The sequence below is a fragment of the Salmo salar genome, chromosome 17 (genome assembly GCF_965601325.2).
Source record: "Salmo salar chromosome 17, fSalSal1, whole genome shotgun sequence".
In the NCBI taxonomy this organism is placed as follows: Eukaryota; Metazoa; Chordata; class Actinopteri; order Salmoniformes; family Salmonidae; genus Salmo; species Salmo salar.
Window position 1 is genome coordinate 58,127,428 of NC_138307.1, and position 72,089 is coordinate 58,199,516.

At 42.9% G+C, this 72,089-nt stretch overlaps 2 protein-coding genes across 6 annotated transcripts; one reads left to right on the plus strand and one right to left on the minus strand.

Moving 5' to 3' along the window:
• Positions 1 to 3,389: 3,389 nt before the first annotated feature.
• Positions 3,390 to 20,862, plus strand: podxl (podocalyxin-like). Of its 2 annotated transcripts, none has more exons than XM_014153268.3 (8): positions 3,390 to 3,839; positions 16,009 to 16,671; positions 16,881 to 17,071; positions 17,188 to 17,214; positions 18,248 to 18,380; positions 18,592 to 18,635; positions 18,772 to 18,894; positions 19,043 to 20,862. In XM_014153268.3, the coding sequence occupies exons 1-8, from the start codon at positions 3,797 to 3,799 to the stop codon at positions 19,235 to 19,237; spliced, it is 1,419 nt and encodes a 472-aa protein (XP_014008743.3). In that variant the 5' UTR covers positions 3,390 to 3,796; the 3' UTR covers positions 19,238 to 20,862. The 2 variants fall into 2 exon arrangements, with proteins under 2 accessions (XP_014008743.3, XP_014008742.3); XM_014153267.3 differs by having other exon boundaries at positions 3,391 to 3,839; positions 16,878 to 17,071.
• Positions 20,863 to 20,975: 113 nt separating this feature from the next.
• LOC106576225 (muskelin) lies at positions 20,976 to 56,085 on the minus strand. Of its 4 annotated transcripts, XR_006760140.2 has the most exons (19): positions 55,976 to 56,085; positions 49,071 to 49,140; positions 44,995 to 45,137; positions 44,808 to 44,896; positions 44,528 to 44,637; positions 43,963 to 44,155; positions 43,436 to 43,570; positions 43,173 to 43,238; positions 37,438 to 37,550; positions 36,830 to 37,042; positions 36,231 to 36,452; positions 35,723 to 35,852; positions 27,368 to 27,515; positions 26,453 to 26,567; positions 25,974 to 26,113; positions 25,569 to 25,671; positions 24,094 to 24,148; positions 23,885 to 23,989; positions 20,976 to 23,700 (listed from the first exon to the last, which is right to left on the minus strand). XR_006760140.2 is itself a non-coding variant. In XM_014153266.3 (18 exons), exons 1-18 carry the CDS (start codon positions 56,053 to 56,055, stop codon positions 23,579 to 23,581), a joined length of 2,190 nt encoding a protein of 729 aa, XP_014008741.1. In that variant the 5' UTR covers positions 56,056 to 56,085; the 3' UTR covers positions 20,976 to 23,578. The 4 variants fall into 4 exon arrangements, 3 of the variants coding, with proteins under 3 accessions (XP_014008741.1, XP_045555828.1, XP_045555827.1); XM_014153266.3 differs by lacking the exon at positions 23,885 to 23,989 and having other exon boundaries at positions 43,493 to 43,570; XM_045699872.2 differs by lacking the exon at positions 23,885 to 23,989 and having other exon boundaries at positions 43,454 to 43,570.
• Between the last annotated feature and the right edge of the window lie 16,004 nt (positions 56,086 to 72,089).

The window sequence follows — 72,089 nt, forward strand, 5'->3', positions numbered from 1 at the left end:
CAAACAGCCTGGCTTGGATCCCCAAATCCAAAAGACAAACATCGCACCTGCTGGTTATATGCCACTTTCCCAAGCTAATTAATCTATTATTTGTTGGCTAATATGGTGAATGAATGGAGTACTATAGATATGAATGATTTGGGAAACATGTCTTACCATGTCGTGTGTCTGAATGAAGCAGCATGCTAAGAGTCGCTCATGGTATTTTAATGGACTGAATTGGATGACTTAATCAATGCAAAAAAACTCCAGCACATGTCCTTGTAATTTCCCCTCAAACCGATGTCAGTTACAGTGCCTTGCAAAAGTATTCATACCTCTTCGCGTTTTTCCTATTTTGTTGCATTACAACCAGTAATTTAAGTTGATTTTTATTTGGATTTCATGTACTAAATAGTCCAAATTGTTGAAATGAAATTTTAAAAATAACTTGTTTCAAAAAATAAAATAAATATAAAAACGGAAAAGTGGTGCGTGCATATGTATTCACCCCCTTCGCTATGAAGCCCCTAAATAAGTGGCACCACCAAGCAAACGGCACCATGAAGACCAAGGAGCTCCCCAAACAGGTCAGGGACAAAGTTGTGGAGAAGTACAGATCAGGGTTGGGTTATAAAAAAATCTGAAACTTTGAACATCCCACGGAGCACCATTAAATCCATTATTAAAAAATGGAAAGAATATGGCACCCCAACAAACCTGCCAAGAGAGGGCCGCCCACCAAAACTCACAGACCAGGCAAGGAGGGCATTAATCAGAGATGCAACAAAGAGACCAAAGACAACCCTGAAGGAGCTGCAACGCTCCACAGCAGAGATTGGAGTATCTGTCCATAGAACCACTTTAATTGAGGACAGACGTTCCGCTAGCGGAACCCCGTTCCGCCAGCAGGACCCCTCGCCAACAGCCAATGGAATAGCAGGGTGCGAAATACAAAACAACAAAGATCTCATAATTCAAATTTCTCAAACAATCAACTATTTTACACCATTTTAAAGATAAACTTCTCGTTAATCCAACCACATTGTCCGATTTCAAAACGGCGTTACGGCGAAAACATAAAATTAGATTATGTTAGGACATCACCTTGACAAGAAAAACCACACAGCCATTTTCCAAGCAAGGAGAGGCATCACAGAAACCAGAAATACAGCTAAAATTAATCACTAACCTTTGACGATCTTCATCAGATGACACTCCCAGGACTCAATGTTACACAATACATGTATGTTTTGTTCGATAAAGTTCATATTTATATCCAAAAAAACCATTTTACATTGGCGCGTGATGTTCAGAAAATGTATTGCCTCCAAAACATCCGGTGAATGAGCACATCAATTTACAAAAATACTCATCATAAACGTTGATAAAATGTACAACAGTTATTGAAAGAATTATAGATACACTTCTCCTTAATGCAACTGCTGTGTCAGATTTCAAAACAGCTTTACGGCGAAAGCACATTGTTCAATATTCTGAGTACAGAGCTCAGCCATCAAAGCAAGCTATACAGTTACCTGCCAAGTTCTGGAGTCAACAAAACTCAGAAATAGTATTATAAATCTTCACTTACCTTTGCTGATCTTCGTCGGAATGCACTCCCGGGACTCCCACTTCCACTCCATATTTATGTCCAAATACCTCCTTTTGTTCGCGCGTTCAGCTCACTATCCAAAGGCAAAATGCGCGAGCACAAAACCCGAGACGAAAAGTCAAAAAGTTCCATTACCGTTCGTAGAAACATGTCAAATGATGTTTTCAATCAATCCTTAGGGTCTTTTTATCATAAATATTTGATAATATTCCAACCAGATAATAGCGTATTCATTACAGAGGAAAAAGAAGGAACGGTGCGCCTGCGTGACCCCGCAGTAAACAACTCATTGGTCTCAGGCAGTCCACTTGTTGAGTCAGCTCTTATTCTCTCCCCATAACAATAGAAGCATGAAACAAGGTTCTAAAGACTATGGAAGTGGAAGCCTTAGGAAGTGCAAAATGACCCCACAGACACTGTAGTTTGGATAGGCAATCACTTGAAAAACTATAAACCTCAGATTTTCCACTTCCTGGTTGGATTTTTCTCAGGTTTCTGCCTGCCATATGAGTTCTGTTATACTCACAGACATCATTCAAACAGTTTTAGAAACTTCAGAGTGTTTTCTATCCAAATCTACTAATAATATGCAAATATTTGACTCTGGGCCCGGGTAGCAGGCAGTTTACTCTGGGCATGCTTTTCATCCGAACGTGAAAATACTGCCGCCTATTCCAAACAGGTTTTAAGCTGTACACTCCACAGAGCTGGGCTTTACAGAAGAGTTGCCAGAAAAAAAGGCATTGCTTAATGAAAGAAATAAGCAAACACGTTTGGTGTTTGCCAAAAGCATGTGGGAGTCTCCCCAAACATATAGAAGAATGGGTACACTGGTCAGATGAGACAAAAATTTAGCTTTTTGGCCACCAAGGAAAGCGCTATGTCTGGCGAAAACCCAACACTTCTCATCACCCCGAGAACACCATCACAGGGAAGCATGGTGGTGGTAGCATCATGCTGTGGGGATGTTTTTCATCAGCAGGGACTGGGAAACTGGTCAGAATTGAAAGAATGATGGATAGCGCTAAATACAGGGTAATTTTTGAGGAAACCCGTTTCAGTCTTCCAGAGATTTGAGACTGGGACGGAGGTTCACCTTCCAGCAGGACAATGACCCTAAGCATACTGCTAAAGCAACACTCGAGTGGTTTAATGGGAAACAATTAAATGCCTTGGAATGGCCTTGTCAAAGCCCAGACCTCAATCCAATTGAGAATCTGTGGTATGACTTAAAGATTGATGTACCCATACAACTTGAAGGAGCTGGAGCAGTTTTGCCTTGAAGAATGGGCAAAAATCCCAGTAGCTAGATGTGCCCGGTTCATAGAGACATACCCCAAGAGGCTTGCAGCTGTAATTCCTGTGAAAGGTGGCTCTACAAAGTATTGATTTTGGGGGGTTAATAGTTATGCATGCTGAAGTTTTCAGTTTTTTTGGTCTTATTTCTTGTTTGTTTCACAGTAAAAAAAAATATTTTGCATCTTCAAAGTCATAGGCATGTTGTGTAAATCAAATTATACAAACCCCCCAAAAATCTATTTTAATTCCAAGTTGTAAGGCAACAAATTAAGAAAAATGTCAAGGGGGGTGAATACTTTCACAAGGCACTGTATTTATTGTATCATTGACCATTATTGGAATAAGGCAAACTGAAGGAACATAGTCTTTGGGAGTAATTTCCTTTGTACTTTAGTGTTGGTCAGCTTGAGAGTCCACCCAAAAACGCATTCTATTGGATCTCCCCTTGCCTCGCATGACAAGCTGAAATGGGCAGTGCCATGGGCCTGTGAGTAACAGCTGAACACTTGTAAAGAAGACTGGGGTCTGGACTGGCCACGGGGCTTGCACTTTGAAAGCACAATACGTTTTCAAGCCGCTCAGGGAGAGGGAGCCAGCAACAACGCCACACAATCAGCGCAGCCAAGGAGACCGGAGAAACACTTTCCCCCAAATTCCCGACTCAGAGAGGGGGAGAAAAGAAGGGGAGAAGCGCCAAACAAAGGCATTCTTAGCTTTCAGCAAAACAATAACTTTGGGAAAATCATTTACTTCAAATACAAATTCAAGGAGATAGGCGTAACGGAACGGCGTCTCCAGCAAGAATCCGCTACTTGTATTCAACATTCTGATTCGGAATACCTAAAGCCACGGATTGAGTGCTGCAGCAACACTGAATGAAACAAAGTTGCGTAAAAAAACAGAATGGAAACGAAAATGCGAATCACATGGGCACTTCTTCCACTTGGTAAGTGTCTATTCTTTGTATTTTATTTATCTTATTTCATTTGATCAAAGTTGGTTTTATTTTTGGGGACCAACAAGACCCCTTCACCATCTTTCCTTTATTTGAGCAATTGAAGACATTCGACAAGAGAAGTTAACATAGGAGGAGATCACATTTGGTATCATAATTTATCAATTCATAATAAAAGAAAAACAACTAAATAAAACAATGTTGATGATGAGAGGTTCTGTGTTTCTCCTCACAACAGGTGCGCACATCAATAGTTTACAGTTGATGATGCACTGAAGTTTGTAGCCTAATCTGTAAATCTGTAAAACAAAATGGAATGGAATTCCCATCAAAAATTAAATCGTTTTCGTTATATTCCGTCTATATGATTGACATATTGTCATTTTTTTCAGTCATCGGTGCTAAAAGAACATGTTGCTTGGCAGTAATCCAAAGATACAGAAATATAATTCCTATTAAACCGTTATCTTATTAGCCCTCTATCCCACCAATACTAGTGAAAGTCTATACCAGCTGCGCGATTTCACAACATGCTGCTCTAATTTCGGTATCGAGGAGTGAGTGAGGGGGAGTTGCACTGTAAATGCGAGGCAGAGACTGGCACCTGAGGGAGTGGCACCGGGGATTCAGGGCCAGAGCCGTGCAGCTGAAACATCTGACCCCTCTTCACGCCCGGGTCCTCTCCTCTCACACTGTGCTCAAGAGCTGGGAGGCCGGGAGGGAGACAACGGGACCGCATAATGAAGTGCCCCCGTGACCCGCTCGAGACGTCCCTCATGCCTAATGGTGAGGCGGAGTGTTATTCTTAATTACGCGCAGGTCGCACCAGCCTCTTGCCACTATAAATTCATGAAAAGTAGAGGAGGCTTTTGTTTTTTTCTCGCTGAGCAAAAACAGACTGAATGTTCACGGTCAGCCCTTTTCCCAAAACTGTTTTAGACCACATAATGAGTTAGGCCTAAAACTAACTTGACAAGCATTATTGCCAAGCATATAGGCACTAATAAAAATAATGTCCTCCTTGGATACAAATCACCCTCCAATACCATTTGATAGAACACAAACCATTCATTTATGATTTATAATAAAACTTATTCAATCTATAAATGAACCATAGTGCTTTTAAAAAGAAAAGGTCAAATATCCCAGACCAGACCATATCCTTCCAGAGCCTACCCCACACACACCACTTCCCAGTCCCTTTCACATGAAGGTCATGTCATGTCTTTTCCTAAAAGGTAAACCCAGCCAGGATCTCTGTTATGATCGGGATGCGGCTTGGCAGCCACGGCTATCCTCCCTAGACCTAGCCTATGGGAGAGCGCTAGCGGAGAACAATAGATAGGAAAACTCATTTAACAACATCCCTGTTCCTAAGGAAGGTGTGGCACCATAGTCCCATCCTGAGAGGAGACGGCCATGAGCTCCCTCCGTCTCCTCACGAACACACACAGCCTGGTTCACTCAAAAGCAAGGACATGGAGACGGAGTCCTCACTCCTTCACTCCCCTGGAAATTCACCTAATAAAAGTGAGGGGAAACAGGACATTAAACAGGCTGTGCGTCTGCAATGACACTCCATTGCCTCTATAGGGCATACTTTTTGACCTGAGCCATATGGGCCCTGCAAAAGTAGTGTATTGTAATGTGGCCAGGGCCCATTACAGTGCTGGTCAATAGTGCACTATAAAGGGAATAGGGTGCCATTTCAGAGGCAGCCAGGGGAATTAGATCCACACTCGACAATCAGGGCATTGGGGTTTTAAACAGCAGCGTTGGGGAACAGTACAGGAGAGGGAGTCTTCCAGTTCCTCTAGGGAGTAAGTGTAGTAAAGCCTTGTGTTTCATCACTGTTTGATGTGGATGATAAAGCACCACCACACCCTCCACCTCTATCTTCACCCCAGAGCAGCCTACACTCCTACATGTCCAGGCCAGGTGGACATTAATCAGGCCAGTGGCTGGCACCATGCATCACAGACCTTCACTCAGCTCCCCTCCTCTCTTCTACCGCCTCCCTGCTTCATCTCTCTCTCTCATATCACACATACAGGAACACACACATGTACAAGGTCTCCCCCTCCCACCTTCACTCTCTCCTCACACTCCTTTCTCTGCCATGGCTGGGAACTCCCTTCTACTTTACCTCGAAGAAAACAGAGAGCAGATGTTTCCTAATAAGAGCCAAGCAAACAAAACGTGTGTGTGTGTCAAAGAGTTGGTCTTAAGTGAAGTGTCGGTGACCACTATCACTCCAACCTCCTCCATGATGTCAACTGCTCCACACTGTTGTCTACCAACATTCTTTGCCTAATGTATTCACTGGCAATAGATTAATAGCATACTGCATTCCTTGCTGCATTGCTTAGTTTAGCTCAATGCCAGCCAACACACAGGACTAAAGACAATAGATGGGTCGTTCCACAAAATTAGTTCCTTTGATATTTTAAGTAGTAAAAGCCTGTTATATTAAAATAGAACTTCCGGAAAATATACATACTTTTTACCCAGTAGTTCTGAAAGTAGCGCACAAGAGCCAAAATGTGTCCCAGAAAATTGCATACTACATCATGTGCATATATGTACCTCATTGGATAACGCTGGGCAGGCCTGGGCCAGCCTTATTTCACTGTGCAACTCGTGTGCTGGCCAATCTGGCAGCACTCAAAATGGTGCCACACAGCTTCCAGAAGCTTTCAAACTACGGATTTCATGGCTAATAGAGGTATAACAGTAATTCTGCTTATAGATTATGTATGTGTGAATTACACATTGGCACATCCAGCTCAATTAGAAAAATACTTAGGTAGTCGACAAAGTTCCAAATGTCTCTTCAAATGTAGTGCCGATTAATATAGACCACATGGAACATTCAATGAATTCGATTTTTATTATGAATAAAGACTTGCTAAAGTACCAAAATTCTGCATTTTGACATGTCCCTCAGTACAGCCTCTGTAACTTCTAGGAAGATTTTAACCCCAACATTTCTCCAAGCTTTGTAACACTTTATTTGGATAGTCCACCTGTAACATTTCAACTATCCTAACCCTAACCCTTATTCTAAAGCTAACTCTAACCGTAACCTTAACAAGCAGTTGCTTATCAACAGATGGTTTGTTGATAGTATGACCATCTGTAGAGAATCTACAGATGGGACCACACTCTATTTGGATGGTCCAAGTTTTCACCATTATTGTGAAGCCCCAGTTATTTTGTTGCTTTAATAAAGTCCTTCCTGAAGATGATTATTTCTTCATGTGATTAGTGATTCATTTTAGGGGGAAAAAAACCTGTCCCTCATTTTAAGGTCGGCCCTGTTACGTGAAGTTAACTCTCGTTTTAATATGGTGAAACTATTCCTTTGTAAATATTTTCTAAATAAACATGAGTAAAATCATAGTGTATAAGCAAGTGAGCTGGTTCTACTCTTTTTGGCCATTTTCTGGTGAGAAAACTTAGCATGTCGAGCATAACATGTCTACCCTGTTACCCGTATATAGACAGGCTAGAATTTAACAACCTTGTCACAAGGTTGTTATGGCTGATTTATGACAGAATCGTCAACCCTGTTAATTTATTTGGCTGTTATTACAGATATTTTTTATTTAACCTCTTGAGATGGGAAAACATGTTTCTTTGTTAAGTTGCTGTTCATGACAGAATGTTAGATTAGGTGAAATCAAACTTTTTTTCATTCACTAAATTACACTAACCTAAAGGGACTCATTTCATGGAACGACCCAGACCTCTATAGACTAAAGTGCTGTAGAAGCGCTGGACTTGACCATAAGTGCACACCACAGCTCAACATAGACACAAACACACCCATAATAACCTGGCATCACAGCACTAGGAACGTGGTTGTGTTTGGGTGTGTGGACCCACAACGTGTGGCAGCTGATAATCTTCATCACGTCAGCTATGCTGTGTAGTCACAGACAGTTAAATAAAATAAAAAATACAATTTACACCATCAGACAGAGACCAAAGCCCTTTTTCCACCCTCACTCTCCTCTACCCACCTCCCCCAATCCCACTTTCTCCCTACTCTTTCTCTGCTCTCCTTTTTTTCATACAGTGTTTTTACATTCACAGCCCCTCTCCTTAATGGAGGAGCCTATTGGATAAGTACTGTGTAAAGATGGCCTCCCTCCTCCTCCACTCTTCCCTTCATTCCCCAGTTCCAATTCTGAATTACCCCTCTCAATGGGTCAACACCCCAGGAAGGCGGGGACTACTGGGCTCTTAAAAAGCTTGGGCCGCAGCAGGGGGCCGGGGGTGAGGGAGTAACCCCCCCTGGCAGAGCCACACGTGGGGGAAGCCAGGCTTTTGTGTGGGCCGTTACCCACCTAACAGGGTGGCATTGTGTGTCCGGGGCTGGAGACGGATAGCTACATTTATTTACTTACTCTCCTGCCTCTGGCAGCGCATGGTGGATGTTCACGCTCAGATGCACATAAATCTGGCCTTATTATGGGATGGCCTGGCTGGCACACATACAGGGACAGAGATGAATACACACACAGCTAGGCAGGATCACATACCCATGCCAGAACACAAGTGGACCGGCAGACACACACCCTTAGGACTCAGCATTAAGAAAGGCTCTTTTTATTTTTAAGATGTCCACTGCTGGTGCCCAGGCTGGTCGCCATAAGCCCCTGCTCCCCTCCCTCTATCAGTAGGCGGTGTGGGGCCTGGGGCCCGGAGGTTATGCTTACAATGTGGCTGGCAGGATGACAGGACAATTCAACAAGTCTCCACCCTCCAGGCCAGTTGTCATTCTGCTTTAACTGTGTACGGATGGAGGCTCTCACACTAAACATGATTGTGCTTGACGTCCGCCAGGACCCAACAACAGGACCCCCTGTGGGGACGGCAGGGGAGAGGGAGACACCCCTCTGACCCCATTACTGACTCGTTAGTCACACTGGGACAGGCCAAGCCATAACACTGTCACAGGCATGAGTTAGGAACACAAACACGGGTGAAGTTGGAGAACTCAGCCCTATGGTAAATGGCATTTAGAGGCCTTATCATCATCTTGTTGCATTTCCATATTGAAGATGTGGAAGTAACTGACTGTATTTGACTGGGTTTCTGTTAGTCTTGAGTCAGAGCAGGGTGTGTGTAGGGTGTTTCATGCTTTCTGTGTTTAACTCAGGCACACACGTGAAGGATGCCACGCTGCTTGCTTAGCGAGAACCACTTCTTCTTGATTTGGCTCAAACCGAGGCTCGAACCCACGACCTCTGCCTTGCTAGCACACGTGACCACCCTCCTGTCTTACCAGTCGGCGTTGCGTGAAAAGCTAGCTATTTGTGGCGCAAGTGGGGAAACTTCAGGCTGAGGAGGGTGTTTCACACATTTATATTTTAGTCATTAGGCAGACGCTCTTAAGCAGAGCGAGTGCTTACTTTTATTTGTACTGGTCCCCCATGGGATTCAAACCCTCAACCCTGGCGTTGCAAGCGCCATGCTCTACCAACTGAGCCACACATCCCCATGTGCTACACACACACGCAGTGAGAGAGCAAAGAAGCCCATATCTTATTGCATAACAGAGTCAACAGGAAGGACCCTGGGGTCAGTTCTCCCACCCTCCCACCCGTCTGGCCCTGAGGGGGTCCGAGACACCGGGTCGCACCCTGTGGGAGAGAGACAGGCAACTGTAGCAGCAGACTGAACCGGACATAACCGGACCCAATGACCTAGCGATCCATCTTAATAATAGCCTGGTGGAGGAAGAGGCTAATAAGTCCTGGCTGCAGGTCAGTCTGTGTTGGCCCAGTTATGCTGTGTAGTCACAGACAGACATCCAATACTCATGGGGATAGTAATGTAATCCTACTGTGGTATACAGGAACCTGCTCTGATGTGCTCTATGAGTTACAACAAGGAGGCTTCATTCCCTACTCACTACTAAGCATCATGGCTACTAGCTAGGGAGCCTATGGCAGAGGAAAGAGAAGCTATGGAGATGGAACCTTCCATTCCATCTCCTGCCCCCCCCCTCCTTTCTCTGGGAGGGGGGGGGGGCATATCTTAAGGAATGAGTGTCTTTGGAGAGACTACAGGCACTATCCGTGTGTGTGTGTGAGTGAGTGTGTGTTTGTGTGTGGGGGGGGTTGGAATGTCTCTGAGGTAAAAACAGCCCCAGCTAATAATGTCAGGATCAGGGGTGCTGCTGTCACCTGTTAAGAAACAGACACCCGGGTGACAGGCGGGGTCAAAGAGGGTCATCCCAAAATATGACATCACAGCTAGAGGAGGTAGAGGAGGGGGGATAGTGGAGCAGACAGAGAGAGACACACGTCTCACAACAACACAGAGTCTCAGAGGCAGAACACTGTGTGGAAATCACAGGAGCAGTACACCAGTCCCAGGTCAAATACATACTATACACCGAATATCTGCATGAGTAGTACAGTCTACTCTCAAGACATTGCATAGTGTATGTCAGAAATTAACTGTATCATTCCTGACTTACACATTTTCAAAAGCTGTCTAAAAATGTAACAAAGAAATACTGTCTGTAAAACAATTTTTTCCCTTGTCATTCAGTCCTGCTGGGAAACTTCCACCTGTTAGAATATAATGTTGAAGTAGCCTCCTATCTCGAGTTACCCAGCCTGGTCTCATAGACCAGACGTAACATAGTAAATATAAATTCGGGACACTGAAATTAGTATGATATGGTAAGTTTGGTATGGTTACATAAGACAGAAGGTTACTTAAGGCAAAAATGAGCGGAGGGTGGTTGGTCGTTTTAGCATTTTAGCTAATTAGCAAATGTTCAACTACTTACTACTTTTTAGCTACTTTGCAACTACTTAGCATGTTTGTTAACCCTTCCCCTAACCCTTTTGGCTAACTTTTACCTTAACCTTAACCCTTTATCCTAAATGCGTAACATATTGTACATTTCGCAAATTCTTAACATTTACGGATCGTAATTCGTAACATATCATACTAAATGGAGTGTCTTGTATTTACATAAAGAATAACATGAAATGCTCTGAGACCAGGTTGAGCCACCAGGGGCATTACCAATGCTGAAGCAACCTCCTTTCACTAGCTACCAGGGGACATTACCAATGCTGTAGCAACCTCCTTTCACTAGCTACCAGGTGACATTACCAATGCTGTAGCGACCTCCTTTAACTAGCTACCAGGTGACATTACCAATGCTGTAGCGACCTCCTTTCACTAGCTACCAGGTGACATGATCAACGCTGTAGCAACCTCCTTTCACTAGCTACCAGGTGACATGATCAACGCTGTAGCAACATCCTTTTACTAGCTACCAGGTGACATGATCAATGCTGTAGCAACATCCTTTCACTAGCTACCAGGTGACATGATCAATGCTGTAGCAACATCCTTTCACTAGCTACCAGGTGACATTACCAATGCTGTAGCAACATCCTTTTACTAGCTACCAGGTGACATGATCAATGCTGTAGCAACATCCTTTCACTAGCTACCAGGTGACATGATCAATGCTGTAGCAACATCCTTTTACTAGCTACCAGGTGACATTACAAATGCTGAAGCAGCCCCCTTTACTAGCTGCCAGGGGACATCACCAGGAGTGTAAACAAACAGGCTGGGTCCAGGGGGAAGATTCAGAGTTTCCCCCTCCTTAGTTAGGAGCTGTCTGTGTCTCTGGGTTCTCTCCTCATAGTGACTACTAAGCTGCTTAATGAAGCCTGATAACAATTGGCGTGTCTGCAGTTTGGGATGGCAGCCACAGTGTAGGGCTGCCTGTCAAAGAGAAGAGATGGAGACAACATTGTTTTACCTCTCCCCTCTTCCACCACCCCTCTAAAACAGACACTGATAAGAGGCTGTTTTAGACAATGTCCTCATTGCCCCCGACAACCACTATTAATCACCATGACAACCCACCACGTCTGGATTTATATCTTTACATCCTGGGTGAGCATCTTTTTAACGGGCTGGTCAACAGGAGGGGCTCTACTCAAAAACACACATACAATACAATGATTATTAGAGTGTGAAAATATGTATTGATATGGAGATTGACAATCTGGTTGGAATGTTGGAACATTGTAACAATGATTCAAGTAGTATAGAAACCTTATGAGGTTGGACTGAATAGAGTTCATTAGAGTCCCCACATCTCTTTATTCTACAGTGCACATGTGGAGTGGGAGGTGAGTGTTCGTGTATGGTTTATGTGTGGGTGTGTGTGTACAGTATGTCCACTACCTATATTGTAGGCCTGTGTTTGTGGATGTAACCTTGGGATGAATATCCAATTATTGAGCACTGTTTGAAAAACAATGTCGCCCTATGTGTATAGATTTAGGGCTGCACAATATCTGCAAAAAAACATTGAATTGTGATTTTTTTTTAACCAAATATTGCGATTTGACTTGCAATATACAGGTAACTGCCAAAACAAAGGAAACAACAAAATAAAGTGTCTTAATAGGGTGTTGGGCCACCACCAACCAGAACAGCTTCAATGTGCCTTGGTATATATTCTACAAGTGTCTGGAACTTCATTGGAGGGATGCCATTCTTCCACAAGAAATTTCATAATTTTATATTTTATTGGTGGTGGAAAACACTCTCAGGCACCACTCCAGAATCTCCCATAACTGTTTAATTGGGTTGAGATCTGGTGATTGACACACACACACACACACACACACACACACACACACACACACACACACACACACACACACTGTAAACCTACTATGCTCCTTTGAGACCCCTCTTTCAAAGTCACAGATCTTTTCTTTTAACCATGGTAGCCAAAATAATGGGCAACTGGCCATTTTTATACATCAGCCCAAAGACTGTCTATTATATTGACAAGATATTCGAGTGACCCCTCTAACAATGGAAATATATGTTCCCAAAGATAAAAGGCAGGCAGGAGGAGATGAGATCAGGTGGGACCATTCCAGCTAATGAGCGGGCAGATACGCGTGTGAACAACAGGCCATAGAGATATATAGAGGACTAATCTTTGTATCTGTGCAATTATAGCGTCTGTGACAGCCTCAATGGCGCTGCCCATGCTATCTCCATTTTAAAGTAGCCAACGTCTTCATTGGCTGATTCCTCCCAACTCATAGGAATCCCCATCAAGTTGACTACTTTAAAAGGGTGGAAGACTTCAATGGCAATGCCCATGCTAAAACAGGTTATAGCCATGATGAGTCCTCCGTTTACAGTGCATTTGGAAAATGTTCAGATCCCATGACTTTTTCCACATTTATTTACATTACAGCCTTATTCTAAAATTGATTAAATAGTTTTTTCCCCTCATCAATATACACACAATATCCCATAACGACAAAGCAAAGACAGGCTTTTAGAATTTTTTGAAAAAAAAAATAATGGGAATAATGCATTTACATAAGTATTCAGACCCTTTACTCAGTACTTTGTTGAAGCATCTTTGGCAGTGATTACAGCCTCGAGTCTTCTTGGGTATGACGCTACAAGCTTGGCACACCTGTATTTAGGGAGTTTCTCCCATTACTCTCTGCAGATCCTCTCAAGCTCTGTCAGGTTGGATGGGGAGCGTCACTGCACAGCTATTTTCAGGTCTTTCCTGAGATGTTCGATTGGGTTCAAGTCCGGGTTCTGGCTGGGCCACTCAAGGACATTCAGGGACTTGTCCCGAAGCCACTCCTGCGTTGTCTTGGCTGCGTGCTTAGGGTTGTTGTCCTGTTGGAAGGTGAACCTTCGCCCCAGTCTGAAGTCCTGAGTGCTCTGGAGCAGGTTTTCATCAAAGATCTCTCTGTACTTTGCTCTGTTCATCTTTCCTTCGATCCTGACTAGTCTCCCAGTCCCTGCCGCCGATAAACATCCCCACAGCATGACGCTGCCACCACTGTGCTTCACCATTGGGATGGTGCCAGGTTTCCTCCAGAAGTGACGTTTGGCATTCAGGCCAAAGAGTTCAATCATGGTTTCATCAGACCAGAGAATCTCGTTTCTCATGGTCTGAGAGTCTTTATGTGCCTTTTGGCAAACTCCAAGAGGGCTGTCATGTGCATTTTACTGAAAAGTGGCTTCCGTCTGGCCACTCTACCATAAAGGCCTGCTTGGTGGAGTGCTGCGGAGATGGTTGTCCTTCTGGAAGGTTCTCCCATCTCCACAGAGGAATTCTGGAGTTCTATCAGTGACCATCGGGTGCTTGGTCACCTCCCTTAGCAAGGCCTTTCTCCCCCGATTGCTCAGTTTGGCCGGGCGGCCAGCTCTAGTAGGAGTCTTGATGGTTCCAAACTTCTTCCATTTAAGAATGACGGAGGCCACTGTGTTCTTGGAGACCTTCAATGTTGCAGAAATGTTTTGGAACCCTTCCCTAGACCTCGACACAATCCTGTCTCAGAACTCTACAGACAATTCCTTCGACCTCGTGGCTTGGTATTTGCTCTGACATGCACTATCAAATGTGGGACCTTATATAGACAGGTGTGTGCCTTTCCAAATCATGTCCAATCAATTGAATTTACCACAGGTGGACTCCAATCAAGTTGTCGAAACATCTTAAGGATGATCAATGGAAAAAGGATGCACCTGAGTTCAATTTCGATTCTTATAGCAAAGGATCTGAAAACTTATGTTTTTTATTTGCAAAAAATGTCTAAAAAACAGTTCTCTCTTTGTCATTATGGGGTATTGTGTGTAGATTGATGAGGGGAAAAAAAATATTTTATCCATTTTAGAACAAGGCTCTAACATAACAAAAGCCTGAATGCTTTCCGAATGCACTGTATTTCTATGACAACAGGCACAACTCAGATAAAAACATTTTTTTGGGTAAGTTGCCGAAATGCCACATTTATCAGTAAATTCGTAACTATCTAACCATTACGAAACTTCTATTCGATCAAATAACCCTCACGTATCACATTACAATTACATTTTTTGTTGATCAAATTCAACACAGTCTCATTGACCTCCATACAAAAATTACTCACTTCGTGGGCTTATTTTCGTGGACAGATTTTGGGTGGAGTAAAATCTCTCGCTTCGCCTCTTCCTCTCTGATGACCCTAAGCATGATGGGATGTTAATTGCTTAATTAACTCAGGAACCACACCTGTGTGGAAGCACCTGCTTTACATACACTTTGTATCGGTCATTTACTCAAGTGTTTCCTTTATTGTGGCAGTTACATGTAGATCAAAACACTTGGGTGAACTGTTGGAATCCTAGAAACAGAATGATTTATATTAAAAAGCAAAAAAGTGTCATCGTTGTCTGGAACAATCTGTTGACTGCATTTGACCTAACAGAACAGCATGCAAACTTCTAGTGAATCTAAAGAGGAGGAGCTGCGCTGCTTGATGGGGCGGGGCTTGAGCGTGTGTGAAGCAGCCACAAGTAAACTATAAAAACGGACGCAACAATGACTGAGTGGCATTTCAAAATATCGCATGCGATATGAATCTTCTTGCGTCATGAATATTGCGCGACAATATTGCGATTTTAATGTGAATTAGATGAATTATGCAGCCCTATATGAATTGACAGCATATGTAGCCTTTGAAGTGTATGCTATTTATAGTGCAGTGTGTTAGTAATGTAGGTATACGGCCTGATATATGAACATGTGAGATAAGAGAGGTATGAGTGTTTTTAGTGTGTGACTGTGCACCCACGTATGTGCGGGACTGAGTATGAGGAAGCAAGTAGTTGTCCTAATGCTATGGCGGTACGTGCGTGTGGGTCGAGGGAAGGGATCCTAGGGAAGCCATTGTTCTAAATCCCTAGGGTCCCGGCCTAAGAACGTGGTCCAGGATTGTTCACGGTGCGCTGGGGCAAGCCCATAGGTTGGGTGTGGAGCATCCTGTCCTGTTTACTATGAATAGAGAAACAGAGAGAATTGACTACTGTACAGCTGTCTGGAGAGAAGGAAATAAAATACAGCAGGTTTACACAGAGTTCACCACAGAGCCTCCTCAATATCTCATCACTGATATCCTCTTAGAAATACAAGATATTTATAAAACTGTATGCAACTCACAGGGATGATGGACCAAGTTCTAGAGATGGCATTATTTCCATTTAAGTTGAGCCAAGTAGATTACATTAAGTTAGGCCTATGTAATATTTGCTTCAGATTAAACAGTTAACGCTGTTTTGTGTTTGTTCACTCCAGGTCTTCTACTTCACTGTACTGATGCTAATTCAACGCAACCACCCTCATCTTCTTCACATATAGCCTCTATCACCACCACAATTACAGCTGGCGTTACAGCCACCCCGTCACCGACATCAACTCAGAAGATGACTAGTGTAACCTCTAACACCGCCATAATCTCAACAACCGGCACCACAGCAGCCACCAACTCCCCAACTCAGAAGATGACTAGTGTAACCTCTAACACCGCCATAATCCCAACAACCGGCACCACAGCAGCCACCAACTCCCCAACTCAGAAGATGACTAGTGTAACCTCTAACACCGCCATAATCCCAACAACCGGCAACACAGCAGCCACCAACTCCCCAACTCAGAAGATGACTAGTGTAACCTCTAACACCGCCATAATCCCAACAACCGGCACCACAGCAGCCACTAACTCCCCAACTCAGAAGATGACTAGTGTAACCTCTAACACCGCCATAATCCCAACAACCGGCACCACAGCAGCCACCAACTCCCCAACTCAGAAGATGACTAGTGTAACCTCTAACACCGCCACAATCACGACAACCGGCGTCACACCCAGGGCCAGCATTGTTACTGCCGCGGGTACTGCTGGAACGGAGGCCTCTGGGTCCTCAGTAACCCTCACTCAGACCACCCCGGACACTACAGGTGAGGGTCTATCTCCCCAACACCATTTCACCTCAAAACACCTATCACTCACCCAGCATAGAGTTTGGCTGTAGTCTCAAAGGATTTTGACTCAAAACCCTAAAAGCTGAACAGTTCTTATCACATGCGGTCATGTGTGATTACATGATGGAAGTGAGAGAACATTCAGACAAAATTGTCCATTCTCTTATTTATGCTTCTTGAAGAAGTCACACAGGTTTCAACTACAACATCTGTGGGCCCAACCCCATGGTCAGCATCGTCCTCTCCCTCCCATCCCCCCTCCACATCCAGCCCTGTAAGTTCAGGCAGCAGTCTTGCTACCACCACGACCAGCACACAGGGAAGGATGGTGTCTACAACCACGGCTGAGACGACAACTCCTCCCAAGAGCTTTACGGTATGACAGAAAGAGTTTAACATAAAACACTTGTCAGTCTGATTCAAGAAAAATCTTATGAATCATAACACACACAAATATGACCTTAAATTTGTCTTTTTTTCGGCTTTTTACAGTTTGTCAAGTCCAAAAGAAATGAAGAGGTAAGGGTTTCTCCTTTCTACTGTCATCCTAGATTTGCTTACGAGTTTAGGTCTGCGTTGACATTCGGTTTCAAATGACAAATGTAATGACAAATCCTCAGTTGCAGTTTGAACCATCTTACAGAGTGGTCCTCAAAGACCAGGATGGTGAAAGCCTGCTCTGACCTCTACCCTTTCCCTGGTCCTATAGATGGGTTAGCTGACAACATCATGAAAACAATGTGCACGCTGAGGCAGAATTTTGTGTGTTGTTGTGATTCTGGATGGCCAGTTGGCGAGCAACAATGACAAACTGCCGCCATGTGGGGAATCGTAGGTGGCGCGTTTCAGCTCGTTGTGTCTTGTTATTGATACCATGTCTTGAGGTATTTTGACTGATCATTTCTATGCTAATATGGCAAAGATCCACTAGCTAGCTAACCAACAACTGTAACAATGTATTTGAAAGACAACAAGTGCTCATTGTGCAAATGTATTCATGTTTTCAATAATCATTTGGAGACAGAGTTAACATGTTGTCAACAATCTAAGTAAACCTTCTGTTTTGTTGCTCAACAAACAACCCGTCTATTCTCAACAGAGAGCGACACTCTTGTTTCCAAAGCCAGGACAGGAAGTAGTGGAAGTAGAGCATCATATTATTAAAAAAGGATCCTGCAGGCATTGGGTGGAAAAAGTGTCTTAGTGGGAAACCTTCCTGCCTTTTGCTGGTTTCCGTTTTTCCCACACCTCCCTCGCTCTCATTCTCCCTCGCTTTCTATGAACAGCTGCTCTGCTTCAGAAAGGCCAAGAATAACTGACACCTCACTGCACGGGAAACGCTGACGTCCCACCTTTGACCTTTCCCTCGACTCACCAAAACCAGCATTGTAGTGATGGTTGTAATGACATCATGGTGAAATGACATCAGCTCAGCAATTGCCACTCTTTAGATAGAGATTCACTAAACAAGGCATGTTGAGTCTTTTTTGTCCCTTTCAAAACTATGAAAACATTTGGTGCAACTTAGAAACTTGTTTTTTTCTCTCGTCAGAATTACGAGAGGAAGGACCTGGAGGAGCTGTGTCGACAGCTGATGTCTCAGATGCATGACGCTAACTGTACTCTGACTGTGAGGGAGATCAACGGACACACTACCTTCGACAGTGTGGTAATTACCGGCAAAGGTATGTAAACTACCCAGTCCCCACGATTCAGATGCTTCCAAAGCAATTAAATAGAGCACACCTAACGCACCCCGTTTCCTAATGCTAGTCTTGGTTGTATGAATTGTGTTTTTAAATACATACTATTTGAGAGGGTTTGAGCCAATTGCTGTCAAGGTCAAGTACCAGAAGTGAACTGTTGTAAATGAAAGTTTCCTTTGATTTTCTTTAGTGGACAACTCTGTCGTCCAGCAATACTATGAGGAAATCACCAGAGTAAGTCTAATTAACATTGTGAACTACATATCTCCCTGAATGTCATCATAAACGGGCTACTGGAGAACATGTAAAGGTTGTATTTGGAGGGAGGAGTGTCAGAGTGGGTCTTTATTTACTTCATCTTTTCTGTCAGAAACCAAGTGACAACATGACCCTCATTGCCATCTTGGTGTCCTGCGGCGCTCTACTGGCCATGATTGTAGGCTTCGCCATCTACGCCTCATACCACCGCAAGTCCTATCGGAAGAACCTCCAAGTACACAATTAGAAAATCAAACTACTCTACAATCAATAATGTCTGTCTGTGATATGTCCACATTCTTCCTAAAATACTTACTAATAATAGTTGAGCTATGCTTTCAGAGGGTCCTCACCCGAAATCTCCCCTTATCTTCTCTCAACAGCAACACCTGACGGAGGAGCTGCAGACGGTGGAGGACGGTTACCATGACAACCCCACATTGGAGGTGATGGAGGTGCAGCCGGAGATGCAGGAGAAGAAGGTGGCCCTGAACGGAGAGTTCAACAACAGCTGGATTGTCCCCATCGACAGCCTGCTGAAAGAGGACATGCCAGACGAGGAGGACACTCACCTGTAGAGGGGGACTGGAACAGACAGGGGTGCTACAATATACCCTCGACCAATTGACTCTCCCTTCCCTGCACCATTACAAAGGGCCCTCTTTAGTAGAGGGTTCTAGATCCAAACGTTGCAGGTAGAAATGTATTCTATATAGAATGTATACAACTTTAATGGGATTTGAGAATTGCACAATTGTGACAGTTCTATGCAATGCATTTCTATCTGCAACACTTTTAAAATGTTCCTCCCCACTGAACCAAACCCAAGGCAACGACACAGACGCCACCTGACAAATCTGGAAAAAATAACACCCAAATGACAGGTTCTGGAAACCCACCCCGCCTAAACGAGTGTCAGAGTCCCATCGCTGTGGCCATGGAAAAGTAACAGGCCATTTAGTGGATACTACACCAAGCAACATTGTGTCTAGTTTTAGGAGATATGAAATATTTGGCAAATGTAAATCTCAAAACATACACAATCCCATTTTAAGAGCCATTGAGTGTTTAAGGTACTTGATGTACCGCTAGATAGTTATTGATTTAATTGGGAAAACCAAACACTCAAACCACCAATATTTCAGGGTGGAGTTTATGAAGTGGTCTAACTAAAATCTGCATGTTCTTTATGCTGTAATCAATGTAATCCCCAGAAGTGCATTGAATTGTACACTTGAGCACCTGTACATAGTATTTTCTTATATTTTCAGAGAAAATGGAAGCTGAAACTTTGTAAACTGTAATATTGCCTTCATGGTTAAATCTCAATAGTATTGATTTAGAGAAAATGACGTCAGGATAAAGTGAAATAATCATCCTGGTGAATGAATTAAACTACTAGTGAATCTCAGCTCTGACGACCTGGCATTGGCTGCTGTATAGAAGCCATATACTGGTTCAACTGAGCAACGTGAACCACACTAATGAAACAAACGGGCTCTATGGAGACACTGCTGGGACGGGAGCGTCTACAGATATGAAGGGGGGGAAACTGTAAATAGTCGTTTGAAAATTCTAAAGAATTTGACCTAGGACCAGTTTCCTGGACATAGATAAAGCCTAGCCTTGGACTTAAAGAGCCCTTTCAACTATGCTTTTTAGTCTAGGACTGGGGTTGCTCTGTATCAGGGAAGCTGGCCCCTAAAGATACATTTTCTTGTTTGCTGATGTTGAAGGTTATGTGTTAAGTTGTTATTTAAACACCAGGGATGACTTGTTACATCGGCCTCTGCAGATTTTCCTTTTTGTTCGTTACCCTTTTTCGTCAAATCAACTGAATAGAAATGTATATAAATATCCATGTGATTATCTGGCAAAACGTATTCCAATTCATGTATAATTCACATGGACACAATAATTCCCAATTATATTTAAGCTGTAAAATCAACCAACACAATCCACCACTTATTCCACACATTCCTGTGTAGTTTGTCACTAGTTGTGTACAGTCGTTCACTCGTATTTGATTTCTTTTACACCAGAAGTATTTAGCAGTTATTGCATGTATTTATGGTTTGTTTGCTGATGAAGCCAAACAACAGGGGGTCTGACACACTGGAAGCTGCACCTCATCTATCATGGCCAGGGCAGCCATGTTTTCTTATACCAATAAAGATTTGCCAATAAAACACTTCTTTCAAAACAGGTGTCGTATTTTTTGTAACTTTTTACCAATGGTAAATTGATGAAACAATCAAAATACAAAATCTATAGTTGCATCCCAACTGGTTACAAACAAATCAAAAACCAGAGTCATTTATTTATGAAAACCTGAACAAAATACAATCTTTATTCGTTATGTACATTACATACAATGCAATTCTACAATAGGCTCTCTACACATTCACGTTATCCACAGAGTAGTGCTCATTCACGCACTCTAGAGTACCCCACATACTCCTGAGTCCCAGTTGGGGAGAAGAGGCAGATGAAGAAAATAACATTCCATTTTTCTGAAAATTATAATTTCCTTCCCCTCCCAAAAATAAAAAGTATTTGGCATTGTGATATATATTTTTTTGCAAAGGTGCTTCTTTAATGTTTTCTTAAGCTTATCTTTTATTTCCGACACAAAAAAAGAAAATAATGCAATCATTGCAAAAGTCTTCTATTCTGTGATAATGACCATAAATAATGAGTCCTTCCTAAATAACGGGTTTTATTAAAACGCTATGATGGTAAGTATGACACTACTTTCTCTCTGGATCTCAGTTCAGAGAGCTAATATTTACTAAGCTTAATATGGTGGCAGCAGAAGACATCCATTAGCAAACAGAAACGTTTCAAGCTCACATACTGTAAGCATACAGGGGTGTGCACCCTGCACACAAGCAGCAAACACACACAGCAATGAAGGTGATTCAAATTAAGCTAATACTGATTACTGAGGACATGAGTGCAAACAGAGAAATCTGATCTGATCACTCATCTTCTAACAATAAGATCAGATGTCTTCATGTGTATGCCTGTATGAAGGAACCAGATGTAATGAATCTATTGGGACATAGTGTACAATCTGCCAATTTGATTAGGATTTTGATCAAGGATTTATAAGGATCTAACAAGAAAAAGCATGTCTATAGTTTGGCTCTACCACCCTTGACAGGACTCAAACACTAAGTGTTCGTCTCCTTGAATGTGAATAGTCCCTCCCTCCATCTCTGGTTATCTGATAGTGGAGTTGATTGATATCAAAACAAAGGGGATGGATATTTCACAGACTCCATAGGCCTTTGCCTACAGTGTACTCTGCATACTGTACAGCTGTCTCAGAAAAATGCTAAATATATAGACATTACATACACAATGTAATGGAAGACTAGGCTGCTACTATTCTTGAGAAGGAAGGGAAAGGGGATCACGTCAATCATCTCTCCTACTGAGATTAATGGAAGAACAATGAGGCATATGTTTGTATTATGTTACACAGGTGGACTAGGCAAAATACTCTGGCGATCCGAGACAAACACACACAAGCTATATCAAAGGGCATCCTCAGTTCCAGCATAATGATAATGAACCAATCAAAAACATTTCCTGTACATCAAAACTTTGGCTGGAGCCACAAGACAGATACCATTTGATAACTTGGTGTTAGAGATCACTTGTCAATGCTCCCATTGCCTTATTCTGAGTAAGAATGAAATGTAGTGTTCTGTATTTCTTTAGGTCAGAAATGAAGAATGTCCTGTCATCACTGTTTGCATGAGAAACAGAGAGAACCCAGTAATCAGGCCATCGCTGAAGGGGGAGACTGGGCTCTCCCTCAATGAAAGCAATCATTCCTTCTTCCTTTACCCATAAAATAACTCCCATCGTCAAAGGAAGATACATCCCAGCCAATGAGATCATATGTGTACAGATGTGTGTTTGTACATTAAAAAAACTCCCTGATACAGGAGAACCATCATGTTGCAGTTCTCTTACAAGATGGGGTGAGTTGAAAAAAATAACATTCATACTTGGACTACATTTCCCACCATGCCTCAGTGACAGATCCATGGTTGCGTCACACTAAAGCTACAGTAGCCATTACCAGAATCCCAGGCTTTTGACAACTTGACGTTTTCCCCCCAAACCCATAATGACTGAATTTTACATTGATAGAGGTTTTAATTGACTTAACTTAATTTGACATATAAATTGTCTCTTAGGATCATTATTCTATTGTTTCTATATAACACAATTAACATTTTGACAGTATGAAACAGCATGGCAGACATAATTATAAATATGGGGTACATAATATGGCCACCAATAATACAGGCAGAGCAAGCAAACAAAAGCATGAACTTGGTTGAAGGTATATTCAACATACAACACACTGACAGGGTGTCATTAAGTAACAACTACTTTCACAAGCAGGTTTGTGTGAGTGAGTGTGTCAGAGAGAGAGACGGATGCAAGACCGAGTGGAAAATAAGAGAGACTCCTTGATCTAACAGGCTACTAATGCCAAGCAAAGTCAAGCGCAGCATGTAAAAGTCTAATGTAAACCTCACAAATCAAATCAGTTAACACAGATGATATGTTTGGCAGAGTTCTGGGTTATTTTTGCCCTGTTAAATTAGTTTATTCAACAAAGACACTCAGGTCTGGGGGAGGGGTGTTGTTTTTATTTCTCACACAGTGATATTCAGTATCAACCCCTTTAAATCACAAGTGGCCTGACCCTCATTTTCCGTTTTAGTTGTTGAAGAACCAACGTCCTAAAGAGGGGGTCAACAAGTGCAGTCCGCGAGCAGAGCACCACTGAATTTGGAAGGGTCAAGTGTAGAAAAATATTACGTTTGGCTTTGGGCCGGCCAATCAGAGTCTTATTGGCGTATGGTGGTGGTGCATAGGGTTGTGGGGCGGGGCTAGAGTGTGATGAGGTCAACGAGGTTACCCTTGGGTGGGGTCATGCTGTCCGGGAAGAAGTTGACGAGCATGTCGAAGAGCTGCGTGCGCTGGGCATACGTCTGGTCCACGTCTGAGAAACCTGAGAGAAGGAGGGAGAGGGCGAGAGAGGAGAGGGGTCAGAAGAGGGGGAGAGATGAGTGAGGGAGGAAGAGAAGGAAGAACGGAGAGGGAGAGGGGAAGAGAGATGGAAAGGAATAAAGAGAGGGAAAGAGGGACAAGAGAGAAGGTGAAGGGCGAGAGAGTGGTGGGAAGAAAAGACTCACTTCAATTGCTCAATCTCCACAGGAAGTCATGAGCTCATAAAGGTCACATACACGCTCAGAAGGTCATGTGGGTGGATCAAAATGAAAGTACATCAGAAAGAAGGGCTGAAGGGGGGAAAAAAAAAGCAGGCGAGAATAATCTTTCCATTCATTGGTTTTCATCTACTGTGTGTCCAGTGAAGTATGCAGATAACGCAGCAGGCTCTTACCCAGAGGGATGAAGTCAGAGCTGGACTTGAAGAGAGCCGAGGGCAGGAGCTGGAACTGAATAGTCACATCGGAACACAACATCTCAGTCACTGAACACTAACGCAGCACTGCCAACAAATACACTTCCATTATTCCTGGTAATAATATAAAAAACAATGAACATCAAAACACAGGCTTGGAATGTTACATTATCAAACCACTTCATATGTTTATTTTAGAGGTCGACCGATTAATTAGGGCCGATTTCAAGTTCATAACAAATCAGCCGATTACAACCATTTATATTGCAATCCACGAGGAGACTGCGTGGCAGGCTGACCACCTGTTACGCGAGTGCAGGCAGCAAGGAGCCAAGGTAAGTTGCTAGCTAGCACTAAACGGATCTTAGAAAAAACAATCAATCTCAGCATAATCACTAGTTAACTACACATGCTTGATGATATTACTAGTTTAACTAGCTTGCCCAGCATTGCATATAATCAATGCGGTGCCTGAAATTGTGTCACTTCTCTTGGGTTCAGTGTAAGTCAGGGCATATGCAGCAATTTGGGTCGCCTGGCTCGTTGCGAACTGTGTGAAGACCATTTCTTCCTAACAAATACCGTAATTAAGTTGCCATAACATTGAAAGTTGTGCAATGTAACAGCAATATTTAGACTTAGGGTTGCCACCCATTCGATAAAATACGGAACGGTTCTGTATTTCACTGAAAGAATAAACGTTTTGTTTTCGAAATGATAGTTTCCGGATTTGACCATATTAATGACCCAAGGCTCGTATGTGTGTGTTTATTATATAATAATTAAGTCTATGATTTGATATAGCAGTCTGACTGAGCAGTGGTAGGCAGCAGCAGGCTCGTAAGCATTCATTCAAACCGCACTTTCCTCCGTTTGCCAGCAGCTTTTCGCAATGCTTATGAATTCAAGCCTATAAACTCCCGAGATTAGGCACTATAGTATTGCCAGCCTATAAGAATTTCCACTAGTCAAAGGTCTATGAAATACAAATGGTATAGAGAGAAATAGTCCTATAACAACTACAACCTAAAACTTCTTAACTGGGAATATTGAAGACTCATGTTCTCAGCAAGGAACTTAAAGTTAGCTTTTTTTCATGGCACATATTGCACTTTCACTTTCTTCTCCAACACCGTTTTTGAATTATTTAAACCAAATTGAACATATTTCATTATTTATTTGAGACTAAATTTATTTATGTATTATATTAAGTTAAAATAAAAGTGTTCATTCATTATTGTTGTAATTGTCATCATACATACATACAAATATATAATCGGAATCGGCTTTTATTGGTCCTCCAATAATCAGTATCAGCGTTGAAAAATCATAATTGGTCGACCTCTAGTTTACTTGATCTAAAAGCACAGTTGAATAAATAACACTGCACAATGTGCAAGTACCCTACTCCCCATCAGTCAACCCTCCCTCCCTCCCTCCCTCCCGTCCCTCACCTCTTTGGTCTCGTCAGGGTTGGTGTGGTCCACGGTCAGAGAGAGGTCGTTCTGCAGGTACTTCAGAGCATTCAGAGGCTCTGACTGGGCCTTCTCCTCAAACCTAAAAACACGCACACGACAGATCTTCAGATAGAGCTTGAGGAAATCCTTTAGCCTAACCTACAGAATCTCTGTACCACACAAGGTGAAAAGATCACTGCAAAGACTGCAAAATGAGCGAGGAGAGAACCCTTCCCTACAATGGCAAGACATGGCCACTAGGTGGAATCAGTGTCAAAGCAGAACCCGAAACTCAAATTGTGAAGTCATAGCTCCTATACATTTGTATCCACCATTTTGCTATATGGTACAGAGAGGTTACGGTTCAGTTCCAGGTGTATTGTCCATTCTCTGGTTCTGTACCTGTACTTCCTGATTAGGTATCTGCAGTGTCGGAGCAGGTACTCTTTGGAGGGGCGACACAGCTTGAGGGACCAGAAGTCATCCAGACGCATCTTAGGAGAGCACGACTTCCCTGGGTTCCCTCCAAACAGATAGTGCACCTGGACACAAAGAGGAAAAATAACACTGCATATATTAGATATTATCCATCAATACCCTCAAAACTGCAGCTGGTCTCAGACCATAATGATATCCTGAAACAGTATTTAATAGACTTTTGTGCCCTTATGCTTATAGCATTTTGTAGAAGTGTGTGTGTGTGTCCATGTTCTTCACTGACATGCTGCTTGTTATATTGATGTATCTTAGTCTGGTTGATGTCATGTGTCTGTCTGAAACGGATGTGTTGAAACTGCTGTCTTGGTTTAGGTCTCTCTTGAAAAATAAATGTTCTCAACCAGACTAACCTGGTCAAATAAAAATGTTTAAGTGTGTGTGACCTTGTGCATTTCGTCGTAGACCAGCTGGTGTGCGAAGCGTGGACAAGGCTCCTCCTCCTGTAGAGCCTTACTGGGGTTGTCCTTCACCGCCTGGTCATTCTTATACACACACGACCTGCAGCACGCGCAAACACATACACAGTATAACAGTTAGTACATACATAGCCTTAACCCTGAAGAGGAACACCCATTGTGTTTCTATACCTTAAAAAGGAAACACGCCCACACACCCCGAAGCAAATAATGGAACACTTCTAGACAGCCTCCTACACACACACACACACACACACACACACACACACACACACACACACACACACACACACACACACACACACACACACACACACACACACACCTTGAGGTGTAACATTGACTTCATTTACTGGACACTCAGTAAAAAGAACATCTGGAGAAAGCAGTGTACCGGAACCAGCGGCAGGCAGCACTGACAGCCTGTTCTCTCACAAGCACCGTTTCAACTGACCAAATTAGCTAGGCCAGAACAAAGACTTTCTCCATGAAGGTGCAGAGGTACAACACACACACGCTCTGAAACACACTCGATGAAAAAACATTTACTTGTCTTTTGAAGAGCAGAGAGATTATGAAACTCCCTTTCAGGTCAGGAAAGCCTTTGATACAATCATCAACCAGTAACATATTTCAAAGGCTTATTGTGTGCGTTCGCCAGTGCGTGGGCGTGTGCAACTATACTTGTGGGGACCAGAAGTCTCCACAAGAATAGTAAACAAACATTTTGTTAGTCCCCACAAGTTCAAATGCTATTTCTAGGGGGGGTTAGGGTTAAGGTTAGAATTTGTTTTAGGAGCTAGGGAAAATATGTTGAATGGGACTGAATTGTGTGTGTCCCACATGGTCAGTTATACAAGACTTCGTGTGTGTATTTCGTACCAGTTGTTGCGTGCAATGTCGTAGATCCAGAAGGAGTTACGGACGTTCTCCTCTCGTTTGTCCTTGTCCTTGCTGAGACCAGACAGGACGTGGATCTCATTCAGCTCTGGGTCTATGGTGGCCCTCTGGGTGAAGCCCGTCATCGGCACTGAGGGACAAACACACATCAGAGAGAGAGGTTTAAAACCTAGACTGGTGCTACTGAGATAACACAGAGAGAATAGCAGGCTACATTGAGATAAGAGAGAATAGCAGGCTACATTGAGATAAGAGAGAATAGCAGGCTACATTGAGATAAGAGAGAATAGCAGGCTACATTGAGATAAGAGAGAATAGCAGGCTACATTGAGATAAGAGAGAATAGCAGGCTACATTGAGATAAGAGAGAATAGCAGGCTACATTGAGATAAGAGAGAATAGCAGGCTACATTGAGATAAGAGAGAATAGCAGGCTACATTGAGATAAGAGAGAATAGCAGGCTACATTGAGATAAGAGAGAATAGCAGGCTACATTGAGATAAGAGAGAATAGCAGGGATTCAGCATTTTTCCTGGTCACAGAATTCTGGGCTCTATGGTTATTTAATGCTATCGCACATTGTTTCCATCGAGGCCAAGATTAAAAGACTTGAGAAATGGGATAGACTACGAAAGCAAAAGGCTGCTCACATAGCAACGTACATAGCAACTAGACTCGCTGGAAACAAACAGGACACAATGCAAATGTATGTTTGTTTTTCTACAGATTTGCATTAGACAGAACAGGATGTGTTTGCGGCCAGTGTAAACAGTAACTATCCAAATGCATGTTGTTTTACCCAGATTTGCGTACAATGCTCGTCTAAAGCAATCCCCTGATTGCACAAGATGTGTTTGTAGTCATGACACGTCAGTGTATACAGTAAGCTACTATTCATACCTATAGCGGAATATGGAACACATATAGGCCAAGTACCTCCGCTTTCTGGTCGTCGGCTGCTTATTAGTCACAACATGTATTTCAGTAGCTGTACGTAAGAAGCAGGTATAAGCTTTCGCAATGACTTCATAGTGTATCAAATCTATGATGGTAAGTTGTGGAACAGTGTCAAAACAAAGATGCTGTGTGGTGCTGGGAGGAAGTTTTTAAATCACTTACTACTACCAACTAATACATTTTTATGGAACCCACCATATGCTTTCAAGGAAAATTAGGGCCATTTCTCAAACAAGCTTCATAGACAGTTTGCCAAACACACAACATGAATTATGCGTCAATGTCCAGTTCCAAGACATTAACTTCTGCATAAAGAAAACAGGCCCCTAGGTCAACCAGCCTGTGTAACTTGAGTAGAGAGTACAGATGGTTTTAGAGAATCAACAAAACAAATAAGTTTATTTGAAGAACAAGAAGAAAACACCAGAAGGACAGAGCCACCAGAGACTCAGCCTACGTCCCAAATAGCACCTTAACACATGTGTAGTGCACTACTTTTAACCAGACGCTACGGGCCCTGGTCAAAAGTAGTACACAATATAGGGAATAGGGTGCCATTTGGGATAGATATAGAGCTCATTAAAGCACAGTTCTGAAATGGAAATGAACAGGGAGATGTTTCTGTGGTACCGGAGCAGAACACAGAGCAGCTGCGGCGGCGATAAACATTAGAGAATGATTACAAGAGCACTGTTTGGGCTTGCTACTTCCTTTCTGCCAAAATACATTCTGTTCTTTCGCTCTCGCTTGCTCATTCTGCATCTTTCGGTTTCTCCCTCGTCTCTTTCTTACTCGCTCTCCCTCCATCTCCCTACTCTTGCCTCCCTCCCCATCTCTCGTTCTTGCAGGATGACACAGATGCGAGAGGCACACAGAGAGGTCCTATTAATACTCTGCCATCATCACGCCAGTCCAGCTCTGCTCTGTCCAGCCAGAGATCTTAGACAATCTGTTTATCAGGACAAGCACCTCTTTCTCTGCTGCCCTGTGCCTTTTAATGAGCTGCACTGAAAAGTCTGTCACATGTCACTTTAATAGAGGAGCCATGAGATGGTATCTCCTACAGCCATCTATAGCATCTGAAACCACAGATTCTATTCGATTCTTTAGTGTAAAGGGTAGATGAAGATACGTGTGATGGGGAGAGTTCTGTAAATGTAGTATCACTGAGTCACAAGCTTGACGGGAAAAAGACAGACCAAAAGCATCAGTTGATAGCGACTAAACGGAGTGCAATGTTGCGATTTGCTCAGGTTAGCATTCAGACTGTGTGTGTGTGTGTGTGTGTGTGTGTGTGTGTGTGTGTGTGTGTGTGTGTGTGTGTGTGTGTGTGTGTGTAGGGTTGCAAAGGGAGGGCAAATTACTGGAAACGTTCTAAGTTTAACAGCAAACTTTTTGGTATCTTTCAAGGATGTAATTGATCACAAGACATCTACTGGCCATTTTTAGTACTTCAGATTATCACAGGTGTCTGTAATCATCTGGCCCTCTGTGTGAAAAACATATGAAATAATGAATAAGATGATTTAAACAAAAACTATTGAATGACAAAGCTGTAAAACAATCCTAAATATAAACCATCAACTTAGTGAATACCATTGGTGTTTAATTTGTACAGTGAGGGAAAAAAAGTATTTGATCCCCTGCTGATTTTGTACGTTTGCCCACTGACAAAGAAATGGTCAGTCTATAATTTTAATGGTGGATTTATTTGAACAGTGAGACAGAATAACAACAAATAAATCCAGAAAAACGCATGTCAAAAATGTTATAAAATGATTTGCATTTTAATGAGGGAAATAAGTATTTGACCCCTCTGCAAAACATGACTTAGTACTTGGTGGCAAAACCCTTGTTGGCAATCACAGAGGGCAGACGTTTATGTGCAGAAAATAACTGGTCAAAATAACAAAAAAAATATGCAGTGTTGTCAGACCTCGAATAACGCAAAACAAATAAGTTCATTTTCATTTTTAAACAACACAATACTAATGTTTTAACTTTAACTCAGAAATCAATATTTGGTGGACCCTCCACCAAATTTCACAGTGGGTACGAGACACTGTGGCTTGTAGGTCTCTCCAGGTCTCGCAACCACTGTGAAATTTGGTGGAGGATCAGTGATGATCTGGGGGTGCTTCAGCAAGGCTGGAATTGGGCAGATGTGTCTTTGTGAAGGACGCATGAATCAAGCCACGTACAAGGTTGTCCTGGAAGAAAAACTTGCTTCCTTCTGCTCTGACAATGTTCCCCAACTCTGAGGATTGGTTTTTCCAGCAGGACAATGCTCCATGCCACACAGCAAGGTCAATCAAGGAGTGGATGGAAGACCACCAGATAAAGACACTGTCATGGCCAGCCCAATCTCCAGACCTGAACCCCATTGAAAACCTCTGGAATGTGATCAAGAGGAAGATGGATGGTCACAAGCAAAACAGAGCTGCTTGAATTTTTGCACGAGAGCACGCCAAGACGCATGAAAGCTGCGATTGAAAAATCAGGGTTATTACACCAAATATTGATTTATGAACTCTTCCTAAGTTAAAAGATTAGTACTGTGTTTAAAAATGAATATGAACTTATTTTCTAACCAGAATAGAAAGAGTGGGAGGCCCCGGTCCACAACTGAGCTAGAGGACAAGTACATTAGAGTGTCTAGTTTGAGAAACAGACGCCTCATATGGCAGCTTCATTAAATAGTACCCGCAAAACACCAGTCAACTTCAACAGTGAAGGGGCGACTCCGGGATTCTGGCTTTCTAGGCATAGTTGCAAATAAAAAGCCATCTCTCAGATTGGCCAATAAAAAGTATTAAGATGGGCAAATAAACAGACACTGGACAGAGGAAGATTGGAAAAAAGTGTTATGGACAAATGAATCTAAGTTTGAGGTGTTCGGATCACAAAAGAAGAACATTCGTGAGGCGCAGAAAAAATTAAAAGAAGCTGGAGGAGTGCTTGAGCCATCTGTCAAGCATGGTGGAGGCAATGTGATGGTCTGGGGGTGCTTTAGTGGTTTGTACATGGTAAAAGGGATCTTGAAGGAAGGCTATCACTCCATTTTGCAACGCCATGACATACCCTGGGGACGGCGCTTAATTGGAGCCAATTTCCTCCTACAACAGGACAATGATCAAAAGCACAGCTCCAAACTACGCAAGAACTATTTAGGGAAGAAGCAGTCAGCTGGTGTTCTGTCTATAAAGGAGTGGCCAGCACAGTCACCAATCTCAACCCTATTGAGCTGTTGTGGGAGCAGCATGACCGTATGGTACGTAAGAAGTGCCCAACAATCCAATCCAACTTGTGGGAGGTGCTTCAGGAAGTGAAAATCTCTTCCAATTACCTCAACAAATTGACAACTAGAATGCCAAAAGGTCTGTAAGGCTGCAATTGCTGCAAATGGAGGATTCTTTGACGAAAGCAAAGTTTGAAGGACATTTATTATTTCAATTAAAAAAATTACATCCTTGTCAACACCTTGACTATATTTCCTATTCATTTTTCAACTCATTTCATGTATGTTTTCATGGACAACAAGGACATTTCTAAGTGACCACAAACTTTTGAACGGTAGTGTACACATACAGTTGAAGTCGGAAGTTTACATTCACGTCATTAAAACTAGTTTTTCAACCACTCCACAAATTTCTTTTTAACAAACTATAGTTTTGGCAAGTCGGTTAGGATATCTACTTCGTGCATGACAAGTCATTTTTCCAACAACTGTTTACAGACAGATTATTTCACTTATCATTCACTGTATCACAATTCCAGTGGGTCAGAAGTTTACATGCACTAAGTTGATAGTGCCTTGTAAACAGCTTGGAAAACTCCAGAAAATGATGTCAAGGCCTTAGAAGCTTCTGATAGGCTAATTGAAATAATTTGAGTCAATTGGAGGTGTACCTGTGGATGTATTTCAAGGCCTACCTTCAAACGCAGTGCCTCTTTGCTTGACATCATGGGAAAATCAAAAGAAATCAGCCAAGACCTCACAAAAAAAAAAAAAAAAAAAAGACCTCCACAAGTCTGGCTCATCATTGGGAGCAATTTCTAAAAGCCTGAAGGTACCATGTTCATCTGTACAAACAATAGTACACAAGTATAAACACCATGGGACCACGCAGCCATCAAACCGCTCAGGGAGGAGATGCGTTCTGTCTCCTAGAGATGAACGTACTTTGGTGCGAAAAGTGCAAATCAATCCTAGAACAACAGCAAAGGACCTTGTGAAGATGCTGGAGGAAACCGGTACAAAAGTATCTATATCCACAGTAAAACGAGTCCTATATCGACATAACCTGAAAGGCCACTTAGCAAGGAAGAAGCCACTGCTCTAAAACTGCCATAAAAAAGCCAGACTACGGTTTGCAACTGCACATGGGGACAAAGATCGTACTTTTTGGAGAAATGTCCTCTGGTCTGATGAAACAAAAATAGAACTGTTTGGCCGTAATGACCATCGTTATGTTTGGAGGAAAAAGGGGGAGGCTTGCAAGCCGAGGAACACCATCCCAACCGTGAAGCACGGGGGTGGCAGCATCATGTTGTGGGGGTGCTTTGCTGCAGGAGGGACTGGTGCACTTCACAAAATAGATGGCATCATGAGGAAATGATGTGGATATATTGAAGCAACATCTCAAAACATCAGTCAGGAAGTTAAAGCTTGGTCACAAATGGGTCTTCCAAATGGACAATGACCCCAAGCATACTTCCAAAGTTGTGGCAAAATGGCTTAAGGACAACAAAGTCAAGCTATTGAAGTGGCCATCACAAAGCCCTGACCTCAATCCTATAGAACATTTGTGGGCAGAACTGAAAAAGCATGTGCGAGCAAGGAGGCCTTCAAACATGACTCAGTTACACCAGCTGTCAGGAGAAATGGGCCAAAATTCACCCAACTTATTGTTGGAAGCTTGTGGAAGGCTACCCGAAACGTTTGATCCAAGTTAAACAATTTAAAAAGGCAATGCTACCAAATACTAATTGAGTGCATGTAAACTTCTGACCCACTGGGAATGTGATGAAAGAAATCACTCTACTATTATTCTGACATTTCACAGTCTTAAAATAAAGTGTTGATCCTAACTGACCTAAGACAGGGAATTTTTACTAGGATTTAATTGTCAGGAATTGTGAATAACTGAGTTTAAATGTATTTGGCTAAGGTGTATGTAAACTTCCGACTTCAACTGTACATACTACCGGTCAAAAGTTTTAGAACACCTACTCATTCCAGGGTTTTTATTTTTTTACATTGTACAATTATAGTGAAGACATCAAAACGATGAAATAACACATATGGAATCATGTAGTAACCAAAAAGTATATTTGAGATTCTTTAAATAGCCACCCTTTGCATACTCTTGGCATTCTCTCAACCATCTTTATGAGGTAGTCACCTGGAATGCATTTCAATTAACAGGTGTGCCTTGTTAAAAGTTCATATGTGGAATTTCTTTCCTTCTTAATGCATTTGAGCCAATCAGTTGTGCTGTGACATGGTAGGGGGGAATACAGAAGATAGCCCTATTTGGTAAAAGACCAAGTACATATGGCAAGAAGAGCGCAAATAAGCAAAGAGAAACGCCAGTCCATCATTACCTTAAGACATGACGGTCAGTCAACATAGAAAATGTCAAGAACTTGGAACTGCCTCTCATGAGGACCGCCACAGGAATGGAAGAACCAGCGTTACCTCCACTGCAGAGAAGAAGTTCATTAGAATTACCAGCCTCAGAAATTGCTGCCCAAATAAATGCTTCACAGAGTTCAAGTAACAGACACATCTCAACATCAACTGTTCAGAGGAGACTGCGTGAATCAGGCCTTCATGGTCAAATTGCTGCTGCTGCAAAAACAAAAAACACTACTAAAGGACACCAATAAGAAGAGACTTGCTTGGGCCAAGAAACACGAGCAATGGACATTAGAAAGGTGGAAATTTGTCCTTTGGTCTGGAGTCCAAATTGTAGATTTTTGGTTCCAACCGCCGTGTCTTTGCAACATGAGGTGTGGGTGAACGGATGATCTCCGCATGTGTAGTTCACACCGTAAAGCATGGAGGTGTGATGGTGCTTTGCTTGTGACACTGTCTGCGATTTATTTAGAATTCATCGTACACTTAACCAGCATGGCTACCACAGCATTCTGCAGTGATACGCCATCCCATCTGGTTTGTGCTTCGTGGGACTATCATTTGTTTTTCAACAGGACAATGACCCAACACACCTCCAGGCTGTGTAAGGGCTATTTAACCAAGGAGAGTGATGGAGTGCTGCAAAATATGACCTGGCCTCCACAATCACCCGACCTCAACCCAATGGAGATGGTTCGAGATGAGTTGGACCGCAGAGTGAAGGAAAAGCAGCCAACAAGTGCTCAGCATATGTGGGAACTCCTTCAAGACTGTTGGAAAAGCATTCCTCATGAAACTGGTTGAGAGAACGCAAAGCTGTCATCAAGGCAAAGGGTGGCTATTTTGAAGAATCTCAAATATATTTTGATTTGTTTAACACTTTTTTGGTTAATACATGATTCTATGTGTGATATTTCATAGTTTTGATATCTTTACTATTTTCCACAATGTAAAAATAAAATAAAAACCTTTGAATGGGTAGGTTTGTCCAAACGTTTGACTGGTACTGTGTGTGCGCATATAACAATAAATTAAACATATTTAAAAAAAAAAAAGTTTTTCAAGTATAAATTACCAAAGTTACCATTTGTTTTCTGTTAATTACCAAAATTACTGAAGATTCCAGTAACTTTGGTAAATTACCTGTAGCTTTGCAACCGTGTGTGTGTGTGTGTGTAATAGAAAAAGCAGCGGATAAAAGAGTATGGTTCTGTGAGAGAGAATAAAAATGAAAGAAAGTGGATTGTGAGCGATTGAGACAATGTGTGCGTGTGTGTGGTGTGAGAGTGCACTCCAATTAAATGTTCCTGTGAGGCTTCACCAAATACCACAATAATATGGGAGTGGGAATTTCTAAGAACCCCATTTGCACATGACAAAAATGCTATTCTCAGAAGCTGATGAAATCAACTACTCACTTTCTAATCACAGCAAGCAATTATGAATTCCAACGTTGTAAAGAAACGCACTACGGCCACACTACTGGATTCTCTGTTGCCCTGCAGAATGGGTGGAACCCAGGGTGCAAGTGCATCGTGCTGAAGGCAGTGAGGGGACTTTTACATTAAGGCTAAACTCATTTAGGTTAGCCTTGCAACACCCTTGGCATTAGACCTGACCAGATCCATTTGGAACAAAATGCTGGCACTAAACAATTAAAAGGTGTGTCGGTTGTACTTTACTCCACCCATGGAGTTACGGTCCCTGGTGGCTTAAGTGACTACGTGGACAGTCTTACCCATGCCGGAGTCCTTCTTGGTTCCATCTGAGATGATCTCCACATGGTCCCCGTCCACGTCGTAGCTGAAGAAGTCATTCAGGTACGTCTTTGACCTCTGACCTCCGAACACATACAGACAACGATTCCTCTGGAGAAAGGGAGGGGGGAGATGAGCGAGAGAAGAGCAAAATCTATTTCATATTCATGCCAACGCTCTGAATGGTTTACATTCTTCTGTGGAAAAAGATAAGTCTGAACAATTTTCCTTGGCTTCATAAAAGTCCTGAGAGTAAAATTGGTGCATATTTGTTCTGTTATGTCATTGGCTTTCTCTAAAAACACAAAGCCATTTTGGCTTTCTGTCAATAAATCATTCTGGTGTTTGTGCTGAATTCTATAAAGAATGTCACCGCAATGTTGCCACATTGTGTGTTGATATGTGTGAGTGTATGAGCACAGTTCAGTAACAGCCATGCAACATTACCCTAACATCAACACCAGTCATGGTACTACTCCCATAACTCACAGTGTGGAAGAGCATGCAGTGTCCGATGCGTGACTGGACGTCCTCAGGCCCAGCGTTGCAGGAGTCTTCTCTGAGCAGGCTCCAGGTTCCGGCCTGGCAGTGGAAGGCATACAGCCCACTGAACTGGGGCTCGGACGTCCTGCTGTCCTCCACACTGCCGTTACACATCAGAATCCGTCCGCCAAATGTATAGATCATGTGCTTCTCCGAGTCCATACACATCTATAAGGAGAGGGAGGAAGGATGAGAGAAAGGGAGGGGAGAAGAGAAAGGTTGGGTCGGAAGAGAGTCATGAGATGCAACATTTGGATTTCAGTGTTGGGCTTAGAGCAGTGGAAAAATGATGCACAAATCCTTGGCGTTTACAGATCCATTTTTAGCTTAAAAAGTGGGACACGAGGAAAATATGTCAAGACTATAGCCGGCTAAGCCTTCATCATCAGTGCTCTGGTCTCACCTCCAGATGGCTGAGTGGACCAATTATTTAACCAACAAAAACTCTAACCCATTTTTAATGAGGCCCACAGTGTTTCAATTCACTCCTAGCCAGTTTAGACGTGTGTGATACAGCTGTGTGAGGGGCGTGATAAAGAGGTTACCTGGTGGTCAAAGACGAGCTTGGGCCCGCCGTCGGCTGACGTGTCCTCGCTGAGCAGTGTCCAGGTGTTGGCGTCGACGTCGTAACGGTAGAAGTCACTCTTCAGAGACTTGCTGTTCCTGACGCTGGAGTCTAAGTATCGGCCGAGTGTGTAGATCTGCCGCCGCTGGCTGTCGATGCACATCTTGTGACAGGACCGCGCACTGGGACCACTCTGGGAGAGGACAAGGAAAGCCATCACACAAACTATTTATAAAATAGGAGAATGAGACGACTCGACCCCCTGCTCCCATGTGGCGACAGCGTTTCTACCATTTACTGAACTTTGTTGATATCCAGGTCCTGCTCAATAACATTACACCTTTGTTATATTTTCCTATAGTGAAGCTTTCAACTATTATCTTCATTATAATCATCCGTTAGACATTACCTTCACCTTGACCAAAGAAAACTGCAGTCATTATCCTGATCATTCCTATAAATAATTTAGTGTTCTGCTCATTAAGCAGCTGTAACAATCAGTATGGACCATTTAACAGTGTTGTTCTGTGTCACAATAACTCCTCTTTTCCACCATCCTTCTCTCTTTCATACATCTTGCTCTCTCACCTCCTTCTCTGTGTCTCTGGAGATGCAGACCCACTGGTTCTCCTGAACACTGTAGGCCCAGAAGTCAGCCAGGTCCTGTGTGCCGTCCCAGCCCCCAAAAAGATACACAGTCTCTATAGGAAACAAGAAGCCAAAGCTGGTGAACACCTGGGATTTTTTATTACATTTTTATTTCACCTTTATTTAACCAGGTAGGCTAGTTGAGAACAAGTTCTCATTTACAACTGCGACCTGGCCAAGATAAAGCAAAGCGGTTCGACACATACAAAAGAGTTACACATGGAATAAACAAACATACAGTCAATAATACAGTAGAAAAAGTCTGTGAAAATGTGTGTGAAAATGAGGTAAAATAAGGCAATAAATAGGCCATGGTGGCGAGGTAATTACAATATAGCAATTAAACACTGGAGTGATAGATGTGCAGGAGATGAATGTGCAAGTAGAGATACTGGGATGCAAAGGAGCAAGATAAATTAATACAGTATGGGGATGAGGTAGTAGGATGGGCTATTTACAGGTGCAGTGATCTGTGAGCTGCTCTGACAGCTGGATGCATTCAACATCAATGAACTACTCTGGTGCCTATACTGAAACACCAAGAAGACTACAGTAAAGCACAATGGTCCTGAAACTATGCCTTCACACTCAAACCTGTATACTGGTTGAAAATGGCAGATTTGGTCACTGATAAGCGCCATTGGAACGCAGTGGCAATTATTTTTTAACTAGGCAAGTCAGTTAAGAACAAATTCTTATTTACAATGACGGCCTACCGGGGAACAGTGGGTTAACTGCCTTGTTCAGGGGCAGAACGACAGGTTTTTACCTTGTCAGCTCGGGGATTCGATCCTGCAACCATACAGTAACATGCCATACAAGACATCAGAACTCAGGATCTCCACTACAGAGCTGTATGGGATTCAACTGGACAGGCGTAAAACAGCAGTACTAAGAGCAACAAGAAGATCGACCCCGTCCCTCCGGCTAATTGGGCTACTTTTGCACGTTTTGTCAGAGAGAGGAATATTGTAGATCAAGAGGACTCGATTTGTTTTGAAAGATGAGACGATTATAATAAATACTGCTTTGATGTCATACAAGCAAACCACGAGTCCAAATGTGCGCTTTGCTTTTCCATATGATGAAACTCATGTCCTTTACATTATCAATGTTTATGATCACTATATTTGATGAACAGTTACAAGGATGACATGGCATAAAAAAAATAATAATAATTAAACAGAAGGAGCCTGTGTCGCATTGTGAAGAAAATTACCAGCAGAACACGCACCTGAATGCACTCATGAATCTATTCTATGCACACCAAAATGAGTATCATTTTCTTTGAAGGGCCTTCTGAAAGCCTAACACTCATTGTATTTTATAACTTAGCTAGTCATTTTGGCAAGAGAATAAGCTTTCAAATTGTGCCCACCTAACCCAGAATGCAATTTATAAATGGACCAATTCTGGATTGCGAAAACAATTGTGTGATGGGGATTCAGGGCTGTGTTCCAAAAAAAGAAGTGTGCTTGCTTCAATTCAACGGTACAGCTAAAAAAAAATAAAAAAAATGCACCTAATAGTTGAAAGCTCTTTCCTTGAGCCATAAAAGCGAATCGAAATGATTTAGTAACTGTGCACACATCGGAGAGGTGTGTGGCCACTTTGATACACCAGTTAGACCTCTTAATCTAACGCTTGGCTGTTGTGTCCTCCCCTTTGGTCCGATAATATCCCCATATTATGAAGTGGTCCCTTTCAATTGCTACCATGGTTATGCATACAGTTGAAGTCGGAAGTTTACATACACCTTAGCCAAATACATTTCAACTCAGTTTTTCACAATTCCTGACAATTAATCCTAGTAAAAATACCATGTCTTAGGTCAGTTAGGATCACCACTTTATTTTAAGAATGTGAAATGTTAGAATAATAGTAGAGAGAATTATTTCAGCTTTTATTTCTTTCATCACATTCCCAGTGGGTCAGAAGTTTACATACACTCAATTAGCATTTGGTAGCATTGCCTTTAAATTGTTTAACTTAGGTCAAACGTTTAAGGTAGCCTTCCACAAGCTTCCCACAATAAGTTGGGAGAAATGTGGCCCATTCCTCCTGACAGAACTGGTGTAACTGAGTCAGGTTTGTAGGCCTCCTTGCTCGCACACACTTTTTCAGTTCTGCCCACAAACGTTCTATAGGATTGAGGTCAGGGCTTTGTGATGGCCACTCCAATACCTTGACTTTGTTGTCCTTAAGCCATTTTGCCACAACTTTGGAAGTATGCTTGGGGTCATTGTCCATTTGGAAGACCCATTTGCGACCAAGGTTTAACTTCCTGACTGATGTCTGGAGATGTTGCTTCAATATATATATATATATATAAATAAAACTTCCTTTCCTCATGATGCCATCTATTTTGTGAAGTGCACCAGTCCCTCCTGCAGCAAAGCACCCCCACAACATGATGCTGCCACCCCCGTGCTTCACGGTTGGGATGGTGTTCCTCGGCTTGCAAGCCTCCCCCTTTTTCCTCCAAACATAACGATGGTCATTATGTCCAAACAGTTCTATTTTTGTTTCATCAGACCAGAGGACATTTCTCCAAAAAGTATGATCGTTGTCCCCATGTGCAGTTGAAAACCGTAGTTTGGCTTTTTTATGGCGGTTTTGGAGCAGTGGCTTCTTCCTTGCTGAGCGGCCTTTCAGGTTATGGCGATATAGGACTCGTTTTACTGTGGATATAGATACTTTTGTACCCGTTTCCTCTAGCATCTTCACAAGGTCCTTTGCTGTTGTTCTAGGATTGATTTGCACTTTTCGCACCAAAGTACGTTCATCTCTAGGAGACAGAACGCGTCTCCTTCCTGAGCGGTATAACGGCTGCGTGGTCCCATGATGTTTATACTTGCGTAATATTGTTTGTACAGATGAACGTGGTACCTTCAGGTGTTTGGAAATTGTTCCCAAGATGAACCAGACTTGTGGAGGTCTACATTTATTTTTAATGAGGTCTTGGCTGATTTCTTGATTTTCCCATGATGTCAAGCAAAGAGGCACTGAGTTTGAAGGTAGGCCTTGAAATATATCCACAGGTACACCTCCAATTGACTCAAATGATGTCAATTAGCCCATCAGGAGCTTCTAAAGCCAGGACATTTTCTGCAATTTTCCAAGCTGTTTAAAGGCACAGTCAACTTAGTGTGTGTAAAACTTCTGGAATTGTCATACAGTGAATGATAAGTTAAATAATCTGTCTGTAAACAATTGTTGGAAAAATTACTTGTGCCATGCAGAACGTAGATGTCCTAACCGACTTTCCAAAACTATATATTGTTAACAAGAAATGTGTGGAGTGGTTGAAAAACGAGTTTTAATGACGCCAACCTAAGTGTATGTAAACTTCCGACTTCAACTGTATGTTTCTTCAAACATTTCAATGTAGCCGTATCCATAGAGGCTAAGTCCCACAAGTGTAAAGGGTTAACGAGTAGAAAAAGGCTATTCAAGATAAACACTTAGACTACATACTGAGTGCAATCATGAGAATTTTGGGGGAAATCATCACTTCAATTGCAGTAAGAACAGAGTTCCATTCCATAAGTCTTGAAGAACCTGTGAATTGGGTAGCATGAGTGCTTTATTAACACAGCGGTGGACAGGTTCAATGGGCCGTAACCATGGCAAATCAGCAGAGCAGCACACAGGGGTAATGTCTGCATGGCGTGCAGACTGTGGAGGTTTTTGTAGGTTCTTTGTGGGGGGGGGGGGGGGGGGGTTACTCTAGGTCATCTGGATTGGCCAACAACACAGTTCTCAGTGTCTGGGGGCCTGAGAGACAGACCAACAAGATGCAAGGCTTCTCACAGCCTGTATACACACGCGCACAATACAAGCCTTTGTCTTTACAAATGCCTGCAGGCGAGTAAGCCACCAAAACATTACAGAGCACTAAAATAACCACTGTCTTCTGCAAAACAGCTTTAAAAGGCGATACTATATGCCTTACACGCCTACAGCAGTAGAAATCCACTGAAAGACGATGGCCAGAGTTTACCCACGATGTTACACAACGATTTAAGTCAATAAGTAATTGTTTAAGTCAAAGTAGAATATATTTGGGCTTGAAGTGACAACCCCGAACTGCCCACTGCGTGCAACTTCATGCCAATGCCATGTCTTTTCCTATGAAATGATGTGCAAATTCTTTTTAGCCTACATTTCATTTCAGGGCTGGGTTTTACATCAAATGGTACCACCCACCAGCATGGCATTGTTTATTAAATCAGAAACACCTGCAAAGTCGCAACTAAGCTGAGCAATATAATAGAGAATATTTGGCTACAGCAAAGATGGCGGATAAATAGAGTTCACTCAGGCCGTTTACCATTGAAAAACATTGTCAGTTCCGGTCTAGTTGATGGGTTGGGTCTCCCACAGACACCAATGCAATAGCAGCTGGGTCTGGTCTACTTACTTCAATGACGTTCACTGAACCAGAAAAAAAAAAACAGTGAGTGGGGTGTCTCGCATCCTCTTCCTTCTCTGGCTATAGCTTTTAACCGTAGCCTACACTTTGCTGCCTGAGCCATGGTGCAAATTAAAATAGGGGGCGAAAATTTGTTTTTGCACCTCCATTTTTGTTACCAGCAAATTATCATAATTCATTGGATAATTTGTCAAGTTGCACTTATTTAAAATTGTGTGTGATAAGATTGCATTTTGGAACCACGCCCCCCCACCAAGATGAATGGTTTTGAACACGCTCCACTACTTTGATTGGTGCAGCTAAAAATCAAAAGTGTCCACAAACTTGTTTATCTAGTTTGTGCTGCTGTTACATCAAATATTAGTGTTTTGTGTCCGATGCGCTCAGGGTGTGTTACATATCATTTGCGGAACGCAGTCATTGCAGCCTATCATTTCACCTCCACTAGCTGTGAGAACTATGGCATAAGCCTAACAAAGGTTTCACCGTGTCCATTACAATGTAGAAAAATGCACGTCTAGTCCAAACCGTTCAATAGTTAGCAGGGGCGCAACTTTGGTCTTATCCAGTTGGAGAAACACTCCAAAGCAGCCTACTCGACCACTCGGAGGCGCCCGCATGGTCCTAAAGCACACCTTTGTCTAATTTTGTATCACATTCCAATGATAAAACTGGGGGGAACAAAAATGCAATTTCAGAATGGGGAGGGGGGGGGGCGTCCCCAGTGAAAGTTGCGACCCTGATAGTTAGGCTATCCATATTACCGGAGCCTCATATCATTCTTCCCATTTCTATGACAGATTCCCAGTCACAATTTATGGACGATGCCAAAACTGTGGACTGGTTTCCCCTATCCATCTGTGGCGAAGTTTTCCCTACATGCTTATGACAAATCCAACTCCAAAATCAGCCATAGCCTAGCTGGCTAATATTTTGAATACAGCGTAGCAACGGGTAATATTAGTTAGCAAGATAAGGTTAGCATGCAAGCTAGCTACACTGACAGCTGTCGGTGCCCTACTTGTTGTTATTTGTCCACTCCACGTGGAAAGCACCCACGGCGTTCCCATCCCCAATTCGTGAATATGTATTAGCAGCCTGCGTCACGCTTCGGAGGTGGAACCTAAACGTCAATTTCCGCTGTAGTTAAATAAAACACTTGGAAGAGGAGAATTCCAGTTGAAGTAATAAGTGACATAGGGGGTGTGGTCTAGGTGTGGTGTTAGCTAGCATGCCTCACCTGTCTGAACGTCAATGACCATCTGATGACCTCCCCTCATCCCTGGTCTGTTGTCATCCTCATTACCTGGAGAGAGCGATGGAGCGGGAGAGCGCGAGAATTGGGTTAAGGGAAAAAAAATGTAGGAGAGGGATGGAGTGTTGAAGGAAAATGGGAAAGGAGCAGAAGAGAAAGGGGGACGGGGAAAAACATGAATTAATCGCTATAGACCGGTAGTGTACAGCGTACCAGAGCATTTTGTTAATGAGAAAACATTTTCCTACTTGAGTAGTTTGTCTCACTGTTCATGTCATCTGGGCTTGGCTCTTGCGAGGCTGTACCTTTGTTACTCTTGGGGATGATCTGACTCCATCTTGGCTTGTACTCTTGCTGGCTGATGTACTGGTTAAATAAACCGTCTACAGAGGAAAATGTCAAACACAGGAAGATTGTCCAGATTATTTTAGCCAGGAGATAGAAGTGAATAGTTTTGTTACCTTTTCGATCTCAAAAAGAAAGCATGATGTCAGGATGGCATTGCCATGCCCTGTGGTTGCAAATCAATCTGATAAAATGAAAAAGTAATGTACAGATAAATGGATCTATAGTGTAAATAATGAATCGCTATGGTATCCACTGAATTCATGAGCTAAATATAAGCCGAACTAGGAATTAAGTTCTCAGTCATGGGATGGTAGAGGTCTGTAGTTAGTAGGATGATTGAGGTCATGTAGTTGTATTGCAGTTGATGTGTACAGGGCAGTAGGTCCAGCCCCCATCGGTCTTTCTGAGGAGGTGTGGGTGTCAGGACCTTTGACAGCTTTGTCGATGAGCTCCTCACAGGCATCAAAGTCTCCCCGGAGTACCAGGCGGTCGTGGAGGTGTGTCAGCATTTGGTGTTCCAACGCGATGCGAGTCTTCTTCTGCAGCGACTCAAAGGCCTCTGTGTAGTTATGCTGCCGGAAGTGCTTCAGGCACAGGCGGATCGCTTCCTGTTCCCGGTACTAGAGGAATACAGCTCCATATTTGATCAATGTTTTTCATCACAAATGTTACACTTCATATTATAAACTAGGTGGTTCGAGCCCTGAATGCTGATTGGCTGAAAGCTGTGGTATATCAGACCGTATACCATAGGTATGACAAAATATTATTGTTACCGGTCTAATTACATTGGTAACCAGTTTATAATATCAATAATGCACCTCTGGAGTTTGTAGTACATGGCCAATATACCACAGCTAAGGGCTGTATCCAGGCACTCTGCAAATACCACACCCTCTCTGGCCTTATTGCTTAAGTAACCCACTCAGACGGATTCTCTCCCTTAACCCCAACTGTGTATGTGAGTGTGTGCGTCTCAGAGGCAGGCTCACCTTGCTGTACCAGTTAAGGCAGGGCTGCACTAAGTCAGGTTCCTCTATGCCATGTAGCTCAATGTACCAGATACTGAAGTTAAAACTGGGCCCCCAAGACATCAGAGGCACTGAGAGAGACAGAGAGAACGGTCTATAATTTAAATCAACTATTTCGCCATTTTGATTTTTTTCCATCTCCAGCCGTGTAGCATCCCTTCACTCCAATAATTTTCAAGCTGGACAGAGTCTGTACAACACGTAAGCCCAAGCCTTGGGCCCATTCCATTTCCAAACTCACCTATTTTAACAAATCTGCAGGGAAACATCTGTTCGTCAATCTTGTGCTTCAAGGTGAAGGTCTCCTTGTTGTAGTCATTCTTTAGGCCACTGCAGAGGAATAGAAGATACATTAAATAAATATGGTACAGACAGTAAGGCAGGTTAATTATACAGTAAAGTACACTTCACTGTCCCTCTGTTCTCACCTGGAAAGGAGTTCTGTCATGTTCTCTTCACTCATCCCACCAAACACTTTGAACTTCTTCAGGTTACACACGTGAGTCTTCTCATACTTCCCAAAGGTGATGCTCTGAACGATCGCAGGCCTTTCCAATTTCAACATTAAGTACTGGAGGGAAAATAGAGGGGAAAATCTGATCAGCGGTCTCTCACAATAATTCATAATGCAGTGTCCGATCTATATTATCAACACATGACACTGCAGTTTTCATTCTACTGCTCTCTGAACATGTTTCACAACACTGCAGATGGCACAGAGAGCAGAGGAGAAATGCTGTGTATACGAGCTGCTGCACAGTCAAACTATGGGACAAAGCTCTCCCTCCATTTGGCAAATCTGACCATAACTCTATCCTCCTGATTCCTGCTTACAAGCAAAAATTAAAGCAGGAAGCACCAGTGACTTGATCAATAAAAAAAGCGGTCAGATGAAGCAGATGCTAAGCTACAGGACTGTTTTGCTAGCACAGACTGGAATATGTTCCGGGATTCCTCCAATGGCATTGAGGAGTACACCACATCTGTCATTGGCTTCATCAATAAGTGCATCGATGACGTCATCCCACAGTGACCGTACGTACATACCCCAACCAGAAACCATGGATTACAGGCAGCATCCGCACTGAGCTAAAGGCTAGAGCTACCGCTTTCAAGGAGCGGGACTCTAACCCGGAAGCTTATAAGAAACGCTATGCACTCCGACGAACCATCAAACAGGCAAAGCGTCAATAGAGGACTAAGATAGAGTCTTACTACACCGGCTCTGACGCTCGCCACATGTGGCAGGGCCTGCAAACCATTACAGACTATGAGAGCTGCCAGTGACACGAGCCTATCGGACAAGCTAAACTACTTATATGCTCACTTCGAGGCAAATAACACTGAAACATGCATGAGAGGACCAGCTGTACCGGATGACTGTGTGATCATGCGCTCCGCAGCCGATGTGAGTAAGACCTTTAGACAGGTCAACATTCACAAGGCCGCAGGGCCAGACGGATTACCAGGACGCGTACTGCGAGCATGCGCTGACCAACTAGCAAGTGTCTTCACTGACATTTTCAACCTCTCCCTGTCCGAGTCTGTAATGCCAACATGTTTTAAGCAGACCACCATAGTGCCTGTGCCCAAGAACACTAAGGTAACCTGCCTAAATGACTACCAACGCATAGCACTCAAATCTGTAGCCATGAAGTGCTTTGAAAGGCCGGTCATGGCTCACATCAACACCATCATCCCAGAAACCCTAGACCCACTCCAATTTGCATACCGCCCCAACAGATCCACAGATGATGCAGTCTGTATTGCACTAAACACTGCCCTTTCCCACCTGGACAGAAGGAACACCTATATGAGAATGCTATTGATTGACTACAGCTCAGCGTTCAACACCAGAGTGCCCTCAAAACTCATCAATAAGCTAAGGACCCTGGGACTAAACACCTCCCTCTGCAACTGGATCCTGGACTTCCTGACAGGCCACCCCCAGGTGGTAAGGGTAGGTAACAACACATCCGACACGCTGATCCTCAACACAGGGGCCCCTCAGGGGTGCATGCTCAGCCCCCTCCTGTAGTTCCTGTTCACTCATGACTGCATGGCCAAGCACGACTCCAACACCATCATTAAATCTGCCGATGACAACAGTGGTAGGCCTGATCACCGACAACAACGAGACAGCCTATAGGGAGGTCGTCAGAGACCTGGCCGTGTGGTGCCAGGACAACAACCTCTCCCTCAATGTGATCAAGACAAAGGAGATGATTGTGGACTACAGGAAAAAGAGGACCAAGCACGCCCCCATTCTCATTGACAGGGCTGCAGTGGAGCAGGTTGAGAGCTTCAAGTTCCTTGGTGTCCACATCACCAACAAACTAACATGGTCTAAGCACACCATGACAGTCATGAAGCAGGCACAACAAAACCTATTCCCCCTCAGGAGACTGAAAAGACTTGGCATGGGTCCTCAGATCCTCAAAAGGTTCTACAGCTGCACTGTCGAGAGCATCCTGCCTGGTTGCATCACTGCCTGGTATGGCAACTGCTCGGCCTCCAACCGCAAGGCACTACAGAGGGTAGTGCGAACGGCCCAGTACATCCCTGCAGCCAAGCTTCCTGCCATCCAGGAGCTCTATACCAGGCTGTGTCAGAAGAAGGCCCTGAAAAATGTTAGACTCCAGCCACTCTAGTCATAGACTGTTCTCGCTGCTACCACACGGCAAGCGATACCGGAGCGCCAAGTCTAGGTCCAAGAGGCTTCTAAACAACTTCTACCCCCAAGCCATAAGACTCCTGAACATCTAGTCAAATGGGTACCCAGACTATTCACATTGCTTGCCTGCCCCCCCTAGTCACTTTAACTAGCTCTACCTACATGTACATATTACCTCAACTAACCGGTGCTCCCGCACATTGACTCTGTATCGGCACCCCCGTGTGTGTGTGCATGTATGCATGTATATTAGTTACTTTTTTACTGCTCCTCCTAAATTACTTGTATCTCTTATTCTTAGCCATATTTTTTTTAAACTGCACTGTCGGTTAGGGGCTCGTAAGTAAGCATTTCACTGTAAGGTGAATACCTGTTGTATTCGGCGCATATGACTAATACAATTTGATTTGATTTGCCATGTTCACAGGTCACTGTAGTGGTAACTAGCCTGGGCATATCTGCTGCCGACAGGACAGGGCACCGGGTTGAACCCTCTGGGAGAGAGGGGATAGAGCAGTACAGATAGAACATTGATTAAATCTGCTTTCCGGAAACCAGGCAACCCACAATCCCTTGAGACCCATGTTTCTACAAATCCTGTAGGTTTAAATGGCTGTGTGAGTGAGCAATAACCATCCACTACCAGAGTGGATCTGCTAGGCTTACTAATGGGTCTTCTGATACAATTCCATCTTCAACAGTTTTCATCAGTAATAAGGCAGATATATTGCATCTCATTAGGTAATCGCCTAGGGTACATTTAACACAGAGGGATTATTCCTAGGCTTGGGTATATTGATCTTGCTTTTTCAAAACAGTCCTGTCACCTAAAAACATGGCACACTTGCTAATGAAAGACCCGTATCTCAATGCTTTGTCGATTCTTGTTGCCATAGAAACCATTATAAAACATTTATATGAAAGGACTCAGGCTTCATTTATGGCTTTATCATTTGTTCAGTATAATTATTTTCAAGGCTCTACCTCTCAACAACCTCAGTCTCTTTGAAAAGATAAAAGCGATTGATGAGAGTTCAACATTTTTAGAGAGTGAAACGTATTTGACGTAAACAGATGCAGTGGAGTTTTGCCTCTGCCACAATTGAATGTCTAGCTTGGGTGGTTAACTTAGTTTCCTCTTAATGCAAAAACAAAGTTTCAATTTCCTCTGCCCGCAACCACAAGACAGTCAAACACGCTATGCTGGGCCACTTCCTACTCACAAAAGTGCAAGTGCAAGTCATTGGGGTCAAGACGTGCATACTAAAGATATGTTAGCTGACTACGCACGCTTCTATGGGGCAGAAGTCCGTGGATTTTATGATTCTGGATGGCCAGATAGCTACCAACAATGACAAGAAACTGCCATGTGGGGCATCGTAAGTGACTCGTTTCAACTAGTTTAATATTTCTTTAACTATACCATGCCTTGTTTTGGCTGATTTCATGTCAATGCTAAAGAGGCTAAAATTCACTAGCTAGCTAACAGACAAGTGTAAAGATGTATTTGAGACAAGAAGTGCTCATTGTGCAAATGTATTTATGTTTTCAATAAATGCTGGAGACAAAATATAGTTTACATATTGTCAACAATCTAAGCCAACGCGCGTCGGTTTTGTTGCTAAACAACCAACCCCTCTATTAGGCGCTACTATTTAGCAGCCACCAGTGAATTGAGAAAACGGATGTTGTATGCAACTGGGCACAGACCCTCTACGGAAGAGCCCCATTCCAAGACAGGTAAGGCACAAGGCATGGAAGGTGTGTGAGTGACAGGTAGGCCTGAGTATGAGACAGGTGTTTATTTGGGCTGGGCACAGCAGACGTTACCTGTGGAGGGTAGTTGCTCTCAGACGACCACCTGGAGGACTGGTCATTGGGTTTGTCCACCAAGATGTTTCTACACACAGAAAGGGAAATATGGGAGAAAGGACATGTTTCAGCCAACATCCAACCATCATTTGTTGTGAGCAAAGGGATAGGGTAATATCCATGTAAAAGGACCCATGAGCACCACATGTGCAGGGAGTTCATAACAGCATATCAAATTGGGAGTCATAACAGCATATCAAATTGGGAGTCAAATAAAAGCTAAGAGTGTATATTTTGGGGAAATAAAGGCATAGATACATTTTTTATCCATTTTCCATTAGAAAATTGAACCTTGATTTCTGGTCAAACAGAAGGAAAAGGGGTCTTACAAAATATCTACCAGAAAAAGTCTAATGGATTCACTGGTACTTTTGTATAGTTTTTAGCCAGTAGTTCTGAAAATTGGTCCCCGAAAATTGCAAACTACATCACATGTGATGATACTGTATGTGCACCACGTCACTGCGCTCTCACTCGCTCTGCTGTGTGGGCATCTTGTGTATCTTGCTAGCTGTCTCTCTTATGGCGAGGGGCTGAAGCTCATTGGTTTAACTAATTGCTAGGGGGCTGGCCCACGTGGGGGAAAATGGTGCAGCTTTAAATAGTGGCCAAAGTACCGGAGCATGTCTTTAAAAAGGTATTAGAAATACATCAAAACACAATAATAGTGAAGTTAAGAACTTTATATATTATATATATAAATAACTTGTAATTCTGTTACCAAAAACCCACATATCTTTAAGATATGTCAAAAAAAATTCATGTCAAGCCCAGAAGAGAAATTAGAAGCTTTTTTGAACTTGTCCAAAAGCTCAAGTCACTTGCCCCGCCCCCACCCTAAAATGGTGTTGTATGATGCAAGGAACCACTATGCAAAATAACATTCATTATTATCACTGGTATTGACAATGGAAGGCTGCTGCTCTCTGATCCCATGTATTATACAGTACAGTGTCGACCCGTCATTCAGGGCAGAGCCTGTTTTGAGTCCCACATTTTGTGCATGTTATTTTGGCATTAATATGTGTGTCACATCAGTTTGCAAACAATGTAAATAAATATATTGAGTTAATAAAACCACATACAAATATGGTCTCTTTTTAGTTTTCTTGAGTAAGACAGCTCCAAAATGCAGGTGTTTCAGCCCAGCTCAGTGTTTTCTGTGGTGGTGGGGAAAGCCAGCAGAAAATACGGAGCGTTGCGCCATGATTGGCTCAGTATTCTGTCACTCATTGGGACACTGAGCTAGAAAATTCAAGCCCCTTGGGTGCTGCCATAGAGTTACATTAGAAGTGCCCATCCATGAAGGCTCAATGTCATTGGCCACAGATAAAATTACTTCAAATCACATTTTATCTACAGTAGCTTTGATTGGACTGATCATGTCAACATCACACTTTCAAAATCTTAGCTGGCAATCATCATCATCATCATGAATCAAGTTGACAACCTACTGGAAAATCCTTTTTAATCCTTGTCATATGAAGAGAAATTACATAAAAAGTATCGGTGGTCATCGGCGATTGGATAAACATTACACGACAAGTTGGAAATCACTAATTCAACAATGAGTGGTTTGGAAGGAATCAGTGGCTAACTGCAAGCATTGCAAAGCAATCATTATCTTGCTATTCAATGGAGTGGCAGTGGGTCCCAAGTCTAAGATTAAGGGTCTCTTTTCCTAGTTTAAAATGATAAACATTCAACATTGGCCATGCTGTTAATTAAGCATGATGTGCTGGAAAAATGATCTACGACTAGGAAAATACGTTTTGAACTTTCATTCAACTCGGAATTGGGAAATTCGGAACTCGGGCCTCTTTCTAGAGCTACGACCTGAAGATCACTGACATCATCATGATTCACAACTTTCTTTCCCCGAGTTCCCAGGTGTCTTGAAAGCACCAAAAAAACAGAATGCCAGACTTTGATGACAAAATTTGCCCATGAAGGACCGCCGAACCACCTTCCTGTTCAAGTGAGCAAGGCACAACAAGGTGAGTCCAAAAATGTATTGTATGCTGCTGCATAAATGATGTAATATGCCAGGGAGATATGTATACTGTAGTTAAGAAAGTAACACTAAGTGTATGTTGTGTAGTAAGCTGTTAGTAGCTCATGTGCCTCACCCCAATAATTTGGTCTATTTTCACCTCTTAATTTCACTGAATATTGTAAGAGCTTTCATTGTCTGCTTATATGCCCCCTTTATTTATCCTACGGTTGACTTGGTGTACAGGGAGAACACTAAGAATGGCCCATGTTCTGAATTCTGTCTCTGTACATAAAAGTGCTGAGCAACTAGTTATTGACTACAGCCGTCCGAGCTCGCTCATGAATGTCTTAATCTAAATTACGGATTGCCTCTTATCCGCTCGTCGTCCCCTTATGCCACAGTTTGTACATCTTAATTGTCAGTAGAAACCACATTTGTTTAAGCAAGTCAGCCATGTTTTTATTTTTTTTAAAGGCAGTAAATGAGGCTGAATGAACTGTTTTGCTGCCAGACAAGGCTCTGCTGATAGCCAGATGTAGCCAGATGTAACGGTGGTAAGGTGTTGGGACTGCTGTTGGGACTGCTTTATGTAGGTCCTAACAGTTTGTGGGCACCGTTTGTCACCATCACCGTTATAATTAATATATTGTTTAGTGGCTTTGCTGGCATGCATCCCACTTTTTTTTTTTCCCCACCTAAATTTAGATGCTAAAATCGTCACTGATGCAGCATCTCTTGCCGTTGTGGCCTTAACCAAGGCACTTGCATCTTGAGCTGGCTTTAATGGCCATGCACTCTTGTAATCTCCAACCGGCACAGCCAGAAGAGGACTGGCCGCCCCTCAGAGCCTGGATCCTCCCTAGGTTTCTTCCTAGGTTCCTGCCTTCCAGGGAGTTTTTCCTAGCCATCTGCATTGCTGGCTTTGGGGTTTTAGGCTGGGTTTCTGTATAAGCACCTTGTGACATCTGCTGACGTAAAGATTAACTTAAACCCCCCCCCCCCAAAAAAAGTGAAATAGTGCACTGACAGGCTAATGTATAAAACACGTGGTCCGTCAACCCTCCATCTGGAGAGCTACTGGGGTGTCCAGACTTGTGAAACAACCCTGATCAAACAAACCAGAGTCAGCATATCAAGGTCCTGTTGAGCAGCTGATATTTTACAATGTGGTGTGCTCGAGCAGGGCTGGAGCAAATGCCTGCACACCCAGTAGCTTTCCTGGAATTTCATGGAGGATGGTTTACCATCCTGCAACATTAAAATTACAACCAAATACTTTAAGTTTTTATAAAAGAAATCCCTCATTCAATGAACCAGGGATCAAATGGCTAAGGCGGGTGAAGTAGCGAACCTAAATGGTTATCTATTTGTAAGGTTAAAATATTCAGTCTTCAGGGGAGATCTTGACAGCATATGACCTACTTGTCAATTAGGATATTCCAATAATATATATTTTTTAAACTGTCAGAATTACATGTCCAGGAAATGAATAGAGGAGAATCTTAACCAATTTTGAGTGCTGAGACACATACGGTTGTACAACCGGAGTATGCAGTATTGGTTTCATCAACTATCAACTGCGTGTCGGACATTTGCGGTTATACACGAGGGCCGGAGGAAAGTTATTTTAGGACATCGAACATGACATTAATACATGCTAATAGCTAAATAGTTGACTAGTGAGATAACCAACCAAACTACACCATGTTTTCAATTGGTTTTCTATCTTTATTTTACCTGCTGCGCAAATCCCTCCCTCTCCTCTGGCAACCGCCCACTGGCACAGGCAGGTGATGCACACCATGACTTTTCCAGGATTTTCATTGCTGACCAAAAATCTGCTATAACTGGGTAAATAACTCACTAAGAATAAATATCAAACAATGTGCACACGTGTCTAGGGTCGCTTTGATCTCAAACACGCATCTTGTGACTGCATGATTGAAGGACAGCTCGTGCCCATCAATGCAGGCCTACAATAATTATACTCTGATGCGTTCTGCAGCGATTTGTAGGACAGTGGGTAACACATTGCATCGGGAGCACACTGATACAATTCTGATCGGAGTAACCCAATTGTTTGATATTGTGATTTCTTCTTTTACTTTTCCATTCGGGCAACTTAAAACTATATTATTCTTGTCTGACTATTTTTTTTTTTTTTTTACTTTCCCTGGACAAGTGGACAAGCGTTAATGTCGAGCCCTGCTCTCCCTCATGAGGGAGGATGAAAGTTCATATTAGTAACAAGTAAAGGTAGACCTACCAATTAGGCTAGTTGGTGTTTTTACTGATATACATTTGATAATGAATTATTAACTGATTAAAACTCGTAATATACTCATACATATTCTTATTCATTCCTTTACACTTGTGTGTATAAGGTTGTTGTTGTGAAATTGTTAGATTACTTGTTAGATATTACTGCACAGTCAGAACTAGAAGCATTTCGCTTCACTCACATTAATATCTGCTAACCATGTGTATTTGACCAATCAAATTTGATTTAATACTGTTACTTAATCAGAGTAGACAAACCACAGTTTGGTCACCTACTGTCCTCCCTTATGTTCAGCTCATTTGTTTTCTTATTCTGTCGTCTGGTTGTCAAAGCAAAAGCGTGAAAACAGTCTGGACAACAGAAAGTTGAGTGTAGTTCAGTAAAATTCAGTAACGTAGCAAACACTAGAGTACAGTATAATGTGCTGTACTATACTTGTACTTGTGAAACATAGAAGTCCATGATTAGATCAGATTTGGTCCGGTTCAAACCAACCAAATTTCTACATGTTTGGGAGCAGAGCTCATTAGAATAATAGCCAGTGTGGAGAATAAAACCTATATGTAAAGGATGATATTGCTTATTTCTACCTTCGTGTAGAATTATGCATTTCTATGTAGTACAGATCAGAGACCATTGATCAGGGTTCAGCGGTGTCCAGATTTCCATACCTTGCCTCTGCCATCCTGGGATATACGGTATTACTGGTAGTGCACACAAGTAAATGTGTTTATTTTTATTTTTTTCAAACAGAAAAAAAAGCCCCAAAGTATGTACTTACCAGAATGCTATCAAAATGCTAACAAGTACTAAGGAATTCTCATAGCGGATGCTAGGTAAATGCTAATGAGCGCATGTGAATATTTACTACTTGGACAGACAACCCAGCTCATAAAGTTATGCAAGTATATCAAAACGGAGTTTGCAGCGCGCACAACCACAAATATTAGGCAGCAGGGGATTTTCTCTGCTGGTTGCATGCTGATTGCAGGAATGTCCACCAGAGCTGCTGACAGATAATGTTCATTTCTCTACCATAAGTCGCCTCCAATGCCATTTTAGAGAATTTGGCAATACGTCCAACCAGCCTCAACTGCAGACCACGTGTAACCACGCCAGCCCAGGATCTCCCCATCCGGCTTCTTCACCTGCGGGATTGTCTGAGACCAGCCACCTGGATACCTGATGAAAGTGACGAGTATTCCTGTCTATAATAAAGCCCTTTTGTGGGGGGAAAACTTCCTGTATACAGCCATGTTAACAGCATCATAGCATACGTACCAGTGAATCACTGTAACATATGAAATACAAGTAAGTGTTATCACTACGTATAAAATGTACATGTTCAATTATTAAGTGATGTGCAGTCGAATTCAAGTCCTGATTGGTCAATAAGCTTATTTTACTTGTTAAATAACGAAATGGACTGACCTGAACAGCGTTCCTAATTTGATCTGGCATTGGCCAGAGCAAGTTAGGCCTACTGATGACTGATCTAGTGATTGGGTAGCCTAGTGGTTAGAGCGTTGGACTAGTAACCAAAAGGTTGCAAGATCAAATCCCCGAGCTGACACGTTTTTAAAAATCTGTCATTCTGCCCTTGAACAAGGCAGTTAACACACTGTTCCTAGGCCATCATTGAAAATAAGAATTTGTTCTTAACTGACTTGCCTAGTTAAATAAAGGTCAAATAAATAAACATCTCATTCCTCATCAATCATGGGCTGGTATTGTGACAGAGGCAGTGACACTATTGTCTTCAAGGCTGCAATTCTCACTAATGGGTCTTTTGACCAATCTGATCAGCTATGAAAAATCTGTGGGTAAGGACAAAAGACCCATTAGCAGAAGAAAAAAAATCTGAATTGGGCTGCCTGTATAAAAGCAGTAAACATTTTCAGTCAGTTCCAAACTAATTAGTGCTGAAACTAGCAATTCCACGCGTTTTTAAAAGAGCGGGATAATAGGGTCCATATAAGCTGACTGTACAGCCATTTCCTATGGTGTCAAGTTACCCAAGCAATACCATAGAGACATACTAGCAAGGTAGCTAACATTAACTAGTTATACCCTTTGGCTTTGCACGAACGGGTACAGAACAATCAGACTAAACCCGCATACAAAAAAAGTGTAGGAGAAAAAAATTGCTATCTAGTATGATTAGTTACCTATTTAGCTTACTAGCTAATATAAAAAGTCATGAGCGGTTTTTGCTACCAACTAACGTTAACTTAGTGGTGGTGGCATGCTCGTCTAGTTTGCGAGCTCGCTAACTTAACTAGCTAGCTTTTTTTTGCCAAGTCGTTAGTACAGCTGTTAGATAGTTACCAGTATCGGCTTTACAGTGCATGGCAAGACGTCACACAGTACACAAAAATAATACATTTATCTAGCTATGCGTGCATTTTGTTTACTCGAGTAAATCTAACTAGTTAACATTATCCCCTTTGCCTAACGTTCGAGTAGTTAGCTCGCAGTCAAGCTAGGCCGTGGAGACACGATTTCGATGCACTGTGGCAGTTAATGAGACCTGCAGCAACGAAAACAAATACACAAATGTGGTCAACGTATGTGTGCATTACTCACTCTGGTAAATATGTGGAGGAATAAGAGCTCCATTTAAAAACACTGAAGGAGAGGACTCTGTTCTCTGGAACGACCGCCATCTTGTTGCAGAAAATGACAAGCAGCAGAGGCTCGAGTGACAGCTCTTAAAGAGACAACACACTTTAATTCGTTGGGTTACGTCGGTCAAATTCAATAACAGAGAAAACTGTTCAAAATATTTATGAGGACATGATATTGATTAGTGACCCTGAAAATGTGCATGGAACACTTGCACCAAGTCAACCATACTGCTGCCATTAGTTATGCATTTGGCTTAGTGTGTGTGTGCGTGCGTTTGTGTGTGTTATCGCAATAGGTTTCTCCTGACACCTGTTTAATCTGCAGAAATAACATAGTTTATCAACTTTTTGAAGCTATTCAGCATAGGCTTGAGTATAGGCTTGTCTCATATTTGTTCCACGTTGAGACAATGAACAGCATCAATATAATTTAGAATATGTTTGTAATACTGTATCTCTCAAAGATGTGGAACCGGTATTACCTCACACAGGCAGGACTGATGTTTCCTTCTGTGTTTGGTTTTGCTTATTCTATTTTTAACATAGGCCCAACATTTTTACTTTCCAACCTGTTTCCCACCAAACTCCCAATGATGAGGATATCACAGGATAATAGAGTCACTGCTTCATTCTTATGTCATCTTCCCTGATGATCTCAGTTCCAGCATGTATGACACAGGGCACATGAATCCTCATCACCCTTTCCAGTCAGCATGAGACAATAAAAGCCCCCCCCCCCCCCCCCCCCACCTCTCTCTCTCTCTCTCTCTCTCTCTCTCTCTCTCTCTCTCCAACCTATGGGGCAATGACTGTACCGATTCGATCTTGTTTTTAGTTTTTGATTATTTGTGTTGGTTGTTTGACATTTTTCTGCACTGTTAGGAGCTAGTAACACAAGCATTTTGCTGCACCCGCTATAACATCTGTGTATGCGACCAATAAACTTGGATTATATTTTTATTTGGTTTACTATTAGGCTATTATATTAAATTACTGATAACAATAATAGCCCTGACTTTCTGAGCGTCAACCAGGATTTGATCATCCCATTTTTCGAAAGGACCATCTCCGTGTCAAATGCAATTTGACACCGGTGAATTATCTCCAAGTGGATTGCCAGGAAGCTTCTTGATGTAAGAAATGCACGAAAATGTCATTTCTTCTAAGTGCACGAGCAGCACTTGTCACGGGAACCTCTTAATTTACCATAAATGGAGTGGAGAGGCACTTTTTATTCGTGACTTTTTTTGTCCAAAGCACAGCGGACAAGGGATTATTGAGTGACATTGAGAAGTATAGGCTATATTAAATTATGACTCTTTTTGTAAACTATTGTGTTTCATTTTTCAGTTACTCAGTTAAGTATTCGAACTTTGGTAAAATTATAGGCTACATGTTTATCATGATAAAACATATATTAACCTATAGGCCTATGGACCACGAGGTCACTAGACACTGCATTGGTCCTATAATAGCAATACATGCACCTGCTCATCTCATTCCTGAGTCATGGTCATGTTGATGTTATAGCCCATACATGAGCTCATTTATGCGGGAAATAACTCACTATGTGAATATTTTGGAGACGTATACTATTATGTAGGCTAGTTTATATTATATGGGCCAGAACTTGAGACGCTGTAGTCTTTATTATACGACTAATGGCTCATTGCTGTTTACGGAGCGCAGTGGACTTCCCCCTGCCCATAGTGACTGCGCATGGACTGGATCACGTGGGAGGTCCCTTTAAGTTTCCATTGAGAGGCTTGGCCATGTCACATGATGGACATGATATAATGAAATAGCAGGAAAACAGAGACGTAGTGTACCCTAAGCTGATAAAAAAAAATCTACGCACTCATCTGCAATAGCACCCGCGCAATAGCCTCGGTGCAACTGGGGACCAAGTAGGGGACAGGGGCGGTCCAGAATACGTCCCCATCTGACGGGACATGTCTGTTGATTCGCGATTGTACCTGCAGATATTACGCACTTTTTGAAGGCGAAGATCCCTTTTAAGTACGTGTTTATTCCATCCATCTACCTGGGAGGGGAATCGGTGCGCATCTCACGTGAGTGAAGTTATTTATATAATGTCTCAGATGATTGATACGCAGCTGTGTAGAGGCACTGTTTCTCTATGCTCTGCTCAGCTGTCATTTCTGCGCTTTACCGCAGGTGTTTTCCGCGCGTTATTTTGGCTTTCTGGTGTTGATACAGCGGAGGAATCGCATTGTGTTCTGTGTTTTCTGTAAGTGCGTGAAACGAAAATTCGCCCCTGCTCTTGTGGCTGAGCAGATTTTTTTTAAATGTTCTTCCAGATGGGTTTTGCTCTCTATAGCTTTGCCAATGTCCGCATTCCAGTGTGTGTTGCGCAGATTGAAGTTGAAGTAAGTTCGACAACTGGGTATTTGCTTTCTACACATATTTCATAGCCTATTGAATGTATGCTGTTTAAAAAATAATGCCTATAGGTCGTCCACCTCACCCATATCTTGAAGGATGGCACCGCAACAACACACAGACCGCTGTCCGGTCCAAGGCTAGAAAATACAAGCAAGAAAATGTTTTGTTTAAACTAAAATTGAAGTCGCTACTATAGTTTGATTTTGCGTTGTCAAGACAGGTTATTTGGAGCTTGCACTGACAGCCGAGAGGGCGGAATTTTCATAACTTGTGATGTTCAGATCTCTCCAATCGTCATCATTACGCAACATTAACGGAACATAACTACTCATCTTTATGAATTATAGCCTATTGTGATGTAACATATTGGGTAGCAAAATCATTCATAACCTGGTTAAAATGTATTTCTGTGAAATAATTGTAAAGTTATAGAATTAACCAAATACTAGGCTACAGCATTGTGATTGGGGTATGTCCGATGCATGGATACATTTTTACTGTCAAATCGGAAACTGCGTAGCTGTAGGACCGTCCGTCTTTGATACATCCTATACCCCCCTGTTAGCCTACAGGTGGGGCCAAATCCTTTATCAACACGTTCTACGGACTCTGTCGGACGGGAACGGGATGTTAGGGAAATGTGGCAATAACATGCGACGTCACTACCTTGTACAGTATGTCGGAGTAGTGTCAGGGACAAATGAGCGTTCAAAACAGGTAGGAACTCGGAAATCTCTAACTTCAGTGCGTTCATGATAACTGGGATTCGGAAAAAAACGAGGTCTGACCGAGAGAAATCGTTTTGAAAGTTCATCCAACTCGGAATTCCAAGTCGGAATCTCGGGCATATTCCTAGACCTCCGACTTCTGATCTGAATATTCTTTATTTTATTTCACTTTTATTTAACTAGGCAAGTCAGTTAAGAAAAAAATCTTATTTACAATGAAAGCCTACCAAAAGGCAAAAGGCCTCCTATGGGGATGGGGGCTGGGATTATATATATATATTATAACACACATCATGACAAGAGAGACAACACAGCACTGCAGAAAGAGAGACCTAAGACAACAACATAGCAAGGCAGCAACACATGACAACACAGCATGACAACAACATGGTACACAACATGGTAGCAGCACAAAACACAGTACAAACATTATTGGGCACAGACAACAGCACAAAGGGCAAGAAGGTAGAGACAACAATACATCACACAAAGCAGCCACAACTGTCAGTGTCCATGATTGAGTCTTTGAATAAAGAGATTGAGATAAAACTGTCCAGTTTGAGTGTTTGTTGCGGCTTGTTCCAGTCGCTAGCTGTAGCGAACTGAAAAGACGAGCAACCCAGGGATGTGTATGCTTTGGGGACCTTTAACAGAATGTGACTGGAAGAATGGGTGTTGTATGTGGAGGATGAGGGCTGCACTAGATATCTCAGATAGGGAGGAGTGAGGCCTAAGAGGGTTTTATAAATAAGCATCAACCAGTGGGTCTTGTGACAGGTATACAGAGATGACCAGTTTACAGAGGAGTATAGAGTACAGTGATTTGTCCTATAAGGAGCATTGGTGGCAAATCTGATGGTTGAATGGTAAAGAACATCTAGCCGCTCGAGAGCACCCTTACCTAACAATCTATAAATTATGTCTCCGTAATCTAGCATGGGTAGGATGGTCATCTGAATCAGGGTTAGTTTGGAAGCTGGAGTGAAAGAGGAGTGATTACGCTGGAGGAAACCAAGTCTAGATTTAACTTTAGGCTGCAGCTTTGATATGTGCTGAGAGAAGGACAGTGTACTGTCTAGCCATACTCCCAAGTACGGCTAAAAGATGGCGCCAAACATGGCTGACGTTTTACATTCTCCAAACCAATTGTGCTATTTTGTTAGTTTTTTTGTAACTTTAAAAAAAACGTATTTTGTACATAATGTTGCTGCTACCGTCTCTTATGAATGAAAATAACTTCTGGACATCAGAACAGCGATTACTCACCGCAGACTGGAAGAAACTTTTTCCTTTAACGAGTCCAAAGAGAAGGATATACTGCTTTCACTGGAACAGGCCCAGATCCCCGTAATTTGCTTGAAGAACAGACACAGGAAAAGGGTCTGCAGATCGGGCTACCTTCTGAGAATCTGTAGGCGAGCGAGTAATCTCCCACTGCCATCCGTTCTTCTTGCTAATGTTCAATCATTGGAAAATAAAATTGATGACCTACGATTAAAATTATCCTACCAATTGGACATTAAAAACTGTAATATCTTATGTTTCACCGAGATGTGGCTGAACGATGATACAGATAATATGAGCTGGCAGGATTTTCCATGCACCGGCAGAACAGAGAAGCTACGTCTGGTAAGAGGAGGGGTGGGGATGTGGGTCTATTTGTCAATAACAGCTGGTGTGCGATGTCTAATTTTAAAGAAGTCTCAAGGTATTGCTCGCCTGAGGTAGAGTATCTTTATGATAAGCTGTAGACCACACTATCTAACAAGAGAGTTCTCATCTATATTATTCGTAGCTGTCTATTTACCACCACAGAACGAAAGTGGCACTAAGACCGCTCTCACCCAACTCTATAAGGCCATAAGCAAAGAAGAAAATGCTCACCCAGAAGCGGCGCTCCTAGTGGCTGGGGACTTTAATGCAGGCAAACTTAAATCAGTTTTACCAATTTTTTACCAGCATGTTACATGTGCAACCAGAGGGGAAAAAAATCCTAGACCACCTTTACTCCACACACAGAGATGCATACAAAGCTCTCCCTCGCCCTCAATTTGGCAAATCTGACCATAATTCTATCCTCCTGATTCCTGATTGTAAGCAAAAACTAAAGCAGGAAGTACCAGTGACTTGCTCAATACGGAAGTGGTCAGATGACGCGGATGCTACACTACAGGACTGTTTTGCTAGCACAGACTGGAATATGTTCCGGGATTCATCCAATGACATTGAGGAGTACACCACCTCAGTCATCGGCTTCATCAATAAGTGCATCGATGACATCGTCTCCACAGTGACTGTACATATCCCAACCAGAAGCCATGGGTTACAGGCAACATCTGCATCGAGCTAAAGGCTAGAGCTGCCGCTTTCAAGGAGCGGGAAACGAATCCGGACGCTTATAAGAAATCCCGCCATGCCCTCAGACAAACCATCAAACAAGTAAAGCGTCAATACAGGATTAAGATTGAATCCTACTACACCGGCTCTGACGCTCGTCAGATGTGGCAGGACTTGAAAACTATTAGACTACAAAAGGAAACCCAGACACGAGCTGTCCAGTGACGCGAGCCTACCAGACAAGCTAAAAGCCTTTTATGCTGTTTTCGAGGCAAGCAACACTGAAGCATGCATGGGGTGATAGGTAGCCTAGTGGTTAGAGCGTTGGACTGGTAACAGAAAGGTTGCAAGATCGAATCCCTGAGCTGACAAGGTAAAAATCTGTCGTTCTGCCCCGAACAAGGCATTTAACCCACTGTTCCTAGGCTGTCATTGAAAATAAGGACTTGTTCTTAACTGACTTGCCTAGTTAAATAAAGGTAAGAAAAAAATGCACGAAAGCACCAGCTGTTCTGGATGACTGATAATGCTCTCGGTAGCCGATGTGAACAAAACCTTTAAACAGGTCAACATTCACAAAGCCCCTGGGCCAGACGAATTACCAGGATGTGTACTCAAAATATGCGCGGGTCAAGTGTCTTCACTGACATTTTCAACCTCACCCTGACCGAGTCTGTAATACCTACATGTTTCAAGCAGACCACCATAGTCCCTGTGCCAAAGGAAGTGAAGGTAACCTGCCTAAATGATTACCGCCCCGTATCACTCACGTCGGTAGCCATGAAGTGCTTTGAAAGGCTGGTCATGGCTCACATCAACAGCATCCTCCCGGACACCCTAGACCCACTCCAATTCGCATACCGCCCCAACAGATCCACAGATGACGCAATCTCTATTGCACTCAACACTGCCTTTTCCCACCTGGACAGAAGGAACACCTATGTGAGAATGCTGTTCATTGACTACAGCTCAGCGTTCAACACCATAGTGCCCACAAAGCTCATCACTAAGCTAAGGACTCTGGGACTACAAACCTACCTCTGCAACTGGATCCTGGACTTCCTGACGGGCCGTCCCCAGGTGGTAAGAGTAGGCAACAACACGTCTGCCACGCTGATCCTCAACACTGGGGTCCCTCAGGGGTGTGTACTCCTGTACTCCCTGTTCTCCCACGACTGCGTGGCCAAACACAACTCCAACATCATCATTAAGTTTGCTGATGACACAAGTGGTAGGCCTGATCACCGACAACGATGAGATGTCCTATAGGGAGGAGGTCAGAGAACTGGCAGTGTGGTGCCAGGACAACAACCTCTCCCTCAATGTGATCAAGACAAAGGAGCTGATCGTGGACTACAGGAAAAGGCAGTCCAAACAGGCCCCCATTAACATTGACGGGGCTGTAGTGGAGAGGGTCGAGAGTTTCAAGTTCCTTGGTGTCCACATCACCAACAAACTATCATGGTCCAAACATACCAAGACAGTTGTGAAGAGGGCACGACAAAACCTTTTCCCCCTCAGGAGACTGAAAAGATTTGGCATGGGTCCCTAGATCCTCAAAAGGTTCTACAGCTGCACCATCGAGAGCATCCTCACCGGTTGCATCACTGCCTGGTATGGCAACTGCTTGGCATCTGACGGTAAGGCGCTACAGAGGGTAGTGCGTACGGCCCAGTGCATCACTGGAGCTAAACTTCCTGCCATCCAGGACCTATATAATAGAAGGTGTCAGAGGAAACTCCAGTCACCCAAGTCATAGACTGTTTTCTCTGCTACTTCACGGCAAGCAGTACCGTAGTGCCAAGACTAGGACCAAAAGGCTCCTCAACAGCTTCTACCCCCAAGCCATAAGACTGCTGAACAATTATTAAAATCGGCATCGGACTATTTACATTGACCTCCCCTCCCTTTTGTACACTGCTGCTACTCGTTGTTCATTATCTATGCAGAGTTAGTTCACCCTATCTACATGTACAAATTACCTCAACTAACCTGTACCCCCGCACACTGACTCGGTATCGGTGACCCCTGTATATAGCCTCGTTATTCTTATTGTGTTACTTTTTATTATTATTTTTTACTTCAGTCTATTTGGTAAATATTTTCTTAACTCTTCTTGAACTGCACTGTTGGTTAAGGGCTTGTAAGTAAGCATTTCACAGTAAGGTCTACACTTGTTGTATACGGTGCATGTGACAAAGTTTGGTTTGATGAGGTGACTACCTCAAGCTCTAAACTCTCGAAGGTAGTAATCACACCTGCGGGGAGAGGGGCATTCTTCTTACCAAACCACATTACCTTTGTTTTGTAGGTGTTCAGAACAAGGTTAAGTGTACAGAAAGCTTGTTGGACACTAAGAAAGCTTTGTTGTAGAGCATTTAACACAAAGCCCGGGGAGGGGCCTGCTGAGAATAAAACTGTATCATCTCCATATAAATGGATGAGAGAGCTTCCTACTGCCTGAGCTATGTTGTTGATGTAAATTCAGAAGAGCGTGGGGCCTAGGATTGAGCCTTGGGGTACTCCCTTGGTGACAGGCAGTGGCTGAGACAGCAGATCTTCTGATTTTATACACTGCACTCTTTGAGAGAGGTAGTTAGCACACCAGGCCAAAGACCCCTCAGAGACACCAATACTCCTTAGCCGGCCCACAAGAATGGAATGGTCTGCCATATCAAAAGCTTTGACCAAGTCAATAAAAATAGCAGCAGAACATTGCTTAGAATCAAGGGCAATTGTGACATCATTGAGGACCTTTAAGGTTGCAGTGACACATCCATAACCTGAGTGGAAACCAGATTGCATACCAGAGAGAATACTATAGACATCAAGAAAGCCATTCAGTTGATTATTGACACATTTTTCCAACACTTTTGATAAGGAGGACAACATAGAAATAGGCCTATAACTGTTAGGATCAGTTTGATCTCCCACTTTAAATAAAGGATAAACAGTGGCTTGGAAAAGCAATGGGGAACCTCCCCAGAAAGGATAGACAGGTTAAAAACTTCGGAGATAGGCTTGGCAATGATTAGGGCTGCAACCTAAATGAAGAAAGGGTCTAAACCATCTGACCCAGATTGTTTTTTGGGGTAAAGTTTCAGGAGCTCCTTTAGCACCTCAGACTCAGTGACTGCCTGCAGGGAGAAACTTTGTAGCGGGGCAGGGAGAAGTATCAGGGATAGTCGCATTAGAAGGGGTGGGAGATGAGGAAATGTTGGATGGGCAATGAGGCATGGCAGAGTCAAATGGGAATCCTGACTTAATGAAGTGGTGATTTAAAGAGCTGTGTTTGTTGTAAGTAACAACCACATCATCAACTTTAAGGGACATGGGCAGCTGTGAGGAGGAGGGTTTATTCTCCAGGTCTTTAACCGTTAAATTGAATATCACTGACACCATGATTTGACATTGTTGTTTTCCGAGGTCCCAGTTCTCTTGAATACACAAAAAAATATATACTTGCAACGGACTGCCTTTGGAACGAGCACAGAGCGCGGGAACCCGCATCTCCATCCCCTTTGCACGTACAGTTGAAGTTGGAAGTTTACATACCCTTAGGTTGGAGTCATTAAAACTCGTTTTTCAACCAGTCCACAAATTTCTTGTTAACAAACTATAGCTTTTTCAAGTCGGTTAGGACATCTACTTTCTGCATGGCACAAGTAATTTTTCAAACAATTGTTTACAGACAGATTATTTCACATATCATTCACTATATCACAATTTCTGTGGGTCAGAAGTTTACATACACTAAGTTGACTGTGCCTTTAAACAGCTTGGAAAATTCCATAGAATGATGTCATGGCTTTAAAAGCTTCTGATAGGCTAATTGACATCATTTGAGTCAATTGGAGGTTTACCTGTGGATGTACCTTCAAACTCAGTGCCTCTTTGCTTGACATCATGGGAAATTCAAAAGAAATCAGCCAAGACCTCAGAAAAAATATTGTAGACCTCCACATGTCTGGTTCATCCTTGAGAGCAATTTCCAAACACCTGAAGGTACCGCGTTCATCTGTACAAACAATAGTACGCAAGTATAAACATCATGGGACCATGCAGCCATCATTCCACTCAGGAAGGAGACGCGTTCTGTCTCCTAGATGAACGTACTTTGGTGCAAAAAGTGAAAATCAATCCCAGAACAACAGCAAAAGACCTTGTGAAGATGCTGGAGGAAACAGGTCCAGAACTATCTGTATCCACAGTAAAATGAGTCCTATATTGCCATAACCTGAAAGGCCGCTCAGCAAGGAAGAAGCCACTGCTCCAAAACCGCCATATAAAAGCCAGACTACGGTTTGCAACTGCACTTGCGGACAACGATTGTACTTTTTGGAGAAATGTACTCTGGTCTGATGAAACAAAAATAGAACTGTTTGGCCATAATGACCATTGTTATGTTTGGAGGAAAAAGGGGGAGGCTTGCAAGCCAAAGAAGACTCCCTACCGTGAGCACAGGGGTGGCAGCATCATGTTGTGGAGGTGCTTTGCTGCCAGAGGGACTGGTGCACTTCACAAAATAGATAGCATCATGAGGAAGGACAATTATGTGGATATATTGAAGCAACATCTCAAGACACCAGTCAAGATGTTAAAGCTTGGTCGCAAATGGGTCTTCTAAATGGTCAATGACCCCAAGCATACTTCCAAAGTTGTGGCAAAATGGTTTGTGGACAACAACGTCAGGGTATTGGAGTGGCCATCACAAAGCCCTGACCTCAATCCCATAGAACATTTGTGGGCAGAACTGAAAAAGTGTGTGCGAGCAAGGAGGCCTACAAACCTGACACAGTTACACCAGCTCTATCAGGACAAATGGGACAAATTTACCCCAATTTATTGTGGGAAGCTTGTGGAAGGCTACCTGAAACTTTTGACCCAAGTTAACAATTTAAAGGCAATGCTACCAAATACTAATTCATTGTATGTAAACTTCTGACCCACTGGGAATGTGGTGAAATAAATAAAAGCTGAAATAAATCACTCTACTATTATTCTAACATTTCACATTCTTAAAATAAAGTGGTGAACCTAACTGACCTAAGACAGGGGATTTTAACTCTGATTAATTGTCAGGAATTGTGAAAAACTGAGTTGAAATGTATTTGGCTAAGGTGTATGTAAACTTCCCACTTCAACTGTATGTGACAAGACCTAAACAGACCGACGGCCAATTGATAGATTGTAACATTGCCCAGGCCTACTATATCTTATCATTGTTTTTTGAGTGTGTATAGGAAAAGAGCACATCAGTCCAGTCTAAATCTCTATCCATCTGACAAGGTAACCAACAACCAGGTGTTCACCTCCGCATTGAATTCCATTTAGCCACAAAAACTAGCCTAAGAGCCAAAACACAGGTTTGCATGAACTCTCCTCCTGTCACAACACAGACTGTACAGTACAAAAAAATATGTTTTCTAGAGATGGCACTCTCTAACCCAGCACTCTCAGTAAACACAGCCATAGCTGTGCTGAAGCACCCTCCTGAAAAATCGTAATAAAAAAATAAGATAAAATTAAAATAAACTAGCGCAACACCCCCAGCCTCAAACTACTTCCCGCGGCTATGAACACATCTACAAACATGCTCTCATACCTGTCCTGTCAGTAAAACTAGTAAGATAGAAATGTACACATAGCTACATACCTTTCTCCACTATAGGTTACCTTTTTTTTTGCTCACAACTCTATGCAGGCTTAAGGCTGTACCTACTGCTCCGGCCTCTAGGTCACCAGGCTGCTCGTTATGGTGCACACCTGTCACCATTATGACACTCACCTTGACTCATCACCTCCTTGATTACCTGCTCTATATATGTCACTCCCTTTGGATCCTTCCCCAGGTGTCATTGTTTCTGTTTCTTGTCTGGGCGTTGTTCGTGTTACTTGTTTTGTTTATAAAAAAAAACACTCCCTGAACTTGCTTCCTGACTTTCAACGCACATCGTTACAGAATAATGCCTCACCAAAGGCCATTCTGAAGTGATGTCGGGTCCGGGTGTTAAAATCGGAGCTACCTGGGAGCCGGTTTGTCGGATTCCCATGCCTCGGCAGGTTCGACTGGTTCCCCTGTGTCAGCTGGCTTGACAGGTTTCCATACCTCAGCAGGTTCGATAGGTTCCCATGCCTCAGCTCGGTGAACAGGTTCCCGTGCCTCGACTGAGGCAACCGTGGAGGTCTCAGCCGGCTCATCAGGCTCTCACACCTTAGCCGGTTCGTCAGGTTTCTGCGCCTCAGCGGAGGTGATCGGTCCGCTCCTGATCCCCGGGATTGTTCCTGTGGTCGGTGTCCTGCGGCGGGAGCCGAACACGCCAGGGAGGGGGTACTGGCACGTATGCTGTCTCTCCGGCGCTCTAGGTTGCCATGCTCCTGCGCCTCAGCTGGATCGACAGGTTCCCGCGCCTTAGCGGAAGTGTCCACTCCTGATCCCCGGGATCGTCATCTTGGTTGGCGTCCTGCGGCTGGAGCCGCGCGTCGGGGAGAGGGTACTGTCACATGTGCTCCCTCTCCGGGCCTTTAGGTCATTTGTTTATTAAATTATGCACTCCCTGGACTTGCTTCCCGACTCCCAGCGCACACGTTACAGTGTGTGTGTTGGTGTAGGTTTCCATTTTTGGGGTAATACAGGTTTGTGTTTCTAGAACATTTTTGAGTATTTTTCCCTTTTAATGTGTTTCCTTTAATCTTGTGTTGGCCCTGCATTTAATTCATTCTGAGGGATTTTATTTTTGTTCCTCATGTCCTTGTCAACAAAGTGCCAAATTGGCCTAAATTCTGGAGCACAGCTCAATCTGATAATGAATAATCTAGCTATTGAGCAAGTTAAAGAGACTAAATTAATTGGTGTCACCTTGGATAGTAAACTGTCATGGTCAAAACGTATTGGCTCAATTGTTGTGAAGATGGGGAGAGGTCTGTAATTGATAAAGAGATGCTGTGCTTTTTGACACCACATTCCACAAAGCAAGTCCTGCAGGCTATAGTTTTGTCTTATCTTGATTATTTCACAGTCATATGGTCAGTTGCGGCAAAGAAGGACCTAGAAACTGCAGCTGACCCAGAACAGAGCAGCACGTCTTGCTCTTCACTGTAATTAGAGGGCTAATATCAATACTATGCATGCCAGTCTCTCTTGGCTAAAAGTATACTGACTGCGTCACTTCCTGTTTTTATAAGGAACGTGTTCAAAATTCCAAATTGTTTGCATAGTCAACATACACACAGAACTGACACACACACTTACCGTACCAGACATGCAAGCAGGGGTCTTTTCACAGTCCCCAAATTCAAGAAAATGTACAGTATTATATAGAGCCATGATTCCATGGAGCTCCCATCTCAGATTGCTCCAGTGAACAGCAAACCTGGTTTAAAAAAAACGAATAAAGCAACACCTCACCACACGCCTCTCCCCTATTTGACCTAGATATTTTATGTGTCTGTACTGTACCGTTCCAGCCATTATTATGAGCCATCCTCCCCTCAGCAGCCTCCACTGATGTACTGATATGTAGGCTATGTGTGGTGTTTAAAATGTATGTAGTTCTGTTCTTGTCTATTAATGTTCTGTATTATGTCAGGTTTTATATGGACCCCAGGAAGAGTACTTGCTACTATCGCAACAGCTAATGGGGATCCTAATATAATACCCCAAATAAACAGTGGTCAACAACAATCAGAAGAAATGTGAATGAAGTATGTTTGAGTTTGAGCAGGATTGACATTCCAAAGCGTTGAGTGAGATTGAGTGTGTCAACATAACTCATGTTATTATAGTTGTTATTAGTGGGGATATTCTAACACCCATTTCAAAGGAGAGGTTCAGGGATATAAGCAGTTGTTTCCTCTGGAGGGTGCATGACTTAGCTAAACTATGCGTTGCACTTCACTCCAGAGGAAGCAGTTAGATTAGTGAAATGTTTAAAATATCTAGAGTCACTCAAGTACTGAAGTGTTTGTGTGTCTTGTGTACGTCCATGCTGAAACCGACATCACAGTCTGCGTCACAGGCCATGTATGAAGTCCAGTGTTGACAGTCTCCCTGTTACAGGCCAAATGGGTCTGTTCTGATCCATTACAACAAACAGACGGTTTCATTGAATGATATGTTGTTGTGTTTGTCTTTTAAAGCCACGGCTGTATTTAAAGTTGAAGCACGCAGACAGCTCCTGTGTCTTGGTCATTTGCAGCAGACTGCAATTTAATTCCTGTCCTCTTACCTCTTCCTCCCTCTCTTCCTCCCTCTCTTCCTCCCTCTCTCCATAAGCCGTCACTACTGGTGAGTCAATAGTAGCTTAGCAAATGTTACTTGAAACACTTGGATTGCAGACTGATTTGAGTACAGAGATCACTGAGGTTGGTGGTTTCGCTGTGTGTGGGATGTGTTGAATTATTGCATTTCCTCAGGCAGGTGTGTTGTAGTCAGAGTGTTGGTGTGTGTTTGTAGTTATACATATGTCTCTGTATGTGTCTGTGTGCCTGTGAGTGGGAGACAGCTGGGTTTTAACCCAGCTGTTAAAGTTTTATTTCCGCTTGGTGCTTGTGGTTGTGATTAACAACTCCCTTGTGACTTGTGTGTGTGTGTGTGTGTGTGTGTGGCGTGTGTGTGTGTGCTCATGCAAATGAGCATGGGTGGACTAGTAGGGGAAGTGACGCAGGAAGCAGCAGAAGAACAAGAGCTGCAGACATTAGGCTACACTGCTGCAGAGAAACGGAGGGAGAAAGAGAGGGAGGCAGATGGAGAGAGAAACTAGCTGTACATGCAGCACTGCTAAAATGCTCCATAATTTGCTCACAAGAAACAGACGTAGATAAGTTTAGTGTGTGTCTGTTTGAGTGTGTGACTGGTCATGTGTTTATGCGTTTGATAACAAGATGTTAACCGTAACGTGGCATGGCATTTGTGTATCCAGAGCCCTCCATGTTCCTGCTCTCAGCAAACTCTACTGTTGCCAGAGCTACAACAGCTCTAACACAGTTCTAAGTCTCTCTTGAACACTAATCTAGACTGTTCTAGAATGGAAGGGTTTTAGCCCTGAGGTGAGCAGCTGGCTCTAGTTTAGAGCAGGTTGATTCCAGAACTGAGCAGTCTGGTGGATGGGTATGCAGTGTCAGTGTGTCAGGGCTGTCAGAGTTGGCAAAAGGGTGGCCTGGGGAGGGTGTGAAATGAAACCCCATTAGGGTACTAGCAAATGAGGAGAAAACTCCTGATGAGATGTCTACAAATTGCCTGTATAGATCTCCCTTCCCTTACATTCCATATCAGTTATTTATCATTCTGACAATAACTGCAGTTGCATTAGGGTCTTTGTCAGCGGGTAAATGTTATGTCAAAATTATAAAACAACTCTGGCTAGGCTGTCTGAATGTGTGGGCTCACCAATTAAGCATACTGGAATTTGGATGAGAGGGAGAAAGAGACCGAGAGATGAATAAAGAGAGGTGAAAGAAAGAGCGAGCGAATGAGTGAGAGGGTTGGTTGTCAAGCTGACTGGCAGAGGGGTGGGTTGGGTAGGGAGTGGGATGCATTTTCACACAGCAGTCACATGAGCTGTACTTGGCAGCCACTATTTGCTTTGATTCTGTCCAGCCAGGGAGAACAAGACGTTCTCATTCCGGAACCCATCCCGGACCCTGGCCTGTCATGAGGAAGTGGAGCAGTCGTCAAAAGAGAGAGCGAGAGAAAGCATGGAGCCTCATTCAACCCAGAGTGAGAGTTAGAGGGGAAGTGCAGAATGCTACGGCTAACTAAGTAGGCCACAGGCACAGCGTCTGTCACATGAACGCTGCTGCAGCGTTAGCCATTCTCTAGTGTATGTGTTACCACAGAGTGGAAGAGAGAATTCATCATTTACTGTACATTATACCTAATGGGGTTGGCTATATATGGAGAAAGACAGAGTGCTTTGGTAAAGCAGGGCAGTGACTAGCTACGTCAGAGCTTCCAATATCCTGTGAAAGACAAATATCGACAGTGGTTATTTGATTAAAAAAAAAGAAAAGGAAAATTCAGATGTCTCCTTGACGACCCCCCCCATGATCACATGACCCTTGGAGCTCAATAACCACTACAAAGAAGTGGAAGTACTATTGTTTCCTTAAAGAGGAAATCCACAGTAGGGGAAACGGTGCCATGGTCCGCCCCACGGGCGTTGTTATTGTTTTTGTTTTGTTGTCAAAGTAGAGCTGGGAAGCGTTGTGCATCATGGTAAAAGGATTCCAGCTTTAAACACAGGTTGATGATCTCTCTAACTCACCTTAAAATACAGAAAAATCCCTGAGAAGAAATCAAATGTTAAGGGATTGTGTCCAGTCAGAGAGGAAGAGGCTCCGTTCCCATCAATCTGTCTACGTGAGAATACAGCGATAAGCAGACCAAGTGGGGATTTTTTTGTATGGAGGTCTATGAGAGAGGGTTGGATTTGGTCAATAAAATGTTGTATTGTTAATTTGCTAAGTGAGACTTATTTAATCCAATAAACGTTTTGTAATGTTAAGGTTGTTCCAAATGTATTGATATACATTGAGTGTACAAAACACTAATATTGAGTTGCACCCCCAATTGCCCTCAATTGCACCTCCATGCCCCCCCAC

Bases quoted from the DNA above. Each gene is read 5' to 3' on its own strand.
- LOC106576225 (XM_045699871.2), bottom strand. From the start codon at position 56,055: ATGGCGGTCGTTCCAGAGAACAGAGTCCTCTCCTTCAGTGTTTTTAAA. The intron at 36,453-36,829 runs GTAACCTCTTTA...CTCTCCTTATAG, and splicing joins AGCTCGTCTTTGACCACCAG to ATGTGTATGGACTCGGAGAA. The intron at 24,149-25,568 runs GTGAGGGACGGG...GTGACTATTCAG, and splicing joins ACCCTGACGAGACCAAAGAG to TTCCAGCTCCTGCCCTCGGC.
- podxl (XM_014153267.3), top strand. From the start codon at position 3,797: ATGGAAACGAAAATGCGAATCACATGGGCACTTCTTCCACTTG. The intron at 16,672-16,877 runs GTGAGGGTCTAT...TGCTTCTTGAAG, and splicing joins GACCACCCCGGACACTACAG to AAGTCACACAGGTTTCAACT. The intron at 18,381-18,591 runs GTATGTAAACTA...GATTTTCTTTAG, and splicing joins TGTGGTAATTACCGGCAAAG to TGGACAACTCTGTCGTCCAG.